This window comes from Strix aluco, chromosome 10, assembly GCF_031877795.1.
Source record: "Strix aluco isolate bStrAlu1 chromosome 10, bStrAlu1.hap1, whole genome shotgun sequence".
NCBI classification, from domain to species: domain Eukaryota; kingdom Metazoa; phylum Chordata; class Aves; order Strigiformes; family Strigidae; genus Strix; species Strix aluco.
Window position 1 is genome coordinate 2,092,877 of NC_133940.1, and position 71,310 is coordinate 2,164,186.

Sequence of the window (71,310 nt, forward strand, 5' to 3'; positions counted from 1 at the left end):
AGAATCTGAGCCATTTACAGTTCTCCTGAACCACTCCTCAGTGTATTTTTATTTCTTTGAAGCCGTGACAGCAGTCTGTATCATCGTGGGAACAAAAACAGTGACAACTTGGATTCTCTGAACTCAGTCAAACCTCCCACTGACTTCAAAACCTAGACCAGATTTATACCATCAGTCTTTGATTCCCAGCTTGTGTCTCGCAAAACAAAATGATGCTCACACCCTCATAGACAGAGGACTATAACACAGCACTATTTTACTTTCAGACATGTGACACGGACTGCTGGGTGGATTTGGAAGTGAATGGTGATTGGGAAGCACAGCGTGGCGGCTTGAATTACTGTGGCACATATCAACCAGAGAATGAGTTTACAGAGGACCGTGCCAGCCTTAGAAAGTGTTCCTGGATCTGCTGCCATAATGGTGATGTCCCACGAACTCAGCACAGGCAGTGAGCCCAATGCATTCAGTGCTGCTGTTGCTCAGTGTAGCCAGTGGCTTTGCTGGTCATTACATGTGGTTACTGCTGACTCTCAGCTACCGAAAGAGACAAGTAACTATGTGCTGCACCTCCTGATTGAGACCTTACTGGACCTATCCCCTCCCACCATCTGGAGAAATACCCGCATTATGCATAAATAAATAAATATATGTCATATTATCTATCTCTGCTGATAGTTGTGTGCATCTGCAGGGAGGCAAAGCAGGGGTGCCTGAGATGTGGATCCAAACTATGTCCATCTTCATCACGAGTATATCCCTGCTAACAGAGGAACCAGCTATTCCCTCTGCAGTTTGGGGCATTTGCATGCTTGAGCAGAGCAATGACAGCAGATCGTGTGAGTGTCACAAACGTGAAACAAAGAAAATCACTCAAGAGTAAAGTCTTTTTACTGTTACGCAGGTATTCTTTACTAGCAGCGCTGGGGTCACCCTGGGGATTCTCTACCATAAGGGCTTCCGAGAATTAGTAAGGGACATCCGTTTACATACACACAAATCATACATATTCATTAAATTTCTAAGAAAAAGGGTGTCTTATGACAATGAGTTCCCAGAATTCATTTGCATAGTCTGAGCATGTGTAGTGAAAATAGGGTGAGGGTCCTCAGTGGTAAGGGAGGAAGTAAGTAGTCTTCTTCACAGTGTTCGCTAGTTGACCTTTCTAGAGCGTGCGCTGTGAAGTAAAGTCCAGGTGTCTCCTTCCTAAATCAGCAGAATCATCCTCCCTGTAATAGGTCTCTGTGTCTCTTTGTTCGAGCCCCCCCTTATCTCATTCTAGGAGTTGCTCAAGTGTCCGCTGAAGGCTATGAGTCTGCTATCAGTGATTTATGTTGTGAGCCTAACGAGTGTTTCAGTTTTACCTAAACAGACAAAAAGACCTAAGGAAACAGCTGAGGAGTCAGGAGTCCTTGAGAAACAAATGAAGCAAAACACAAGCAAAGCTTTGAAACAAACGAAGAAACACAAGCAAAGCCTTAATACATCACATCAGAGTTTAGTGATAATTGTCAGTAATTAATTTTTTTGAGCCCTTTCATTCCCTTTAAACCAGAGAAAATGGGTGCATTGGTGCCGGGTGGCTGGAAAAGGTCCTGCTTGACTTGTGCGAGCCAGGCCAGCAGCTTCACCCACTAGCTCTCCCAACTCCAAGTGCAGAGCTGAACCCCTTGCCTACAACCCCACACTGCCGCTGCCCCACACTCGCCAGAGGATGCTGCCCAGGGCCCCCAGGATGGGGATGTTTGGGCCAGGGCTACTGTGAAGGAAACTACCCTGGAAAGGCAGGGATAGCTGCAGGGCAGGCAAGGGGGGCAGAGGGAAAGGGACACGGTGTCCCCGGGGAGGCAGCTCCATGCCCCAGCCTGCTCTAAGCACCGCTCTGCAGGACTTCCCTGCCACCAGGCTTTCCCAAAGGAGAGGGGCACCCTGGCTGTCAGGCCGTTCCCCTGGGACTGTGCCCACCTCTGGGCTCGAGGGAGCCCAGGCATCCAGGCTACTTTAACCCTCCCAGACTCTCCCAAATCGGGCAGTCTCATGAAGCACTGAGCTTTCTGAATGTGGTCCTTGTGCCATGGGCCCTGGACAAACACAGCTTCTCAGAGATGCTGCGGGGACAAACCTCCCTCCTCTTGCCAGGGCAGCTCTGTCCCTGCAATTAGCTCTGAGTGGCTGCCTGGAGACAAGCACTTGCTTCACTGTGTCCCTCTGGACGGCCACATCCTGCTCAGGGACAGCGCTGGCCTGGGCCAAGGACGAGGGCATTGAAGGGACACTACGTGGGGACAAGGGCCTTGGGTGAGCTGTGTCCGAGTCCCAGCCAGGGACGGGGCTGGAGCCAGAGCCTTGTTAAGGACAAAGTCACTGGATCCACCATCCAGGGATAACTCTGCAGAGTGGGACCCAGGTTGTCTGGAGGTTGTCTGGAGCCCAGTCACCCCAGGGAGTGCCAGGGTGAGGCCAGGGCAGGGGATATTCCCCTCTGATCTCTGCTCTGGGGAGGCCATGGCTGTGTACTGGGCCAGCTTTGGGCCTGTGTTGCAAGGGAAATGGGTGGGCTGGAGCTGGACACTGCGACCACCCCAGCACTTACCCCAAACTGAGCCCTGGTGTCCCAGTGCCCAACATTCACCAGTGCTGCCCAGTGCCTCCAGTGACTGAAGATCCCAGTCATGTGGCTGACCCCATTGTCCATGCCCCAAGTTCTCATCCCACTTCCCAATGTTCCCTAATCCTGGGGTCCATTGTGTCCAGGAAGAAGGACCAGTCCCAGTCCCCCATTTACTCAAGGAGCTGGAGAGGGGGCAGAGACAATTCTACCTGGAGACACGTCATTTGAGACTGGTGTCATCTGTGGTGGAGCACTGAAGGGACAGACTGCTCTGGGACGTGAGGGGCACTGGGAGATGGGGGGACCTGGCTTTGGGAGGTTGTTGGAGGATGGTTTTGGAGGAGTGGGGCATCACTGTAGGGTTTCTGGATATCAGGAGTGCTCTGTCCACCTGCTCTTCACCACCCCCAGATTCCTGGGCCCTTCCATGTGCAGCTGCCCCATGCAGGAAGCTGGACTGATGCCAGGGAAGGTGGCTGGATCTGTGCCAGAGGTGGGGGTGACTCTGTGCTGGGTCTGGGCTTGTGCCAGAGCTGGTGTCTCTGCCAAGCCTGGCTTTGCCCTGGAGACTCTTGGGAGGAACAAGGAGGAGTCCTGGGAGGGATAAATCTGCCCCTCACCTTCTCCAGCCTCACCCAGCACTCACCACACCTCAGAGGAAGATGAAGGTCGCAGTGCTCAGCGTGGCCCTGCTCTTCACCATCCTGCTGTGCACCCCGGAAGATGCTCAGGTGAGTCCCCAGTGCCACAGGAAGGGGCTCAAGGCTGGGGATGGGTCTTGGCTGCAGGACATCAGCTCTCCTGCAGAATAGAATTATAGTGGGGAGCAGGAAACCCCTTGTCTTGGCCTCTCCCTTTCCCAGGCAAGGGGCTCCTCCAGGCTGCCCTGCACCTCCAGCCCTGGGCAATACAGCTTTCAACCTTCCACAATTCCCTCGGTTCCTCCCCTTCCCCCGCAATTAATATTCTTGTGCCCAGAGCCCACGTTCCTCACTGAATGCTCAGACATGCCTCCTCCCTGGGAGGGTCCCCACCGGTTTCTTGTCTTGGTGCCCCACCTCCCTCTCTTTTGTGCCTCCCCGTCACATCCTATTGGTCCCCTCAGGCATGTTTCCCTGGGATCTCTTCCGTGTCCTATCTTGGGTCCCCAAATCCTCTCCCTTTAATCACTCCCAATGCCTTTCTTTCCATCTTTCCCATCAGTCCTTTGCTTTTCATCCTGTCCACTGTGGTAGTGTCCCCAAATCCCCTTCCTTGATCCCCCACTGCCAAACATTCTCTGTCCTTTTTGTCCTCTACAGTCCTCCTCATTCTGACACCTCCAACCACTGTATTTGAAGTCCCTGTGCCCCCTCCACTTGAATTCTTTCACCCCAGACTTGCATCACACAGTCCTGTGCCTTCAAACCCCCCAGCCCAGTACCCTGGATTCCACTAATTCACCCCAGTACCCTGTCTTTGGGTCCCCATCACCGCCTTCTTCTTTGGAGGCCCTGAATTCCCCACACTCTCCTTGTTTCCATCCCTAACCCCAGTCCCTGCATGAACAGGTATCCCAGGTGAAACTTGGAGGAGTAGGGCTGAGGGGAGCAGAAGGGATTTTCCTGCTCAGACCAGGGGGAAGTCATGGGCCTTGGGGGACTGGGGATACCTGTGCCCCAGCACCACCAAGATCCAGTTTACTCTTTGCTCTTCTTCCCTAGGCATTCCTCGAAGCAAGTGGAGGTTATGGTGCAGTGGTAAGTAGTGGGGTGGATTGGAGGGCACCCAGTCAGGGGAACTGGAGGGCAATGTGGTCGTCCCATCCCTTGCTGGGACTGGGGACATCCCAGTGACCACTGAGGTCTCATGGTCTCTCTACAGGCATCATTCAAACTCGGGAAGGTGAAGAGAGCTGAGGTAGGTACCACAAGTTTTGCTGGCCCCAGACCCTCCTATCCAATGGCCATGACACTTCAAGGTTTCCCAGTGTGACCCAGTAATTCCCAGGGCACCCCACTGCAACCCCAGAGGATACCCCTGCACCTTTCCCCAAGATCTATATTGCATTCCCATCCATCTTATTACATCCTAGTGCAACCCAGGACACCCCAGTACACAGCCACGTGCCCAGGGGGCCCCTTCCCCAGGACGCCTACTCCTTTCTGTGCACCACCATACAAGCTCACATACACACATACAACATTTGTGCCAGAAGCACCTGCCCTGAGAACACCATTGCTGTCCAATGACTCCCAGTACACCCCAATGTACTCAAGCGTGTCCCTAACCCTCCCTTTCTCCCCAGCCTCTTCTGGATGACATGATGGTGGAGCTTCTGCCCCAAAAAAGTCTGGCTGTATCTGCTGATGTCTAGGTGAGCAGGATTAGGGTGTCTCCAGCCCCACAAAGGACCCCGGGCCCCAGGGGTTCTCAGGCGTGGGCAGACCTTGGGTATGGGAGAGGGAAACAGACGGGACTGTCCCTGCCCCATGTCCCAGGGTGAGCTGGACAGAGATGCCCCCATGCCTTTCCATGCACTCCGTGGGGCTCTATGGCCCCAGAGGGTCACTGTGCAGGCCAGGCAGGGCCTCTGGTGCCATCCAGACACCCAGGATCACTGTGAGGGTTGGGCAGGGCTCTGGGAGATGTAGGGGCATCCCAGGGCAATGACACACTGGGCAGGGGCTCTGGGTGCCATAGGGGTCTCAGGAGAGCCAAGTCCTGTCCTGGGTATCCTGAGGGCTCCCATACCCTTCTCCTTCCCCAGGACTCTGCAGGGAGAGATGGTGGGGACAAGGCCCCTCTCATGTCCCAGCTGACACTGGGGGTCACATTTTGGGCTCTGTCTTTCAGGACCGGAGCTGGTGGTGACACCCTTGTCCTGTCCCCCTCCAGCGGCATGAGGAGATGATCATCCCTGGATGACCCCACCTGATCCCCCGGGAGCCCTGGGTCATTTCCCTCTAATGATCAATAAACCCCTTCAGCAAAGCTTCGCTCTGCGTGTGTGTGTGTTTCCGTGTCCACATCCCCTCTCCTCTGCCAGCACCCTGACGCCCGGGTCCTCTCTGGCTGCACCACTGTGATGACCAGAGTGGCTGAGGGAGCCCAGGCGCCTGGGGTGTCTCTGTAAAGGAGATCCCCTTCCCACCCACCCGCCATGTGCCCCCAGATAAAGCAGATTAGGGCAAACTGGAGTGTCCTGCCATGAGGCTGGGAGAGGCAAGGGCCAGCCGGTGCCAGCCCTTGGGGCACCCGGTGTTTTGGAGGCACAGCAGGAAACAGGTTCTTAGTGGGGCTCCAGTGAGCACCATCCCCCAAAGAACACAGTTTGGTGTCTGGGCAGGAGAGGAGCGTGGACAGGCAGCCCAGACCCCTGGGTCCTCTGCCCCGCTCTGGGAAGGGCGGTGGTTCGCTGTCCCATGGTCTCAGCTCTCCTGGGTTCACAGGAGATGTCAGAGCCCAACACTGGGCCCATGTGCCTTCCGGGGTCCCCAGGCCACTCCCTCCTCTGAGGTGCAACAGCCCCACCACAGCCAGGAAGGCAGGTCATTGTTCCCAGATGCTGGACTGACCACCCCCCATCCCCTGCCATGTGTGCCTTGGCTTTGTGGGACTTTGTGTTTATTATCTTTCAGCTGTGGGGACCTGAGAGTTCCAGGTCTCCAGACCTGAGAGCAGCAGCATGCAATCAGGGCAGATGGGCACCAGCATACTCTGGCTTGTCCCTAGGTTGTGGGGCTGGGGCAGGAGCTGTCAGTTGGGAAACCAGTAGAAAAAGGGGAAGCCAGAAATCATAATGTACCAGGACACAGACCTGACAGAGCAAACATGGAGACAATGACAAGGAACAAACCTCACCGCTTAGAAAAATTTATATTTCCCCTCTTTTTTTTTTTTTTTCTTTTTAAATAAAACCACAAAATAATAATAATAAAAAAAAAAAGATAAAAAGTCAGATTCTAATATTTCTTGGGAGTTGCTTTTTACACAAAAAGCACCCATGATCTAAGGATTATAGATTCCAGTCATGTGCTTGTGCCCTTAACATGTCTTGTGTGGGACTCGAAGATTCAAATGTCTCCTAAACGTCTTCTTCTTGAGCCCAGTGTACACAGGAGGGGGAACTTGTTGCTCAAAGGGAAGCCTGTGTCTGGTGGGGCTCTGCAGAGCCCAGACTTGCATCCAGTGCTTCTAGACAGGCCCATTAATGGCTGCAGGGCTGGGGATGGCTAGATAGAACAAATCTGGGAGCATTTGAAAGTGGTTTGGATGAGAAGCTCAGAATTTGAAATTAGGTTGTAGAATTGGAGGAAAGACACTACTCTGTTCTCCATGTGCACTATGAGTTAGAGGGGCTGTATGGCAGCAAAGAGGACTTGTGTTTGGGTACAGTTTCTCCCAGGAATGATGCGAACACCTTGGAACAGACTCCTGGGATTGGTCGCGCCCATCCTGTCACACTGAAGCTCTCCCATGTGCCTCTCCATTGGCTGAGAAAGTCCTTCAGGATGAGGAATAGTCTGCTTTGGGGAACAGCAGGAGTGAGACAGGGCTCCCTTCATTTCCCTCCTCTCCTCACAGGTATCTGATCCAAGGTGACAGTGCCAGGGGTGGTACAGCATTTGGCACTCCGTGTGACTCTGTTTACCCATGATGGTAAACCTGAAGGGAATCATGATGGAACTAGGTGTCAGGACAGCTCAGCATCAAAAACTGATGGGGGGCTTTTGAATCTTTTTGGAGACAAAAAGGCAGCTAGCTGGCTCTAAGGAGACGGGCAAGCCGGTGGGCGGGCAGCTGAGGCGGCGTGGGCTGTGGGCGGAGCCAAGGGCCGGTGGCGCCTGTTTTGAACGAGGTGTAAAGACACCAGCGGTCACTTGCCAAGGAGACCAGCTCCAGTGCAGGTAAGGCCGCACTGGGGGGATTCACGGCAAAAGGGACCGGAAAGGAGCTTTTCTGGGGGGCTTTTGAATCTTTTTGGAGACAAAAAGGTGGCTAGCCAGCTCTAAGGAGACTGGCAAGCCGGTGGGCAGGCAGCTGAGGCACTGTGAGCTGTGGGCAGAGCCAAGAGCCAGTGGCACCTGTTTTGAACGAGGTGTAAAGACACCAACGGTCACTCGCCGAGGAGACCAGCTCACACCCCACCCCTCAGTAACGAGCTGGGAGGGCTTCTGAGTTACCGTGGCCAGAACCAGCACGACCCACCGTTAATTCGGTGATAAGAACCCTGTGGGAGGGCAGCGACCAGGTCGCTGCCCACCGAGCCCAGGGTGTTCAGGTAGTACGTGACTGGGAGTGCATCTAGGCAGCTTGTAGGGCAGGGCTGAGACCCTGCCACTGGACAAGGTACATTCGGTCCCTGCAAGCATTTGATCAGTACTGGAGAGAGAGGAGGGAAGGAACAGCACTGCAGGGATGTGAGAGCACTGTGTGTGGGAAACAGCACACAGGGATTGGTTCTTTCCTGGCCAAGGACCATGGTCACAACACGACCCAGAGGCAAAGTGATGAAGAATGTGAGAACTCAGACAGAGGTCCTGCACAAACAGGTGGCTGTGCAGGTCTCTCCTTGCCAAGAGTGCCTGAGCCTGGCACTCGCATCGGAGGGAGTCAGAGACATCGTCTGTGTGCGGTGTGATCAAGTAAACGATCTGCTCAGGCAGGTGATCGAATTGAGGGAGGAGGTAGAAAGGTTGAGAACGATCAAAGAGTGTGAAAATGAGATTGACTGGTGGAGCTACACTCTGAGTCAAAGACAACAGGTAGAGGCTCTACAAGAAATACATGACTGCCTCTCCTACTCTCACCAGGCAGAACGAAGGCATGTGGAGGGCAGGGGGGAATGGAGTCAGGTCCTTACTCGGAAAGGCAAGCAAAAACCTCCTCCACCCTCCTCACCTTCCCAGCTGTCATTATACAATAGGTATGAGGTGTTGGAACTAGACAGCCAGCCAAATGAAGATGGAAATGAGGACTCACCTGGTGAGTCATCTACTGCTTGTCCCTCAGCCCCAAGACTTACGACTTCTTCAAGTAAGAAGAAAAGGAGGGTAATTGTAGTGGGTGACTCTGTTCTGGGGGGTACAGAGGGGCCCATATGTCGACCAGACCCATACTTTAGAGAGGTCTGCTGCCTCCCTGGGCTCAGGTCAGAGATATTAAAAGGAAAATCACTAGTCTGGTGCTGCCCTCTGATTACTAACCCTTATTGGTTATCCAGGCAGGTAACGATGAGGTGGTAGAAAGAAGTCTTAAGCCATTCAAAAAGGACTTCAAAGCACTGGGGTGGCTAATTGAAGGCTCTGGAGCTCAGGTCGTGTTTTCATCAATCCCTCAAGTGGAAGGGAAAACCACTGATAGAGGGTGGAAAACATATCTGATTAACACGTGGCTCAGAGACTGCTGCCACCGTCAGAATTTTGGGTTCTTTGACCATGGCGAGGTTTATAAGGCACCTGGTCTGCTGGCGACAAATGAGAAAGGTGGGATGCAGCTGTCTCTGAGGGGGAAAAGGATTCTGGGGCAGGAGTTTGCAGGGCTTATTGACAGGGCTTTAAACTAGATATGAGGGGGGACGGGGAGATAACTGGGCATGTTAGGAACAAGCTTAAGGGAAATATGCCAAAGCTTGAAGGCTGGTGGACTGGTGAGGGCTCTCCCTCTGCCACTTCATTTGGGAGAAGGGAAAGATGTTCAGGAACCGTGGAAGCACTTGAGAAGGGTCTGGTAGGGAATGGGGCCCATGCTCACAAGAGGGTGTTGGATTCATGAGCTCATCTCAAGTGCATCTATACCAATGCACCAGTATGAGCAACAAACAGGGGGAGCTTGAGGCCATAATGCAGCATGAGAATTATGACATAGTAGCTATAACAGAAATGTGGTGGGATGCCTCACACGACTGGAGTGCAGCAATTGATGGCTACAAGCTCTTCAGGAGGGATAGACAGGGAAGGAGAGGTGGTGGAGTGGCCCTATATGTAAGAGAATGCTATGAGAGCTCAGAAATCAAGTATAGTGATAATGGGGTTGAGAGTGTGTGGATCAGGTTAAGGGCCAATAGAGCAGATCTTGCTGTGGGAGTCTGCTATAGACCCCCCAACCAAAGCAGTGAGGTGGATGAAGCTTTCTACAAACAGTTGGGAGAAATCTCGCAGTCACTTGCCGTTGTTCTTGTGGAGGACTTTAACCTCACAGATATCTGCTGGGATCACAACACAGTGGAGAAGGAACAATACAGGAGGTTCCTGGAATGTATGGAAGATAACTTCCTCACACAGCTGGTGAGTGAACCGACCAGGGAAGATACACTCCTGGAACTGCTTCTTGTGAACAGGGAAGAGCTTGTGGGGGAGGTAAAGGTTGGAGGCCATGTTGGGTGCAGTGATCATGAGATGATTGAATTTTTGATCCTTCGAGAAACAAAGAGAGGGGTTAGTAAAACTGCCACCTTAGACTTCTGGAGGACTAACTTCGACCTGTTCAAGAGACTGATTAACAGAATCCCTTGGGAGGCTGGCTTGAAGAAAATGGTAGTCCAGGAAGGCTGGACATACTTCAAGAGCAAAGTCTTAAAGGCACAGGAGCAGGGTGTTCCCGTGTGCCGAAAAACAAGCAGGCGGGGAAGGAGACCAGCTTGGCTAAACAGGGACCTTTGGCTGGATCTCAAGAACAAAAGGAGAATCTATTGCCTTTGGAAGAGGGGCCAGGTCTCTCATGAAGACTGTAAGGTCATAGTGAAGTTACGCAGGGAGAACATTAGGAGAGCCAAAGCACAGCTAGAGCTCAGCTTGGCTGCAGCTGTTAAGAAGAACAAAAAATCTTTCTATAAATTCGTTAACAGCAAGAGGAGGATTAGGAAAAATCTCCCTCCTTTACTGGATGCAGAGGGAAACACGGTAACTAAGGATGAGGAAAAGGCTGAGGTGCTCAGCGCCTACTTTGCCTCAGTCTTTAGCAGTGGAACTGGCTGTTCCCTGGACACCCAGCCTCATGAGCTGGGAGATCGGGAGGGGAAGCAGAATGACGTCAGCACAGTTGAAGAGGAAGTGGTCAGAGACCTGCTACACCACTTGGATGCACACAAGTCTGTGGGACCGGATGGGTTACACCCAAGGGTGCTGAAAGAGTTGGCAGATGTGCTCGCCAGGTCGCTGTCCATGATCTACCTGAAGTCATGGCTAACTGGGGAGGTCCCATTGGACTGGAGGGTGGCAAATGTGACACCCATCTACAAGAAAGGCAGGAAGGAGGATCCAGGAAACTATAGAGCTGTCAGTCTGACCTCGGTGCCAGGGAAGGTCATGGAGCAGGTCATCTCGAGTGCCGTTAGAAGTCATATAATGGACAACCAGGGGATCAGGCCTAGTCAGCATGGGTTTATGAAAGGCAGGTCCTGCCTGACAAACCTGATCTCCTTCTACGACAGGGCGACCCGCTTATTGGATGAGGGAAAGGCTGTGGATGTTGTTTACCTTGACTTTAGTAAGGCCTTTGACACCGTTTCCCACAGCATTCTCCTGGCGAAACTGGCTACTCGCGGCTTGGATGGGCACACGCTTCGCTGGGTAAAAAGCTGGCTGGATGGCCGGGCCCAAAGAGTTGTGGTGAATGGAGTTAAATCCGGTTGGCGGCCGGTCACGAGTGGTGTCCCCCATGGCTCAGATTTGGGGCCACTCCTCTTTAATAGCTTTATTGATGATCTAGATGAGGGGATCGAGTGCACCCTCAGTAAGTTTGCAGACGACACCAAGTTGGGTGAGAGTGTTGATCTGCTCGAGGGTAGGGAGGCTCTGCAGAGAGACCTGGACAGGCTGGAGCGATGGGCTGAGGCCAACTGTATGAGTTTCAATAAGGCCAAATGCCGGGTGCTGCACTTGGGCCACAACAACCCCCATCAGTGCTACAGGCTTGGGGAGGAGTGGTTGGAGAGCTGCCAGTCAGAGAGGGACCTGGGGGTGTTGATTGATAGCCAGCTGAACATGAGCCAGCAGTGTGCCCAGGTGGCCAAGAAGGCCAATGGCATCCTGGCTTGCATCAGAAATAGTGTGGCCAGCAGGGACAGGGAAGTGATCTTGCCCCTGTACTCAGCACTGGTGAGGCCGCACCTTGATTACTGTGTTCAGTTTTGGGCCCCTCACTACAAAAAGGACATTGAATGACTCGAGCGTGTCCAGAGAAGGGCAACGAAGCTGGTGCAGGGTCTGGAGCACATGTCGTATGAGGAGCGGCTAAGGGAACTGAGGTTGTTTAGTCTAGAGAAGAGGAGGCTGAGGGGACACCTCATCGCCCTCTACAACTACCTGAAAGGAGGTTGCAGAGAGCTGGGGATGAGTCTCTCTAACCAAGTGACAAGTGATAGGACAAGAGGTGTATGGCCTCAAGTTGCGCCGGGGAAGGTTTAGACTGGATATTAGGAAACATTTCTTTACAGAATGGGTAGTTAGGCGTTGGAATGGGCTGCCCAGGGAGGTGGTGGAGTCCCCATCCCTGGAGGTGTTTAAGAGTAAAGTTGACTTAGCGCTTAGGGATATGCTGTAGTTGGGAACTGTCAGTGGTAGGTCAATGGTTGGACTGGATGATCTTCAAGGCCTTTTCCAACCTACACGATTCTGTGATTCTGTGAAGTTAGCCTGTCACTCAAAATATGGGCACTTGAACTGCAGCTTATGCATCTATATTACATTATTTGCTGGAGCTTTTGCCCTAGTCTGGATTGCAAAGGCTCTTTAATTTTGTAAATTGGTTTGTGCAGGAGGGAGTATGAACTTAGGAAAAAAAACCTCAAACATCTGCACTGGAATTCTGCCCTGCACAGTCAGTCATAGAGCCATGGAATCATAGAACCACAGAATCACAGAACGGTTTGGGTTGGAAGGGACCTTTAAAGATCATCTAGTCCCAACCTCCCTGCCACAGGCAGGGACACCTTCCACTAGACCAGGTTGTTCTAAGCCCCGTCCAACTTGAACTTGAACTCTTCCAGGGAGAGTGGCATCCACTTGTTCTCTGGGACACTTCTTCCCGTGTCTCACACCCTCAGCATGAAAAAGTCTTTCTGATGTCAAATCTAAATCTTCCCTTTTTTAGTGTAAAGCCATTACTCCTTTCCTTATCACAACGGGTCCTACTAAATAGTCTCTCCTTTAAGCATTGAAAGGCTGCAATAAGCTCTCCCCGGAGCCTTGTCTTCTCCAGGATGAACAATCCCAACTCTCAGCCTGTGCTCCTAGGGGAGGTGTTCCAGCCCTTATCTCCAGGTTGAACATCCCCTGTTTCACCCAACACTCCTCTTTCATGCCCTTAACATCACCATGGTGCAGAGCCTAGTTCTGTACTTATGTCCTCATAGGTGCTGACAGGCTGCAGTAAGATCCCCGTCACCCTTTGTTCCTCCAGGCTGAACAAGCCCAGCTCCCTCAGCCTCTCCTCACAGGAAAAGTGTTCCAGCCCCAGCCTGTCTTGGGGGCCATTCACCAACCCCCCTCCAGCTTTCCAACATCATTCCTGTACTTGGGGTCTGAAATCCGGATGCAGTAACCTGGACCATCCCCTCTCTTGATCTCCTGGCCATACTCCTGGACATAAAGCCGCTGGCCTCCCTTGCTGCCAGGGCACACGGCTGCCTCCTGCCCAACCCAACCAAGACCTTTCCCATGGGGCTTCTCCCAGCCAGGCAGCCCCCAGCATGTGTCATTGCCAGGGGGATGTCCTGCAGGGTCAGATGCTGGCACTTGTCCTTGCTGCATTCCCTGAGGTTCCTGCCAGTACGTGCTCTCCTGCTCGTTTGGCCCCTTCCCTGAGCACTGAGGCCTGGACACCTTTTCAATAAAGTTTCAGGCAAAGATGGTGTTGAGTCCCCCAGCCCCATCTGTGTCTGCTGTTATGAAATCACCCTCCCCATTCAGCAGCAGCCCTGCATTTCCCTTGTTCAGCCTTGGCATCTAATGAGTGACTGAAGCTTGTCTGCTTGCTCTTGACTTTCCTTTACAACCATTGGCTCCAGGCCAGCTTTGCCTTCCTAAAAACAACAAAGTCAATATACACAAATTTATCCTTTGTGAACAGTCCGTGGTGTCACCTCCTGGCAGCTGCTCCATGAGCCCTGTCAGAGCCAGCCCTGTCCCTGCACTGACCCAGCCTTCCTGCCCCACAAATGCTTTATCGAAGACCCGTGGTGCAAGGAAAGGTTTCTATGCCAATCAAAGCCACAGTCAGTGGAGAAAGAGAAACAAGTGTGGGCTGTTGGTCTGCGATAACATGCTACTGCCAGATATATACCTATATAGACAGGCAAAATGGATGCCTCAAGAGCTGGTCTTAGGCCTTCTGTCTACCTAGAACCAGGCCCTGGGATCCCTTGTCTCCCTTTTCACCCGTGCACAGGCAAGCACACAAACACACACACACACACACACACACACACACATAAACACAGCTCTCTTCAGCACAGACTCACAAAACCATTGAGGCTGGAAGGCAGCCAGCTTCCACCTTTTCTGTGACACCTCTTCATGCTTCATTTTTAGTCAGGAGCTCCCTTCTCCATGCAAGTTTCCTGCCACTTTTCTATGACTTCCTGCATGCCAGGGTGGACTGTTCTGGAGCTGGAAGAGATCCATGAGCATCAAACAGTTCTCTGTATCCCTCTTCTCTGCAGGGTGGTATCCCATGGGCTTCTTCCAATCAAGTCCCTCCACAGGCCAAAGCCTGCTCTCAGGAAGCCTTGTTCCATTCTTTCAGGGGCCACAGCTCTACCTTCTCACCTCTGACTGTTACATCCCTGAACACCTCTTCCTTGTTTGTAAGTATGAAGTCCCAAAGGGCACCTCACCTCACTGCATCCACAGTCACCCTTCTCAGGACAAGTCAATAAGCTCCAAAAGCAGCCTGTATGGCTTGCACCTTGCTCTGTTGTCCCTTCAGCAGATATTGGGATAGCCAAGGTGGGCGGTGAGATATCAGGAAAAGAAGGAAGATGCTCAGGAGAGAGCAAGGTGGGACAGCTGAGTGGGTGACTACAGCCTGCAGGGAAAGAGGTGTAGGTGATGCAATAAGATTCCTATTTTATCCTGTGGTGGAGGTGACACAGGGTTGTGGAAAAGCAAAAAGCCCCCAGTAAAGTCAGCCTCTTCCTGACTTTGGCCATGGCTGTTGTTTCTGACACGGATGCCTATGAGGAGGCACAGTCCCTGGCAGCACTGGCGCCTCATTGCCCCCTTGTCCCTACTCAGGAGCCTGGGAGGTGCACATCTCCATTGTCCACTGCCCCAGGAAGAGCCCTGAGGAATATGTGAGGGACAGGATCTCCCTCCCCAGGCACTGGGGGTCACGGTTTGGCCCTTTGGTTAATGGGGTCAGGGCTTGGTCCTTTGGTTTCATGAAACACATCCAGGTTTCCTCAGTATCAGAGCCACCTTTCCTTTGCTTTTTCCTACCTGTCATCACTGCCTCCACATTTCTGCTCTAACCGGAGCCTGGAGAGGCTTTGTCAACAGTGTCCCCCAGTGGGACCCATTAAAGTCACAAGAAACTTTGTAGTTTGAATCTAACTTTGAATCTTCAGAGGTTTATTCAGCTTCTTCACTGTGTCTGAGATTCATGGAACTGGCACGAAACCCACCCGAGGGTTCATTAAAATGCCTTGGGCTGGTCCTGTGCTGCAGAACTGGGCCGGGCTCCTGGGATGGAGGTTGCTCAGGGCAAGTGGGCAGTGCTGCAGAGAGACAGCTCTGCCCAGGAGCAGCTCCTCTGCAAAGCGCAGCAGGGCTGAGGGCACTGCCGGCAGGCACATGAGAGCAGTGAGGCAGGGAGAGCTTAAAGGCAGTCGGGAGTAGGAGAATACTGATGGCTCAAAGGAGGAGAAATCATCAGGGCCATTGACACAGTCAGTCTCTGGGTGCAGGGCAATGCAGCTGCAGTTCATGGAGGGATCTGGTCAAGATGGCACAGGCCCCAGGAATCTCCCTCCTGTCTAGAGGAGGAGGACGTGCTCCAGAGCAAGGCTTCCCTGCTGCACTGTCAGAGGGACAGGCCATGGCGGCTGCCTTCTCCTGGGGATGGCTGCAGGGGTGTGCAGCCGTGGGTGCAGCCAGGGGTGCCCAGGGTTGTCCTTCAGAGCAGGGTCCCTGCACCCCAGGGGCTGTGTGCTGGGGCAGGGACTCTGCCGCCTGCCAGAGTCAGCACTCAGCCTGCCCAGGGAGCTCCCCACAGCACTGTGTGGAGAAGCTGTGGGGATAGGGAGAGACCCCCAGCAGGGCAGGGTCCTTCTGCTGTCCAGAGGGTGCTGCATGGGTCAGGGCTGCTCACAGCTCTGGCTTATAGGCTAGCCATCCTTGGAGAGAAATTTTCCTAATGGAGAAAAAAGGGGGGTTTTACTTGGATGGGAAGGAGCATGTAATGTCAGTTTTCTACTCCAAGTTTGCCGTGTGGGGATTAAGAGGCAGGAATTACACACACTAGTTCGGAAAAGGCACTGATACTCCCAGTCTGTTTCTCCGAGTGATGAATGAGTCTGGAAGCATCAGATCAATCCCCTATGGCTTACAGCATCACCTTTCCAGCCTCATCAGTGTTCATATGATTTGCCAATCTGAGCTTTGAAACACAGAGGTGCCCCTGGGCAGTGCCCTGTCCCTGGAGGTGTCTGCAGAGCAGAGCTGAGCACACAGCAGCTGGGATGGCATCTGTGAGCCTGGACAGGGATCAGACATGGGGACAGCGAAGCAGATCCTGGCAGAGGCAGCTGCAGGAAGCAGAGACATGGGCAGCGACTGAAGAAAACGTCTACCAGAAATCTCCTTTCAGGGGATATATGGCACCTCCCATCATCCCCTGCAGTGCAGATCCCTTCCCCTGAGCAACCCCTCTTTATGCCTTCTCTCCCGCCCGGCTGAGATGCACATCCTAGAACTCACAACCATGAGTTCCAGGGCATGAGTAGGCTCCTTGTCCACCTGAGGCTCAGAGGAGGTGCATCACTCCTGCCACCTGATCATTCCCCTCTGCCCAGCAGAGGGGTGAGGGCAGGGCCCTCCGAAGTTGCTATCTGGGATGGTGATGTGCACATCTGGGAAGGGGATGTCTCTCCCCCATGCCTGGCTGTCTCTCTGCTGGCCTTTCTTGACTGGACCATCACTCTATCTCTTCTTGTCTCTCCACTCACCTGTGCTGCTCTTGTTCATGCTGTCAGGCTCTCTGGGGATGGAGAATTATCTGCAGAGTCAGGCACTGACTTTGTGAGTCCTCCCCACCAGCTCACCTCACCGGAACCAAGAGCCTTTTGCCTCTTAGGGCTCATGGCTCTTTACTCTGAGTACAGCAGAAATGCTGAGGATTTCTGATTTCAGATAACACTCCCCAGGTGAGATGGGGTGGGGCAAGGAAGGGCTGTGCAAATAAACAACAAAAAAGTCTAGAACTCCTTTCTACAGCCAACTTCCTTTATGACTGAGCATGCACCTGCTGACAATCCCTTCGATGTTAATGGGAATTTCATCTGAGAAATTCTGACTATCATCACATATGGTTGCTGCATCCCCGCTGCTCACAGGTACCCCCTAGACTAGAGCAAGATGGACACCTCGGGAGCCTATAGCAAGAGGTGCTGCTCCTCAGGGCTCACTCAGCCAGCATGAAGCAGAGCTCCAGCCATGGAACTGAATTGATGTCCTGCTAAGCAGAAGAAATTAGTACGTGTGTTGGTGGAGGGGGGACACTCTATGAGATATGTCTCTGATTTTGTACAGCAAAGTGATTCCTAAGTTGTCATTGTGTTCTCCTGGCACAGGTCCTGGATCCTTAGGGAAGAAATGTCCAGTGCAAGCTCCATCACTGAGTTCCTCCTCCTGGCATTTACAGACAGGCGGGGAGCTGCAGCTCTTGCACTTCTGGCTCTTCCTGGGCATCTCCCTGGCTGCCCTCCTGGGCCAACGGCCTCATCATCACCACCATCGCCTGTGACACCACCTGCACACCCCCATGAACTTCTTCCTCCTCAACCTCTCTCTCCTTGACCTGGGCCCCATCTCCATCATTGTCATGGTTTGTGCCCAGCGGGAAACTGAGCACCACGCAGCTGCTCAGTCACCCCTTCCCCCTTGGGAATGGGAAAGAGAAAATAAAGCAAAAGGTTCAGGAACTGAAATAAGGACAGAGAGGGATGATTCACCCATTGTGGTAATGGGGAAAAGACAGATCCAGTAAGGGGAAAAAAAAAAAAAAAAAAACCATCAATTTAATTCAAACATTAACAACAACAAAATTTAACATAGTAGTACAGTGAGAAGTATTATCACATCTTAAAAACACCTTCCCCCACCTCTCCCTTCTTTCTGGGTTCAGTTTTGCTCCCGATTTCTCACCCTCCTGCCCCACAGCAGCACAGAGGGGCAGAGGATTGAGTTACAGTCAGTTCATCACGTGTTGTCTCTGCTGCTCCTTCCTCCTCATGGGGAAGACTCCTCACACTCTTCCGCTGCCCCAGCATGTGGCCCCATTCATGGGAGACCATCCTCCATGAACTTTCATGTGAATCCTCATCACAGGGTGAATTCTTCTCAAGATGCTCTGTCATGGGTTACCTCCATGTGTTGCAGTCCTCCCAGCACTAAACTACAACAGTGAGGGCTTCTCCCCTCAGAGTCTGTACTGGTTTAGCCAGGATAGGGTTAAGTTTCCCCAGCAGCGGCGGGGGAATCTCTAGCCGGCTTATCCATATATCATGCTGATGTCACATCCTGGCGCGAGCGCAGGAAGAATCGGTGATTGCGTGGGTTGGCGCAGCCGGTTCTCTCACTGCTGTATCAGTATATACTTTGCTCTGTTCATTGTTATCACTGTTATTCTTATTGTTATTGTTTGTTGTGTTGCTGTTGCTCTGTTGTATTAAACCTTTCCTTATCTCAGTCTTGGGGCTTTGTATTTCACTCCCTTTGTGGGGGAGGGGCAGCGGCTGCGTGGTCTCAGACCCCGGCAGGGATTAAACCACCACAGACTCCCGGCCTTCTTCAGGCAGAGCCACCTGCTCCAGCATGGGGTCCTCCTCTGCTTCACCATGGACCTCCATGGGTGGCAGGGGGGTGGCCCTGCCACCTCACCACAGGATGCAGTGTGAGTCTCTGCATTGATGCACACCACCCCCCTTCTTCTTCCTTCCTTTCACTGATCTTGGTGTTTGCACAGGTGTCCTCCTCGCAACTCCTCCTCACAAGTTCAACTCCTCCTCACAGGTTCCCTTTCTTAAATATGGTATCACAGAGGTTCAGCCATAATTATTAATTTGTTTGGCCTTGGCCAGAAGCAGGTCTGACTTGGAGCTGGGGGAACTTCAGGAAACTTCTTCACAGGAAGCCATCACTTTAGCCCCCTCCCCCACTAGCAAAAACCCCCACCACACACACGAACCCTGTACAAGGAGCTGACAGAGTTCGCAGATGTCACAAAGCTGCGTCAGGGGACCAATGCATACACTGGCAGGCTGCCTTCTGGAGTAACCTCGGCAGGTTGGCAGACTGGGCCAACAAGAACCTACTAGATTTCAGAGAGGAGAAATTCCAAGTCCTGCCCTGAGCTGGCCTAACCCTGGACAACCTCCCTGAGTAGGGTGCAGCTCAGCAGAAAAGGCCCTGGGGGGTCATGGTGGACAACAAGCTGCACATGAGTTGGCAGTGAGCTCTGGCAGGCAAGAAGGCCAACAGCATTCTGGTTGTATGAAGAGGAGCATGACCAGGAGATGAGGGGGAGGGATTCTCCCCCCCCATTCAGTGCTCGCTAGACCACATGCCCAGTTCTGCACTGAGTGTGGGACCTCCTGCCCCCAGTACAGGAAAGACATTGATCAACTGGAGCAAGTTCAGTGAAGGGGCACCAATACAATTGTGTGTGTGGGGGCATGCAGGGGGCTGGAGAGCTTTCCACCTGAGAAAAGGCTGAGGGAACACTGTCCAGTATGGAGACAAGAAGGCTTTGGGAAACCTCGCAGGAGTATTTCAGTACCTGTCAGGTGGTTAAGAAGATAGAGCCAGACTCTTCATAGTGGTGCATGGTGGGAAAATGAGAGGCAATGACAAAAGCTGAAAGACTGTTCAGGCAGGAGATGAGGACCATGAAGTCTATGAGGTCATAACCATGAGGTCACACACACTGGAAGAGGTAGCCCTGAGAAGTTGTGCAATCCAGATCCTTGTAGGTTTTCAAGCCTCCTTTTCCCCTAAATATGGTGTCCCAACACTGAACAAAACACTCTTGCTCAGGCAAGAATGAAGCAGAAGCCTATGGCACCAGCACAAGCTCGGCTTCCCCTGGGCCTTCTCTTCCCTGTGAAAGAGGTCTTCTACCAAACCACACCTCTTCCACCCTCAGCCTTTGCAGCTGCACGTGCCTGGCCTGCCCACTTGCCTTCATCACCATCACATTTGTAATTAAGGCCCAACACAGATCTTGGCACTCCCACTGTAGGCTGGCACCCACCCCACACCTGGAGCCCATCTGGCCATGGAGGCAGGGAGAGGCCAGGTCCACTCTGCCTGGCACGGGGCACAGCTTTTTCCTGGGCATGTCCCCAAGGAGCTCTCCTCATGGGTGTCAGCCTGTGGCCTGGCAGGGGTGGCACAGGGACAAGGGCTGCTGGGGCAGGGGTGAAGGAGCTCAGCTGGGAAAGCATTAGACTGAAGATCTAAAGGTCCCTGGTTCAACCCCAGGCTTCAGCAGTGATTTTCTCCCTTAGATTTTTGCAGAGCCCATCTGCCTTCTTCCATCCTGCCCTGGTTCCTCCTTGCTCCTTCACCTCTTGCCAGAGCACTGCCCGTGCTCTGTAGCTGCAGATCTACAGGTTAGAAGGAGCCTTCCTCCAGCACCACAAGCCCCCAGCCTCCCCCTGGGCAGGACTCTCCATTCAGTGTTTCTTTGGGGTGGTCTCCAGCTGTGCTTCCTTCCCTGTTCCACAAGGATCGGGATCTCTCCTCTGCGAGGTCTCTGCAAAGACCTTGTCCCTCTCATCTTTTTCATTCTCAGTGGTGCACAGACTGCTCCCCTCCTCACACACATCCTGCACCTGGACCTCAGTTCCCAGACCAGAGGCCACCATCCCCCCAGTCCCAGGGAGAGGCACATTTTGGAGTTGAGGCCTGAATGGCAGTATCCTCTCTCCAGAGGTCTGTCACAGCCAGACCTCTGATGTTCCCTGGACAGCTGAATAAGCCGTGCTGAGGATCGTGGCACATGGGCGCAGTGTTCTTTAGTCACACACTGTCCTGAGCAGAGATTCTTGGCCCCCTTTGCCCCCCAGCTGCAACACTTGATGAAACACAGACATGCTCCTCTCTGGGCAGCAGCAAGGAGATACACAGCACAGGGGGACCCCTCTGGGGCCCCACATGAACATCCCTCTGCATCGCTCCTCCCTCCTGCAAGGGCACAGGTCAGGACAGAAATGTCACCAGTGGCTCCCCTGAAGTCCAGCATGGAAGGTCACCAACTCACACTGTGACTTCCAAACAACTCCAGCTCAACCACTGGATGTCATTTTCATTCTCCGAATTTACCTCCCTCTGCATTTTCTGTACATCACACATGCTTCTGTGTTCTCTATCAGCACCAGACCAAGGGATCACAGCACAAGTGTCCCAGCTGTCCCCAGTTCCCATCCCCAAATATCCTCACACACTAGATGGGACTGTCCAGCCCAGCTGCAGCCCTCACAGACATCACTCCCTGCTCACAGGAAGAAAGATCTGCTCATGAGCTCCAACAAGCGGCTGGGCTCCCCTCTTGCAACCTCTTGCTGCTACAGAACCCTTCTGGCCCATCAGGAACACGGTGACAACTGTGACCCAGGAGATCGTCCTCTGTCTCCAGTCTGAGCACCTCCCCAGTCAACCAGTCAGGCCAAGGAACGTCTGTCACGGATGAAAGTATTGACATGGTAATGATTTAGTAAGAAATCTAGATTTATTAATAACTAACAGAAATTTATCATTACAAAATAATTCAGAAATGCTGAAAGAAAGAAAAGCGACTTATTCACAGATTCTAAAATGACAAGATTCACACTAACTTACTTAACAGTACCTTAATTTATACATATATACATGCACGTACACAAAACAGACAAACACACACACAGAAACAAGGGTACGTACCCCCCCACACGCACCAATACGCAGAGAAAGAACGGGTGAAAGAGAAGCTAGCTCAAAGAAAAATTTCCCTCTCGAGTTTAGAGCAAATACTCACAATGCCTTGGCTTTCCTCAATGGGCGATAATTGAGACTCGAGTGGGTGGACTTCGCCCTGACCTTCTGTCTGGAGCAGACGATACCTTAAGGGTTTTGGTACCTGAGAGGTGTCCCAGCTCAGGGGAGATGCTGGTCACAGGCTGCTGTGATCCAGGAGAGCTCAAAAGGTCTCCCTTGTGGTGCCAGTTTATAGGGTCCAAGACTTTTGTCAAATACCTTCTGTTGCCTTCCAGCAGTTGCACAAGAACTTGATGAATGTGCAACTCTGTTATTGTTCCCATTTGATCACATCCCAGGCACAGGTGTGCCAGGCCCTTAGGAGATGATGGGCTGTTATAACCGTTTCCAAGTAATCAGGAGGGGCAGGAGCCAGGCTCGTTAACGTTAGCAGTCCTTATCTCCACAGATTGGTGTATAGCTCGGGAGATGTGGCTGGAATCACACCTGGCACCAAGCAGCCCAACAAAGAGGGGCGGGGAGGGGTGAGAATTAAACCACCACAACATCACATACTGGACTGTAGTCCCACAGTAATGTGCACATCCCAGCCTGCTGCGGACCTGCTGCCTTGTAGCCAGCTCCCCAGGGATGCACCTCCAGAAAAGTTTGGCTTTTGTTGTGACTGAGTGCTAGCGAGAGGAGGGGAGAGGAGAGACTGTCCAAGCAAGGTTACTGCCTTGTCAGCTTTAAGCATGAGCTTGAAAATGCTTGTCCACAGGGATAGTTCCTAAAGGACTATCACTGCTCTGAAAGAGTCCTTCTAGGTCTGGAGAAAGAACGGGGTAGTCACTGCTGAGGATGGGCTTTGGGGCCATGTTGTGCAAAGCAGAACAGATGAGCAAGTCCATCACTTTAGCTCCACTCAACCACTCCAGAAGTTCATGGTGACTGTGGTCTGATTTTGATTGCACAAAACCCTCTCTGCCAGGCAGGAGCTCAGCAGGGGAAAATCTATGGCACAGGGCAGCACAATTGCCCCAGGTTTACCACCATGAAGACACCATCCTGTATGAGGTCAAGTGATCAACCTTTGAGTTAACAGCTGAACATGCTCACCCACCCTGCCACAGAGCCCAGCCACGGCTGTCCCAAGCACTGCTTTGCTGTCAGGGCAGTCCTCAGTGCTGAAGGAGTGGGAAGGTCCATAAGCCCAACCCACATCCCAGGGAGATGGACACCTGTTGTTCAGCTCACCTCCAGGGATGCTGGTGGGAACAGTGGTGCAGAATGAGGCCCCATGACTGGAGGAGGGGTTATAGGATTTCTGTCCCCATGTCCCCACACCACACACCCTGGGGTGTCATCAGAACCTGGGGGCACCTCAGCCCAGGGAGGGAATTTCCCTCACCCTGTTGCACTGCTCTTGCTATGGAGTTGAGGACAGATGTGGCACAGAGGGGTGTTGCCCTGTGGGGCAGAGGAGGCTCAGGGATTTTCTCCTCTCCATCAATCAACCCTGGAGTGTGTCAGAGCATGGAAGAAGTGCCTGCAGCAAGAGCCTCCTCCTGCCCCATTGCCCTGCAGAGATGTTAAAAGGGCAGCACTCTGGAGTGCAGCCCTATTCCAGGATCAGGCCCCAGTGGAGAGGCAGTCCTGACTTCCCCCTTCTTAGGACAATTCAAGTGTTGTATTCTGTGGAGGGTCCCTGGAACCCAGGTGTGGTGGTTTAGTCCTTGCCGGGGTCTGAGACCATGCGGCCGCTGCCCCTCCCCCACAAAGGGGGGCAGAGATAAGGAGAGGTTTAATACAACAGTGCAACAGCAACACAAACAACAATAACAATAACAGTAACAGTGATAACAATGAACAGAGCAAGATATATATATACCGATATACAGCAGTGAGAGGACCAGCTGCACCAACCACGTGATCACCGATTCTTCCGGCTCTTGGGTGCCCGGAGGTGACATCAGCATGATATATGAATAACCCGGCTAGAGCTTCCCTCCACTGCTGGGGAAACTTAACCCTATCCTGGCTAAACCAGGACATAATCCACCCCTTTATTCTATACCATGTGCGTCACATCCAGCTGCCATTTAGCAATTAGCATTAACAAAGAAAAATTAACAAAAGCACAGTATAATTCACGGTGTGTTTTCACCCACAATCAAGTCCCCTTGTGGTACGCATCAGACCTCTCCATCCTTCTGCATCACCCACCAGGTGCACCCAGGTCCTTGAGCAAAAACAATCCCGTGGATGGGTTTGCCTTTGCCCAGCACAGGACTAGCCCAGACCATTTTTCCCAGCAGATCCCTCATGCGCACCACAGGGACTTTATCCCCGTCTACAACACATGGAAGTTTTGACTGAGCCGGGCCAGCTCGATTGGCAGATCCTCTTGTGTTCACTAACCGAGTGGCCTCTGTCAGATGTGTGTCCCAGGGTTTGAAGGTTCCACCCCCCATTGCTCTCAATGGAGTTTTTAACAGTCCATTGTAACGCTCGATCTTCCCAGAGGCTGGTGCGTGGTAGGGGATGTGGTAGACCCACTCGATGCCGTGTTCTTCTGCCCAGGCATCTCTGAGGTTATTTCGGAAGTGAGTCCCATTGTGCGACTCAATCCTCTCTGGGGTGCCGTGTCGCCACAGGACTCGGTCTTCAAGGACCAGGATGGTGTTCCCGGCGGTGGCGTGGGACACTGGATAAGTTTCAAGCCATCCAGTGGTTGCTTCCACCATTGTGAGCACGTGGCACTTGCCTCGGCGGGTCTGTGGCAGTGTGATGTAGTCGATCTGCCAGGCCTCTCCATATTTAAATTTCATCCATCGATCTTCATTCTGCTGGGGCTTCACCCGTTTGGCTTGTTTGATTGCAGCACACGTCTCACATCCATGGATGATCTCTGCGATGGTGTCAATGGTGAGGTCCACCCCTCAATCTCGAGCCCACCTGTATGTTGCATCTCTGCCTTGGTGGCGCGAGGTCTCATGGGCCCACTGGGCTATGAACAGTTCACCTTTACGCTGCCAGTCCAAGTCCACCTGAGCCACTACGATCTTAGCAGCCTAGTCCGCCTGCTGGTTGTGTTGATGTTCATCAGTGGCTCAACTCTTGGGTATATGGGTGTCCACATGGCGCACCTTCACAACGAGGTTCTCCACCCGGGCTGCAATATCCTGCCATACTTCAGCGGCCCAGATGGGTCTGCCCTTGCGTTGACAGTTGCTCTGTTTCCATTGCTGCAACCACATCCACAGGGCACTTGCCATCACCACGAGTCAGTGTAGAGATAGAGCCTCGGCCTCTTTTCTCACTCAGCAATCTCCAAAGCCAATTGGGTGGCTTTCACCTCTGCGAACTGGCTTGATTCACCTTGTCCCTCAACAGCTTCAGTGGTTTCTCGAGTGGGATGCCACACTGCAGCCTTCCATCGTTGATGTTTCCCCACAATGCGACAAGACCCATCAGTGAACAGGGCATATCGCTTCTCCTCCTCTGGCAGCTCCTTATATGGTGGGGCCTCCTCAGCACGTTTCACCTCTTGTTCTGGTGACATCCCAGCATCTTTGTTCTCTGGCCAGTTTTTGGTCATTTCCACTAATCCTGGGGGGTCGAGGTTCCCTATTCGAGCCTGTTGTTTTATCAACGCAACCCATTTACTCCACGTGGCATCTGTTGCATGATGTGTGGAGGGAGCCTTTCCTTTGAACATCCATCCCAGCACCGGCAGTCGGGGTGCCAGGAGGAGCTGTGTCTCAGTGCCGACCACTTCTGAGGCAGCTCGAACTCCTTCGTACGCTGTCAGTATCTCCTTCTCAGTCAGGGTATAGTTAGCTTCAGAGCTTTTGTATCCCCGGCTCCAAAAGCCTAGAGGTCGGCATCGGGATTCCCCATATGCTCTCTGCCAAAGGCTCCAGGAAGGGCCATTCTCCCCGGCTGCGGTGTAGAGCACGTTTTTAATCTCCTGCCCTGCTCGGACTGGCCCGAGGGCCACTGCCTGGGTAATCTCCTGCTTAATTTGTTCAAAGGCTTGTTGTTGCTCTGGGCCCCATTTAAAATCGTTCTTCTTGCGGGTTACGTGGTAGAGAGGGCTCACAATCAGGCTGTAGTTTGGGATGTGCATCCTCCAGAACCCCACAGCGCCCAGGAAAGACTGAGTCTCCTTTTTGGTGGTTGGTGGGGCCATGGCTGTTATCTTGTTTATCACCTCCATTGGGATGTGGCGACGCCCATCCTGGCATTTTATTCCTAGGAACTGAATCTCCCTTCCAGGCCCCTTAACTTTCTGTTGCTTGATGGCAAAACCAGCCTTCAGGAGGATTTCAATTATCTTCTTTCCTTTCTCAAAGACTTCCTCAGCTGTGTCCCCCCATACAATGATATCATCAATGAACTGCAGGTGTTCTGGAGCCCCACCTTTCTCCAGTGCAGTATGGACCAGTCTATGGCAAATGGTGGAGCTGTGTTTCCACCCCTGGGGCAATCGATTCCAGGTGTACTGGATACCCCTCCAAGTGAAAGTAAATTGTGGCCTGCACTCTGGTGCTATTGGGATGGAGAAGAATGCGTTAGCGATGTCAATCGTGGCGTACCACTTGGCTGCCTTCGACTCCAGCTCATACTGGAGCTCTAACATGTCCGGCACTGCAGCACTCATCGCTGGCGTAACTTCATTCAGGCCACGGTACTCCACGATTAGTCTCCACTCGCCATTAGTTTTTCTCACTGGCCATATAGGGCTGTTGAAAGGTGAATGAGTCTTGCTGATCACCTTCTGGCTTTCTAGTCAACGGATCAGCTGATGGATGGGGACCAGGGAATCTCGGTTAGTGCGGTACTGCCGCTGGTGCACCGTCTTGGTGGCAATTGGCACTCGCTGCTCTTCAACCTTAAGCAACCCCACCACCGAGGGGTCCTCTGAGAGGCCGGGTAAGGTGGACAATTGCTCAGCCTCCTCCAGGGCAGCTATACCAAAGGCCCACTGGTACCCTTTTGGGTCTTTAAAGTACCCTCTCCTGAGGTAGTCTATACCTAGGATGCACGGGGCATCTGGGCCAGTCACAATGAGGTGCTTATGCCAGTCCTTCCCAGTTAAGCTTACTTCAGCTTCTAATAGGGTCAGCTGTTGGGACCCCCCCGTCACTCCGGAGATGCAGATGGATTTGACCCCACCGTGGCTTGATGACATCAGGGTGCACTGTGCGCCAGTGTCTACCAAGGCCTTATATTCTTGTGGTTCTGATGTGCCAGGCCATCGGATCCACACCTTCCAGTAAATCCCATTATCCCTTTCCTCCAGCTGGCTAGAGGCAGGGCCCCTCTAATCCTGCTCACCATCACTCATTTGATCTAAGAGTGACTCCTGCAAGAATGACTTCCTGGTCCCCTCAAGAGGGTGAGGCATAGTGTTGGCCATTCTATTCTGTCTGGGGTCCCAGCTGCCTGGCCTCTCTCTCCTCCAATTCAAAACCAGCAGCTCCACTATCCCAGCACCGGAGCAGCCAGGTGTAGATTTGCTCGCCTGGAAGTCAGCTAAAATCCTTCCACATATCTCACAACTCACTCAGGGATAGAGATCGGATGGTTACCTCCGGCTCTTCCTCCTGCTCTCGTGATGGGCCTGATTCATTATCACCTTGTACACTGCGAGGGGATTTTTTGGTATATTTGGTTTTCCCTATCAGGGCGACTGATATAGGTACTGCTTGTCCCTCTGGCCCAGCTGCTGTGCTGGTGGAGGCGACTGGTACTGGCACTGCCTGTCCCCCTGGACCAGCTGCTTTACCAATAAGTCCACTTTCAGATCCTGCAGCTCTTTCTCCCCCTTGAGGGCAGTGAACAGTGTTAAGGACTATGCAGTAAGCATGGGCAAGCCACCAGCACATTGCAGCGAGTTGTGTTTCCCGGGGTTTGTCAGAGTGGCAACACACCTTTTCCAAATGCTCCACCAGTTTATCAGGACTCTCCACTTGTTCGGGAGTGAAATCCCAGAACGTTGGGGGTGACCACTGACCCAGGCACTTGCCCATCTCTTCCCACACACCTTGCCACTCATAAGTATCTGCCCTCGGGGTGTTATAGACTATCTTGCCAAAATGATGTAAGTTAGGACAAATTAAATTTCAATTATTTATTTTAGCAAGCGGCAATAAGTAAAACAGCGCTGGGCGGCCGGGGAGTCCCTGCTCCACCAACGGCGCGCACCCACTTCCCGAGGGTCCGTCTTTTTTATATCCTCCGTCTTCCGTTATCGGGTCTTTCTGAGAGGTGTATCCTGCGTCTGCGCACTTTGCAGCTAGGGGGTCGCTCCATCCGGGTTTTCGTCACGTCACCAGTTTCTCGTATTTCCTACTTTCCTGAGAGTGGCTCACAAAGTCTTTGTTTATATCTTACAGAATATAGACACTACCTCCTTTTTTTTTCTTCTTCTTCTTCCCTTTGTCTTTCTCCCCTTTGTCCTTCTTCCCTTTGTCCTTCTTTCCTTTCTCCCTCTTTTCAGTCTTTTGCTTAGTAGGAGTCCTTGCTTCAGCATTTCAACTTAGATAAGCACTTACAGTCAGTTAGTCGTTACACAGTGTAATAGTTAAGATTAAGTTTAGGCCAACATAGTTTATGGAATAACATGTCACGAGCTCCCAGTATCTTCAATGGAATTTGATGAACAAACAGTTTACTGTCTATCACAATCCCCCCTTTTTCTTTTTATCATTTTGTTCATCAAATCGTTGCAATTCTTGTTGACTTAACAGGAGAGTTTTTTTCAATTTAAAGTCATCATCTAATTGATTGTTTTTGGTTTTAATGAGTATTGGACGGGTGACAGACATCAGATATGTTACTCGTTGCATCATTCTCCAAGTTATGACATATAATATTATTGACAAAGTCAAACTGATTAAGATTAATATCAAGAGAACCACAATGGGGTGACACAACTTGTTCAAGATGCCTGTAGTAGTAGGTGACTATCCAAAAAGGGTGTCCCACCAGTTATGTTCTGCATTCTTTTTTGTTCTTTCCAAGACTCGGTGTATTTCTTCCACATTGTGATGAACAGTTATTAGAGTTTTCTGTCCGTTTTCTCTAACTTTCTCTAAAATTCTAACTAAGTCTTTGTGTTGAAGTAACTGCTTAACCAAAGTGAGGTTCATTCTAATGGGTGTAGGTTGTAGATTATGTATTAATGTATAATTGGATTGCAGGAGTTGGTAAGACGTGACTGGGGCTAAATAGGAAAAGTCACATCCGATTACCTTTGTGAAGTTGCAAACACAGAGATTTGAATAATTTTTTGTCTCTATTATGATCTTGTCTATGGTTAAGAATTCACAAACCGTCCTCAAACATACACAATCTTCGTCAATATATATAAGTACTGTTTTAGGATTTTCATTGGGATGGACCTCAAAGTGACAAATATTTTGTTCGGTATCTAAACAAATATTTTGTGTCTCAATTGCATTGCTTTTACAAATGAATCCTTGTTGTTCCCGTACAATGTAGGACTCTAGATTGACAGTTTGCCATTTTTCGTTTACTTTTCGGGCCCATACTCTATGCTCAGAAGGATAGAGTATGGTTCCGTTGTGATTCAGTCTTAATGTAATGATAGGATAAATTTGGTATATGGTGGTATTGTAAATAGTGAGTATAAAGGTAGTAGTTGTGTTTGTGATGGGGTCATAGGTAAAGTTTACCAGGTTCCACCAGGATTGGAGTTTCTTTTCAAAATTAGTAGCACTGTCCCAAATTATTCTTCGAATTTCAGTAGGAAGAATACCTTCTTCACCTTCTCTTATAATTGAGGTAGTTATCGACTGCATCCATATTTGAGCCTGGATGCAGCTGAGAGTTAAAGAGAGGTTATTTTGGAGCACACTGAGTGCGTCTGTAATCAATTCATGATCCTTTATATTTACCTTTTCCCCTTTTGGTAATATATTCGACAACAGCCACTGGTTAGTCCCCAAAGTCAATAAGGAAGATTGTAAAGGTCTTTGTATATTAGTTAAATCACTAATTGAGGTAGCCAATTTGTTCATTATCATCTCCGAATCAATACTATTTAAAACTCCCAATCCTGTTCCCAAAGCACCGGTTAAGTCTCTCTGCGTTCTTTTTGTGTGAGGAGTTTGTTTTTGCAGCCAGGTTGTTCATCCCTCGTAAGAAGTTTTTAGGAAAGGTGAACATGCTGGTTGAATATTTGAAACATTATTTTGCATTAACAATTCAACTTGTTTGAGAGACCACGCCGGGTTAAACAGCATTTGTTGTTTACCTGTATTTCTAATTGCATATGGTCCAATTTTAAAAATTCTTGGGTAAGCACGACTGTTGGTTGTGTTGGAACAGTATGAGTAGTCTGAGTAGTCTCTTTGGGAGTGTGGGTTGTGATTGTTGTAGTTTCCTCCTGTATATTCAATGGAAATCGGAAAGATATAGCTTGATCTCCTGACCTGGTCCCTCCCAAACAAACTATGGACACCGGTTGGGTTGCAGTAAATGCATACCAACAGGTTTCCGACTCATAACGGGTTTGAGCTATTTTAGATTTCGTTTTGTCTCTGATAACGATTTGAGTAAAAGGGGGCTGACGGACGGTTTGAATTAAAGGGTGCCGACTTATTATCACATTTACATTGAATACTCTGCAGCCTATCTGTATCTCATTTCCTTTTTTAGCTGTCCAGGTATGGGATGAATTCTCCCATTTATATGTTTGGAGTGTTAGGTTATTGCTTAGTATGGTAGTTGTTAACTCTGTCCCATACAAATCTGCATCCATACTTCCTGTATGTCCATAATAAGTATCTGTTCAAGGTCATATAATTTGATTAGTTAGGGTATGTTCAAAAGGTTGGTGGGATTGGTTAGTCGTTCTAGCCCATCCTGGTAGTGTATTCATTGTAGTTAATACACCTAGCTAGACTATCCAATAGCTCCAATAGAAGGTTGACGGGATTCTATAGATTTGCATATTTTTTCTTAGTCTCTTTTGTATCGGGGTGTCTGACACTCTCGTCTGGTTCTTCTCCCTCAGAGGTCCTTTTTTCTTCAGAGTAGGGTAGTAAAGTTTTTCCCACTTTGATACGTCTCTGCCTCCTCTGCCTACTCTGTTGCTTAGAGCAGCAGGGTGTTCCATCTTCTCGGCAGCAGCCGTATTCTTCAGGGGTACGTTTGCCTCTACTCCGGGACACATAGGTCTCCCAGTTTTTATCTTTGACCTCGGGTTCACGACAGGGGACCCAGAGGATGTGTTTTCTACAGATCACCCTTAGGATCTGAGAGTGTTATTGAGTAGGTCAATTAGAGTGAGTGCACTCTCTTTAGTAAATATTTTCTACCAAGTTTTAGAATCTCCAGTTTTAGGGCCTGATTAGTTAATCGCTATTCTCGTTAATAACACTGATTACAACTAGACCGAAGATTTATTCCATGTGTATTATGAATCCTCCAGCCTTCTTTACATACATTACACTTTACACTTTATGCATATAAAAGGAAAACAAATATAAGTTTCAATTGGACAAAAATATTAGGGTCTCACTCATCGAGTTCTTCGTAGGTTCTTATCTCACAATGTGTAGAGAGTTCTTTCAGGTTTTCCGAAGGGTGACTCGTAGATCCCCAGGAGGGCTGGTCACTTTCCAGGCCGGATCCTGTATAGGTCCCTTTACTCGGCTTGCGTGTGTCCACCCCTTCTCAGCAGTCCGAACAGCAGTTTCTGTAGTGATAAGAGCAACATAGGGTCCTTCCCAACGGGGGGTCAAAGAAGATTCTTTCCATGATTTGATTAGTACTTTATCTCCTGGTTGGATTTGATGCATGGCCACATCCAATGGAGGTCTTTGTACTACCATCCCCCGAGCCTGTAGTTGTTTTCTCCTTGCCATTAGTTGTATCAGGTAGGACTTTATCTTTAATTCTTCAAGTTGGGGGTGATCCGGTGGCATTTCTAAATCATAGGGTATCCCATATAGCATTTCAAAGGGAGAAATGCCTACATCAGTTCGGGGCTGAGTTCTGATATTTAACAAGGCTAAAGGGAGACACTTTACCCATGACATTTTAGTTTCTAACATTAGTTTGGTAAGTTGTTTTTTTATTTCTCCGTTCATACGTTCAACTTTCCCTGAGCTCTGCGGGTGCCACGGAGTATGGTATTGCCACTGTGTATCCAGGGCAGCCAAAGTCTCTTTGGTTACTCTGGATACAAAGTGTGGACCTCTATCTGAGTCTATTGCTTCTATTGCTCCATACCGAGGTATAATTTCTTCAAGTAATATCCTTGTTACTGTGTGAGCTGTGGCTCGGGCTGTGGGAAAGACTTCTACGAATTGAGTTAAATGATTTATAATTACTAATAGGTATTTATACCTCCCCACCTTTGGTAATTCAGTAAAGTCTATTTGTATTCTTGCAAAAGGTCTATGAGCCAATTCTCGCCCCCCATATACTCGTTTTCTTATTTGATGTTTATTTACTTTTTGACAAACGAGACATTCTCCTATCACTCGTTTGGCTATATCATATATCCCAATGCACATGTATTTAGTTGCAAATTGATCTACTAATGCCTGAGTTCCCCAATGAGTGTTTTTATGGAATTGCTGCATTATCTTGTTAGCTATGGGTTTTGGGAGAACTTCTCGGCCGTCCGGGAGTTCCCATTTTCCATTAGTTTTCTGTTTAATCCCCATTTGATTTAATTTTGCTTGTTCTTGAACAGTAAAACTTAAAAGTTCATAGGATTTTCCATGGAAAAAGCACCACTTAAACCCTGGTCTTTTACATACACATTCTATACCGTCTACTCCGTATTCTTTCCAGCAACCATAACAGGGGAGGTAATTATCTCCACAATTAACACACTGCTTTCTGTCCTCTATCGGATCATCTAAGTCCAGTGCTGATAGCGCTGCTCTCTTTGTCTCTTGATCAGCAAGGTTATTCCCCCGTACTAAAGGATTTAGCCCCCTTTGGTGTCCTTTTACGTGTACTACCGCAATTTCGCTGGGCCCTCGTATAGCTTGCAAAATTTGTGATATTAACTCCTGATGTACTAGGTTCTTCCCCCGAGAATTGATTAAACTTCTTTCTTCCCATATTTTTCCAAAGGTATGTACTATTTCGAAGGCATATCTAGAATCAGTGTATATAGTTCTCACTTTTCCATTTAGTAATTGTAAAGTCTTTAATACTGCATATAATTCACATGCCTGTGCTGACCAGCTGGGACTCAAGGGTCCTGATTCTATCACCTTAAAAGTTTTTCCATCAATTATGGCATACCCTGATTTTCTTTTCCCTTCTACCACTCGAGAGGATCCATCTACAAATAATTTTTCTCCTTTCCCTAATTCCTCCTCTTCCAAATTTGGTCTTATCTTAGTTTGCTTCTCGATGTTACGGAGGCAATCATGAAAAAGATCTTGACTAGGTTCTCCATACAAAAATTGGGTTGGATTTTGTAACGATGTTGTTTTAAGGGTCAGGTGGGGGGACGTAATGAGGATTGCCTCATATTTTACTAGTCTAGCATCGGTTATCCATTTTTCTGCTTTTTGCTGTAACACACCTCTAATATTATGGGGTGATAGTACCCTTAATTCACTACCAAAAGTTATTTTATGCGCTTCCTCAACTAACAAAGCAGCTGCCACCACAACTTGTAGGCACGTAGGTCATCCCCGACTTACGGGGTCCAGTAATTTTGAGATATATGTTACTGGTTTCTTTTTTCCTGCCCATTCCTGGGCTAATACTCCAAATGCAGTTCCTTCCTCTGTGTTGACAAATAAGAAAAATGGTCTTTTCAGGTCGGGCAAGCTCAGAACAGGAGTATTTACTAATTCAGTTTTTAGTTCTTTTAACCGTTGATCATCTTCCTGAGTCCATTTTAATAATCCATTTTTAGTTATTTTGGTGTATAAAAACTTTACTTTTCCACTATACCCTTCGATTCACTGCTTACAATATCCAAATAGTCCTAATAGTTGCCGGACTTGTTTTTTAGTTTTTGGACTTGGTAGGGAAAGTATCCCTTTCACTCTTTCTGGATCCAATTTCTTAGTTCCTTGACTTAATCGATGCCCTAGGTATTTAACTTCCTTTTCAACAAATTGCAATTTGGATTTTGACACTTTCAGTCCCTTTAAGCTCAGGAAATTTAACAACTTGATGCTTTCTTCCCGAACCCTTTCCTCATCCTCCCCTGCTATTAAAAGATCATCTACATACTGGACTAGGGTAAGGGTATCTCCTATCTGGTAATCCTGCAAAATTTGTTCTAAAGCTTGCCCAAACAGGTTTGGGGATTCAGTGAAACCTTGGGGTAGGACTGTCCACCGGAGTTGAGTTTTCCTGTGGGTGTCTGGGTCCTCCCACTCAAAAGCAAAATAGTTTCTACACTCCTCTTTTAAGGGACATGCCCAGAAAGCGTCCTTCAAGTCTATTACACTGTACCACCGGTCGTTCGGGCCTAATTGACTTAAGAGAGTGTGTGGGTTAGCTACTACAGGGAATCTAGTTACAGTCCTTTTGTTAATTTCCCTTAGGTCATGGACTAATCTGTACTCTCCATCCGCCTTCTTGACAGGTAAAATGGGAGTATTAAAAGGGGACATGCAGGGTTCCAATAATCCCTGCTTTATTAATCTCTGAATTTCTGGTTTTAATCCTTGCCTTCCCTCCAGAGGTATGGGATATTGCTTAATCTTCACCGGTACTTCAGGATCCCGGATGGTTACCATAAAAGGTTCAACATTCAGTTTTCCCACCGTATCCGGAGTGTACCACACTTCAGGGTTGATTTTAGTCTCATCTTTAACCCGTAGGGGGCATAGTTTGATTTCAAGTTTGTGTTCTGTTATTTCCAAACTAATTCCTAATTCAATCATTAGATCTCTCCCCAGTAGGTTATAATCTGCCTCAGGTACTAACAATAAGGATCCCACCCCCACTTTAGAATCTGTTTCAAGGAGTACATCTTTAATTACCGGTACTCCGAATGGTTCTCCTTTCGCCCCAACTACTTGTACTTTTTTTGATGAAATCTTACATCCTTGGGGCAATGATTGAACAGTAGATCTCTCCGCTCCTGAATCTACTAAAAATTCTACCTCCTGTTGCTGAGGACCTACTTTTAACTTTATCAAGGGTTCAGTTCGTTCTCGGGTCCCCAGCAAATAGAGTCCCTGACACCCCTAATCTTCTTTAAACATTCTCTCATCCATCATTCTCCTTCTGCAGCTCTTCTTTGTGTGACCTTTTCTTCCGCAATAAAAGCAGACAATACTCCCTTTTTCTCTCTCTCTCTCCGGTTCCTTTGATCTATAGCCTGTTCTTTGACCTTCTTGTTTTCTCCCAGCACTGTTCACTCTCTGTCCTTCCCTTATCGCAGCTACCATCATTCTGGTATGTTTCTTTTGAGTCTCGTCCTCCCTTCGGACATAGACTTTCTGTGCTTCTCTCAGTAATTCATCCAACCCCCGATCCTGTCAATCTTCTATTTTTTCTAGTTTTTTTCTAATATCTATCCATGCTTTTGCCACAAATTGTGTCTTTAACAATGCCTGTCCCACTGGGGTATTAGGGTCTAGTCCTGAGTAAAGCTGAAGATTTTTCCTCAGTCTCTCTAACCACTCAGCAGGAGTTTCATCCTTTTTCTGATGTTCATTAAAGGCTTTGTTTATATTTTGTCCTCTAGGGACTGATTCCCTTATACCCTGGATTATAATCGTCCTCAGGTCTTGCATATGACTTCTATCGATTTCATTTTGATTATTCCAATTAGGTCGATTTAGAGGCCATTTTACATCTGCTGCTGGACCTTGCTGATGCTGTTGATCCCAAATTCTCATTCCTGCTCTCCTGATCATATCCCTTTCTTCAACAGTGAATAGTATAGCCATTATGGCTTGTATTTCATCCCAGGTATAGATGTTTGGTCCTAAAAACTGATCCACCCGCTCCGCCACACCTAAGGGATCCTCCAATAGATTCCCCATCTCTTTTTTAAATTCTTTGACGTCCCCTGAATTAAGAGGGACAGTCACATATCCCATGCCAGGCTGGGGTCCCCCCATCGCAACCTCCCTTAGGGGGTACAAGCCACTATCACCCCACCCCATTTTAGTTTGACTACGGGTTATTCGTCTCGGTTCTTTCGGGGATTCAGGTGGGGAGTCTGAATTCTCTGGGTCCTCCGGCGCAGTCGGAGGAAGTGAAGGCGCCGGAGGTGGGGGTGGAGGTATGTAAGGAGGAGGAGAGGTGGGAGGTTCGTCCTCATCACGTACCTTCTTTTTCTTAACTTTTTTTTTTAGAGGATATAGATTTATTCGGGTATCTGATGCTATCTATACCTATGCATATTCACTCTCCTCTAAATTAAAGGGTTCCCTTGAGTTGACATAAATGTTTAGGGTTTGGTAGACCCATTCTTCAAAGGACCCAAAAACAGGCCAATAGAGGTGATCGCCTCTGATTTGTTTCCCTCCCCAAACTTCCATACAATAATAAATCATTTTTGCTTTGTCCTTACCCCGCCTAGAGGGGTAATCTTCCCAATGGTTTAACATCAAGCCTAAAGGGCTATCTGGTGGTATTTGGGGGTACCTCACTTCGGGTCCCAAATCACCCATGGGATCAGAAGGCTTGCTTTTCTTCTGTCCCATCTTCCGGAGCGCCTTCACACACTCACACAATTCGCTTCCCCCTTTTTGTGACCCAGTCCCTCGCGGGACATGGGAACTGCACTACCGAGGGGTCCGCACTCGCTTCGCCCTGCTGGGCGTCTCACACACCACGCTCCGGGAAACCCAACCCCAACCGAACGGTAACCGGCCTATACTCACGCAACCCTGCGTCTTCGTCCGGGGCTTCGTGCACAAAGATTACGGGGTTACCGGTATTTTTTTTGCTTGTTGCCGAGTTTTGGAGTTCGTCGGTAGAGGGCGTGATGTGATAGCACTCAGCCGGGGCCGCTGAACTCAGCGGGGCGCGCCTCCCCATATGGGGCTTCCCACCAGATTGCCTCTATCCGAGTCACGGCACCAATTTTGTTATAGACTATCTTGCCAAAATGATGCAAGTTAGGACAAATTAAATTTCAATTATTTATTTTAGCAAGCGGCAATAAGCAAAACAGCGCTGGGCGGCCGGGGAGTCCCTGCTCCACCAACGGCGCGCACCCACTTCCCGAGGGTCCGTCTTTTTTATATCCTCCGTCTTCCGTTATCGGGTCTTTCTGAGAGGTGTATCCTGCGTCTGCGCACTTTGCAGCTAGGGGGTCGCTCCATCCGGGTTTTCGTCACGTCACCAGTTTCTCGTATTTCCTACTTTCCTGAGAGTGGCTCACAAAGTCTTTGTTTATATCTTACAGAATATAGACACTACCTCCTTTTTTTTTCTTCTTCTTCTTCCCTTTGTCTTTCTCCCCTTTGTCCTTCTTCCCTTTGTCCTTCTTTCCTTTCTCCCTCTTTTCAGTCTTTTGCTTAGTAGGAGTCCTTGCTTCAGCATTTCAACTTAGATAAGCACTTACAGTCAGTTAGTCGTTACACAGTGTAATAGTTAAGATTAAGTTTAGGCCAACATAGTTTATGGAATAACATGTCACGAGCTCCCAGTATCTTCAATGGAATTTGATGAACAAACAGTTTACTGTCTATCACAGGGGCAGCTTTCCAGGTGGTGCTATTATTGAAGATGTACCACATGGCCCAAAACAAGATTTGGCAGATACTCAGAAAGCATTGTGCCGGGAACACACTAGTCTGGGTGCTCCAAGGATAGCTAAAACTCTCAAAAACTGAGAGGATCTCTTCCCCTGGCTTACCCATAGAGGGGGTGAGACCCCTAACAAAAGCCCAGGGAACAAACAGGTACTGGTTCACCCCCACAAGCAGTGATACAAGCATATTATAAGCAGTCTGCAGCCAGTACAGCAAAACAAGACCCTTGACATGTTTTCCACCTATAACAAACACCAGCACTAGGAACACACAGTGGATATAAGGATTTATCCAGCCCCACCACGCAAGCAAATTGGCCAGCATTGCAAACATTTCTTATCAAACAATACAAATAAAGACAGAGAAATTGCACCTAACACACCTTCTTCTTTTGTCCTTATTTCAGCCCTCTTGCTGCCCCATGATGGGTGCCAAAAGTTTTGGTGGTTTAGTCCCTGCCGGGGTCTGAGACCACGCGGCCGCTGCCCCTCCCCCACAAAGGGAGTGAAATACAAAGCCCCGGGGCTGAGATAAGGAGAGGTTTAATACAACAGTGCAACAGCAACAAAACAAACAATAACAATAACAATAACAGTAATAACAATGAACAGAGCAAGGTATCTACCAATACAGCAGTGAGAGCAGAGAGATCACATAAACGCACGTGTTCCCCAAGTCTCCCACGCTCCTGCGCTTGGGCACCAGGAGGTGACGTCAGCATGGTAATGAATAACCTGGCTAGAGCTTCCCCCCACTGCTGGGGAAACTTAACCCTATCCTAGCTAAACCAAGACACCAGGGGACACCAGGGCTGTGATGTCACAGACACATCATGGGAGTAGGTGTCACAGGGAGGGAGCTCAGTGGCTGAGCAGCGACTTGGATTGGGGGAGGTCCTGGGTTCGCTCCTTGGCATCTCCAGGGGTTCTTCTGCCCTGACTCCCCAGCCTCAGGCAGGTGCGGGCTGCAGTTCAGGCACTGGTCCTCTCCAGGCCCTGCGGGCCTGTCCTGCCCACCGAGGGCTCAGCTGCAAGGGGAGGAGGGTGGCAGGAGGGCTGTGTGTGCTGCCTCTGCTGAGCCCCTCTTGGAGAAGAGGGTGGCTGTGCTGGACCTGAGCTCAGGTCACTGCCTGGCACCACAGACACCCCCACCACCACCCAGGGGCAATGCTTGGCATCAGAGTGTGCTCCTCTGAGGGGAGAACTCAGGGAGGGGAAAGATGTCAGCAGCATGCTAGGAATCCTTTCTGGCTGCACTGAGAGATGTGCTGTGAGTGTGCTGGTCCAGCCCTGGTGTCCTTTGGGACCAGGGCCACACTGCGCTGGTGGCTTCCCAGGGGTGAGGGTCTGAGATTGTCCTTTCTGCAGGTGGAGATCCCATGCCACATGGGAAGCATTCCTCTGTGCCAGCAGGTAGCGGGGTGAAGGGAAGTTGCTACAAGTATACTTGAAATTGCTAATGTACAGGGACCTGTAAAGTAGGACATCTAGTTTTACCGTTAACGATCACTTGTGTTTTACTAGCTTTTAATTTTCCCGTATCTTACTGCAATGTATGTAATTTCATTTATACTTTTTTTCCTAACTACCCTCTGTAGTCATTACCCACTTGTAAGATGTTTTGAAACCTTTAACTCCTTGCCTAGTGAAGATAAGACAGACCTTGGACAGTCTGAAAAACTCCCTGAGTACATCCCTGAAGCAGGAATCTAAAAAACAAGTGTCTAAGAAGATGCCAGTGTCAAGATAAGTGACTGGAAGCTGGTCTAAACTAACCTCCTTGGAACAAACAGGAGCTGATGAGGTAACTCTATGACCATATATGGACAAAAGAAACCTAAAGTTCAACTAATGGACAGTGTGAGAAAGGCTATGTGGACCACTAAGGAGGGGAGAAGACCCTCACTCTATTTTTACTACGCATGCTCAGACTATGTAAATGAATTCTGAGAATCCATTAACATAAGACTGTCTTTTCTAAGAAATCTAATGCATATGTGTGCTTTTTGTGTATATTAGTCAGAGAGTTTTGTTAGTAAGCGCGGCACTCGTGGTGGAGCGATCCCCTGTTCTGCCCAGCGCTGCAAATAAAGAATCCCTGCTGAACAGTCATACTCAATTCTGACTGTGGAGTGAAGCTCTTGTTTCAGGAGTCTGAGCTGGATGAACCTGGGCAGGGCTGTGGGACTCCCAGCTGGAGGAGTGACATTTCTCTGTCTCCAGATCCTTCTCCTTCCACCATCACCACTGGTTTGAGCAGAGCCTCAGCTCAAGGAACCTGGAGATGCTGAGGTCAGTTACTGCCCTGCCAAGGGGGGACTGGTGGGGCTGGTGCCAACATCTTGTTCCTGTGTTGTTTGGTGTTTCCGTCCACCCTGTGCTGGTGGGATCGGGGAGGCACAGGCCTGTCCACAGCCACACACAGGTGGCGAGGGCCAGGAGATGGTGCCTTGGTTGCTCCCCGAGCAACTAAAATGGGGTGTGAGACACAGACTTTCACTGCAGGGTGCCCAGCCCCTGGGCATAGTGAGACCAAAATCAGAGAAATAAAGTTGTTCTCCCATGTGCTTTCCACAGCTGAGCTCTGCCCAACATGGGGCAGCAGTGTTGAGGGTTGGGATCTCACTGCAACCCCCCTCAGGTAGGTCCTCAGGAGCTGCAGGAGCACCAACAGCTCTGGGGCACAGTGAAAATCCTGCTTGGCTACAGAGAACGGACCAAGCCAGCAGGGCCAGACTGTTCAGGTCCCCAAATGCCATGAAACAGGTTCTTTCTGCTCAGGGATGCTGCCCCCTCCAACACACCCAGGCCTGGGGCTTATTTCCCCAAGAAGGAAGAGGCAAACCTGCACCAGGTGCCAGAGTAAGGGAGAGAAAATATACCTTCAGGAGGGCAGACCTGGTGGGGAGGGGGCACGGGACAGACAGTGGGCTCTTCTCACCAGTCCCCACCTGGGGCACCTTGACTCTGTAGATCAGTGTCCGTACTGCCCATAGGCTCCCACCATCCTGGGTCCAGCAGATAAAACTCCCCTCTTCTTTACTTCACTTTTAAACCTTATTTCTCTGAGTTGCAGAGCTGGAGTTTATCCCAGCCAGAGTTTTCCAGGGGATGGAGGCTGTGTTTGCAATGCCCATGTTATGTCACCCATCATTGTGGGGTCCTGCCCTGGGAACGCTGCTCTCCCATAGGACTGCAAGCAGGAAGGCTCCTGGGTGTGGGGCAGAGGGTTGTGTGAACCTCAGCTCCTCCCAGATCTCCCTAGGGTCACCCCAGGGATGGAGGAGTTCCCAGCAGGGAATGGGGCAACACTGCAATAGGAGAGGCTGTTGCCAACATCTGCCTTCTCCCCACTTCTGCACCAGGGCCAGATCCTTCTCTTTGCAGGGCTACAGAGCTGCAGCTACTCCCCACAGAGAATCCTGCCAGAGACACCCGACGCACCTTCCAGCCTGTAGCAGAGAAGCCCTTTAGGGAAGAGCTGGTGGGGTGTGGAGACCCACCAGTGGGAGCAGGGAGGGCAGGTCCTGCTCAGGTGTCAAACCATTCTCCCCACCTGGCTCCTGCATGAGAGAATTCTCTGCCCATGGGTGCTGGGGCAGTTGAAACCCCAGCTGAGGGAGAGGGACCCTGGCTCAGCCCCCAGCAGCACCAGTTTTAGTGGTGGGACACAGAATCTTCACTGCCATGGAAATGTGCCCACACGAGCATCTGCCTGGATGGGCCCTTCTCCAGGCCAGAGGCTTGGCCACAGCTTTTGGTTGCAGCGCACATCTTGTGGGGATGCTTCCTCCATCCCCCTGGCCCTCTAACAGTGCTGAGGGAAAGGTGCCCTCATCCTCGCTGCTCCCAGCCCTCCTGTACCTGCCCACAAGTCCTGCCCCGCACGCAACCAAAAATGGCATCCCTGGCAAGGCAGCAGGAGGGAAGGGTGGGAGCTGGAAGGGAGCAGGAGGAGGGGGGCCCAGGGCTGCTACAGGAACAGCAGGAACATCCAATGGAAACTGGGGTCCTGGCAGAGCATGAGGAGAAGGAATCCCAGCCCTGTGTGTTCCAGAAAGTGTCTCTGTACCCTGTGCTGGGGCACTGGGGAGCAGAGCTGCCTCCTAAGCACTGCGGGAGGAAATCCGCAGTCCGCGATCCCACCAGGGGCTGGCTGGGGTGTTCAGGGCCCTGTGGTCACCTTAGGGCTCACTTCTGTGAGACAAAAACCCAGGGCTTACCCTGACATGGCAGCTCTGACATGGCCTCTGAACTGTGGGACCAGCATGACCCAGGCAGGGCCTGCGTGAAATAGCAGCTGGAACCCTCAGGTGAGGAGATGGGTGCTCCCACTGGGGTGCTTCACGGGACCTATCAGAGAGACATTTTGACTAGAAACTGCCTGTGGCCAGCAGGATGGAAATGCCTCTGTCACTAAGATTATTCCCAAGGGACCATGGGCTCTCGCAGCCCCACAGCCTGACCCTGAGTCTGCTGTCCCTGAGACACACCCCTCCCTACCACTGTGTGTCTGTTCTCTGCATCCCCGATCAGCCTCAGGGAGATGCCGTGACACCTGGCACATACCAGCTCTGGGTCAAAGCCCCCAGAGACTTTTAATGAGAACAAATAAGGATGAACAGGATAAAAATGGGAATAAAAATAGAGGAAACTCCAAGCAGTTTCTGCTGCCCATGGGTCAAGGGAGTTGGTTCCCTCATGCTCGGAGCTCTCCCAGCTGCACAGACCTCTCCTCCCTCCCAGCTGCACCCAGCTGCAGGGCAGGGATGGGCTTTCCTGGCCAGGAGCTCAGGGACTGTTGTGCACCAAGCTACAGTAACACAGCAGTTGTGTCCTCACAGGGATGTGCCACAGACACCTCTTCAGCATCACCATAGCCCATGCTCCCCGGGGACAGGGATGAGGTGTCTCCTTCAGTTCTAGGGACCTCAGCACTTCTCTGGGAGTACAGGCTGCCCCCTGTAAGCAGCAAGGCCAGACGTTTCAGTTCGCCCCATGGGGTCTGTACCCCACCATCCTCCCTGCTCTTCACCACATTCAGATCCTTCTCTCACCCCCAGGCCTTTCAAGGAAAACTCCCGGGGCAGGTTCCCCCTCCCCAGGAGATTCGGGTGTCAGTACAGTAGTGACTTGGAGGGCACCAGGGATGGCACCCTGGGGATAGTCAGCGCTGTCTTTTCCTCTCACCTCTGCGTGCATCCCTGGGGCTTGCTCCCTTCTCTGGCATCCTGGGCATTTCCCACTCTCCCTGCCCAGGCACAGCAGCCTCTCCCAGATCAGAAACCTCTGTGGCATCATCGTAGCCATCTTCTGGGTGACCTCTGGGCAGGACAAGGACATCTGAAAGGAGAGAGGAGCTGGTGACAGTGAGAAGATATGTCCTGCAGAGCAGAGGACGGGAGGATGCACAGGTACACAGGGCTGAGACATGGGGTTGGCAGCACTACAGGAGACCCCCACGTCCTCCCCATCTCCAATGGTGACACTCAGTGACTCCTCTGTTCATCATGTGTCTGCAGGGAGATCAACCCCTTCCTGCCTCTGTTACCTGATGCTGATCCCAGACTATCCTCCTCCTTGCTGACCCCAGGGTAAGGCTGCAGCTGGGTCAGGGACTCCTCTGAATAGGAGCCTGGAGAGACGCACAACGCATGTTATGGAGCAAGTCCCACTGACCTGGCTTATGGTCAGCGCTGATGGGGAAGGGGGACCCACAGAGCTGGGGCTGCATGGGGAGGAGGGCTGGGAATTCACCCTGGTCCCCCAGGACAAACCCTGTCTCATAGGTGCTCCAGAGCTGCCCTAGGACAGCCCATTCCCTCACTCCTCAGGTGCTACATGGGGTGCAAGGGTAGGAAAAGAGGGGCTGTCCAGCTGGGACAGTCAAAGCTGACTGGGAGAAAGCTTCTCTCCTGGGCCTAGGACCTGGATGCTCTCCCTACAGACCCCATGGCCCCAGCACTGCAGGGACCATGGACTGGGGGGACTTCAGAGTATCAGTTCCAGTTTGGGGCCAGGGGAAAGGGTCCTGCAGATGTGCCTCCAGGGAGGACCCACACCCACCTGAGCCACCAAACCTGGCCTGCTTTTCCCACACTGGACTGTAACTGATCTCCTCATACACAGCCTCAGGGAAGGACTCCTGAGCTGTCCTGGAGCCTGGGGACTTCTGGGGAGCAGGGCAGACACCACGGGTCCACAGCCCAACTGCCTGCATGCCACCTCGGCATCCTGCATGTCCCAGGAGTCGTCACACACCGTCCCCCAGGAGCCATGATGCCAGACCTCCACTCTGCCTGAGCACCCGTCCTCACCACCCACGGTACGAATCTTCTCCCTGGCTGGAGAAGGCAAAGACCTCCCATGGCACCAGGACACCACGCAGAGTGAAACCTGTCTGGTCTCTTCTGAGACCTCACCTGGAGATGCCTCTGCCTCCCCCAGGCACTGCTGGCAACCTGGGTGACAACTGCTGCTGGACATGTGAGGCTATGCTCACATTTGTGCCGCTGGCACCAGAAGCATCTGACATGGAAAGGAAAAGCCTCTCCAAGCTCTTTCTCTGTGCTTGGCCACGGCCAACCAGGGAGCAGGAGCTGGGGTTACATGAGTGCCCAGGAGGATCAGAGTTACTGTTGCAGGTGATGTTGGTCTCCTCTCGCAGATCTTGGCATGACTGTGGGTTCCAGGGAGTGGAGGGACACTGCCAGAAGGAGCTGTTCCTCTCCCCACACTTCATGCGATCCAACCAGGCAGGGACAAACTCCCTACAGAGGGGTGACGTCTTTCCAGGGATCCTCCATCCCCACAGCCCAGCTCCTTGCACACCAGCGTCACCATGTTAATGTCATTGAGTTGGAGCAAATGCTCCCCCATGTCCCATTGTAGAAAACCTGCAGGTGCCCAGAGCAGCCATTACTGTTCTCCAGACTCAGGGCAACAAACTGGGAGAAAAAGACAAAAAAAAGGGGGAACAGGCTGCCCTGGGGCTATGGGAGCCAGGACACCTGTGCACTCCCAGGCTCTCAGCCGGAGAGCGGCAGGGCCAACATGTCCCCTTTGCACCCAGGGCCAGAGAGAAGTCCTTGATGGACAGACACCCCATCCCCTTCCTGTTAACCCTTGGGGATGGCTGAGGTCCCCAGGACCCCCAGTGGGACTGAGGGTGCCCATGCATGGGTGTCCACAGGATGGGCTCGGGCAGGAGTTCAGAGGCAACCAGGGACAGCCTTGGCCATGCCCGGCTCTCCCCATGTCCTGGCCTTCCCTGGAACCAGGCTCCCACCATAGCTCCTGGCACAGACCTGAGCAGATGACTCCCGCATCCTCTTTGTGCCCGCAGTCATGCTGTCCCCAGGGCCCAGACAGGCAGTCCCAGAGAGCAGCTTTGGCCCCAGAGCAGTTCACACCATCGAGACAGATCTGCCCCTCCACAGCCCAGCTGGTGGCAAATGACGGTGGCATCAGGCAGGTCCCAGCCATCATTGCAGATGGTGCCCCAGATGCCCTGGTAGTAGATCTCCACTCTCCCTGCACAGCGCCCAGCTCCGTTCACCAGCCGGAGCCACCAGCTCCCTGCAGCGGGTACTAACCCCAGTTGCTGCCAGGGACTGCCTGCCCGCACAGACCATCACCTGGGGGGCCTGCACAGTGCCTCTCACCCCCGCAAATGGCTCCCACGTCCTCCGCAACCCCTGTCACCAGCGCACTCTCAGGCAGGGAGGTATTGCAGTCTCGGGTTGGCCTCATGCCCTGCGCACTGGACCCCTCGCAGCCCCATGGGGGCCATCCATCTGTCAGGCTTTGGGGGGTTGTAGGCTGTCCCAGCCTCCTCACGCCGCAGCTGCCGGCACACCACGCTGGCCTCCTGCATGTCCCACTGGTCATCCAGGACTCTGCCCCACACCCCATCCTGGAAGATCTCCACTTGTCCATCGCATCAGCTCCCTCTGCCCACCACCCACAGGGATCCAAAGCCGTCTGAGCCTGGGGAAAGAAGAGATGCCACAGCCATGGGCAACACCGGGAGCATGGCAAACTTTAGGGAGTGGGGCGAGGGGGGATTTCCCCACCAAACAGGACAAGATCGAGCCTTGTGCTGAGGATAAGTGAGGGCAAAGCCTGGGCCCTCTCTGCAGCTCACACCCAGGTCTGTTGCTGCTGGGGGCACCCAGGCAGCTCCTGCTGGGTGGTGGGATGAGGCTCTGCAGGGCTCTCTGTGGGATGGGATGTGGGTGTCTGCAGCCATAGGGATGGGGCAGAGCCCTGCAGCCCTGTCCTGGGCTCCTTGCACAGTACGAGCACAGAGGAGCCCAGGCCTGGCAGTGGCACTGGGGCCTAAGCCAGTGCCCTGGGAGCAGATGCCTGCATCTGTTCAGTCCTTAGCTCTCCCAAAGTGGAGCGCTCACTCTGAGCAAGGAAAGCCCTCCAGATGGCTCCTGGGGAAGCCAGGGTTTCTCCAGGGAGAAAGTCAGCCTGACACAGCCACAGGACCCCTGCTCTGGGTGACCATGTTGTACACAAATCACAACTGGAGCTAATGCAGCATTTTTCTGGCACTCACGTGAGCAAATGACAGCAGCAGTGTTCCCTTGGGAGCAGGGTGAGGCCCCCCAGGGTGGTCACTGGGCACTGCTGCAGGTGGGCTTCAGTCCCGTTACAGTGGAACGAGTCTCTCCAGGCCCGGCCAGTCTCTCTCCCAAAATGCTCTCCTCCAGGAATGGACTTAGCAAACCCGCAATTGAGCTGACGACAGAGAACGTGGGCATCTGAGAGATCCCAGCGGGAGGCACAGAGGGTCCCCCAGGTCCCCAGCACCTGGACCTCCACCCTCCCCACATATACTATGCTGCTGTTCACCAGCCTGAACCCTGTGTACTCTGGGAACAGAGAAGAAGGAAAGAGGGTGGAATTGTGCTCTTGTACCCACAGCAGCTGCCAGAGAGACCAGAGGGACAACATGCCCTTGTTTTCTTTCTGCACTATTTTCATGCTGCAGACAACCCCATCCACCCCTCCTGTCCTCACACCTGGCCCAGCACAGTCCTCGCTCTGTTGCCCAATCCCCAGCACAGCCCCAGTGTTCAACACCCCTCCCTGAGTCCTTACCTGTGCAGATGACAACAGTGCTGTTTGCGCGGGTGCAGGGCTGGTCCCTGGGGGACCCCCTGGAGCAGGAGGTGAGGAAGGATTCATTCCCCACACACTGCAGCTCTCCATCCCAGACAGGACCCACCCCTTCTCCAAAGTGACTTCCTCCAGGGACCGGCAGGGCTATGCCGCACTGCAAATCCCTGCAGAGCATGTCAACAGCTTTGGGACCAGAATGGGAATCAAAGACAGTTTTCCACTGGTCCCCATCATGGATCTGCACATGTCCTGAGCAGCAGCTCTTCCCTTCCACCAGATGGACAAATCCAGGAAAAAAACCCAAAACAACTGGGAGTTCCCAGAGCCCTCTGGCTCACATCTCCAAGCAAGCCGTGACAAATTCACCCATTGCACATCCCAGAGAAATCTGCTGGGGGTGTTGGGTTAACAAACACACCCAGGACCCCTTACACCCCTTCACTGCACCATCACAGCACTCAAGGGTGTGTGTCTGTCACAGACCCACAGCAGACCCTGCAAACCATGATGCTGCCTTTGGGACGAAAGTATGAGTCACACAGTTTTCCAAAGGTCCTCATCATGGATCACTATATGTCTTCAGGAGGGGCTGTCCCCTTAGAGCAGTCGGACAGATTCTGGAGCAACCAAAGACCCCTGAGAGTTCCCACAGCCCTCTGGCAATACCCTGACTGATCTCCAAGGTGGCCACAGGCAAAAAGCCCTACGACATCCCCAGCTGCTCTCAGGGGGTGCTGATGGCACAAACACATCACCCCCACCCTGCTGCTCCTCAGAAATCAGCACAGCACTTGTGGGCTTGCTTCTCTCCCAACAGCCACAGAAATCTCTCAGACAAACTGCTGCTGCCCCAGAGACCTTGGGTTGCCCAGTACCAGTCCCTGGGCCCTGACGCACCCAGAGCACTTGGGGTTTAGGGAAATGGGCCAAGGCACTGTTGGCTGCTGCAGCTTGCTCTGCCCCACTGAACTCAGGGCCAGGCGTGAGGAACCCCTTGGTGCCACGAGAAGCGCACCTTGTTCCTGCAGGGGTCTTTTTGGGACACTGCTGATGGATGGGACACGTCACAGGGCAAAAGTACAGTGGGGTTGTACCTGCTATCAGTGGCTGTGCCACCGCCCTGCTCAGGCACCTACCCAGGAAAGAGGTTCTCAGCCACGGCCAGAGTGCACTGCTAGGCATGCATGTCCCTGCCCATGGCTGGGCAGAAGGCAGGAGACTGGACTGAAGATCAGCCCTGGGCTTACACGAGGTCCCGGTGTAAGGGCAGGCACAGAGGAGAGACAGTAAGCGCTGACAAATCCTGCGTGGCACCGAGCAGCCAGGGGCTGGGGCAGGCAGGAGTGGCTGGGCAGCAGGTCAGCACTGCCTGGACGGGGCCATGTGCCCGTGGGCAGGCTCTCATGGGGTGACCCTGAGAGAAGAATGAGGTGCCACGTGCCACCCTGCTCTTCTGCCCAAGCCCAGTGCTTCTCTTCTCTGATCAACCCTTTTGCTTCAGCCAAGGGATTCATGTCTGCCAGGGGGGACAACCCAACAGTAGCTGTCCATCTCATGCCCTTGGCCAGGACTGTGAGTGGCCACATGAGTCACTTTTGGTGCCTCTGGCATGGGGACACCTGGCCCTCAGCACTGACAGACAGGTCCTGGGTGAACAGGAGGAGAAAGATGGGAATCAACAGACAGTGCGGGACAGGGATGAAGGGTTCATCTGTGGCTCCTCAGGGGCCAGGCATGGTAAGGGCACCCTTGGGCAGGTTCCCACTGGCCTTTCCCCAGGGACTGGGGACACCAGTAATGACAGTGCCAGCTCAGCAGTGTGATCAGCCACATTGGGCAGTGCTCTGGTTCCTGACGGTTGATCCCTGAGGGCACAGCCAGGTTCCTTCCATAATCCCAAATCCAGACATGGAGAATAGCTTGTCCTCTTACCTGAACACATCACTCCAGCATCCTCATAATGATCACAGTCATTTTCACCCCATCCTCTATGTGTGCAGTCAGACAGGGCAGATTCGCTGCCATTACAGCCAAGAGCACCCATCCAAATGGGGCCAGATCCTGGCCCAAAGTGACCGTACTGAGGAGGTCCAACAGCACACCCACAGCCCAGCTGCTTACAAACCACTGCCGCATCATTCATGTCCCAAGAGTCACCACACATGGTCCCCCACTGGCCCTGTTGTTTCACGTCCACTCTCCCAGCACAGCGACTGCCACCATCCGCCAGCCTCACCTCCACTGCACCTTCAAACACCAACATGAAATGGATCAGGAGAGCACGAAGCCCCAGCACTGAAGGTCTGAGGGAACCCCCTGCCACAGTAGAGTCAGACGTACCAAGGTGGGAGCCCACTCCCCTCCAGGCTGTCCCCAGGGCAGTTCAGGTGTCTCTTTTATTCTCATGGGCTGCACAAGGCTGGGGGTGCCCAGATCTGGCCCTGCTGGGTCATTTGCCATCCCACCACACAAGGCATCTTTTCACAGCCCAATGGCTATCTCCCTCCTGGCCATGGCCACCCGCACACTGCCCAGCCCTGCGCTGGGCACCTGCTCCTCCCCAGCACCCCCTGAACATCCCTCTGTACCTAGGCCTGCAGCTTCCCATGCAAACTGCCTGCCCCAGCACCATCCAGACCCACCCCCATGCTGTCACGGTCCACTTGGTGGACTCATGATGGTTCATTTGCTACGATCTCAAAAGTGCAAAATTAAGGCGACCAACACCAAAGGGGATAGCAGTAATCAAACAGTGAAACTTTATTATGTTGCCTGTGAAGCAGCATGTGATAGTTACAGATGCATGAAAGAAAGAAGAAAAGTAAAGTTAAGCTTAGAGAGAGAGAGGTTATAGCTACCACCACTGATCTCACGACATCCTAACGGTCCCGGGTCCAGCTGATGCTGCGTTGTCGATCGTCGTGGTCCTTGGTGGGGAAAGCTTCTAATTTTCATTGTCCAGAAGTCATCTTTTATGCTTAGTAACACACCTTGCTCCACCTCTGCCTCAGGGATCTCCGTCCTTCTCAGAATTCAATTATCATATCTCCGCCCTTCTCGAGTGAGGCCATCGTGCGTGCGCAGGGGGGAGTGTCCAAGGTGTGGTCAGTCTTGGAGGCGGGTAACCTTCAACCAGGAGGTGTGTTTTGGTATTATAATGAAGCAAATTTCATCTAAGCTTCATGATTTCTTCATCAATGTTATGGCAACAGTCACGATCCACCTTTTTTGGCAATGGCTATGCAATTATCACTAACAGCTCCGGTTAGGCCCAGGTACCGAACAATAGCACAGCACTCTTTGTACTACACATCTCAGGCACCGAAGAACAGCACTGCACTGCCTGCACCACACGGGTCAGTACTCAGGAGAACAGCACAGCACTGGCTGTGCCACACAGTTCTGCATTCAGGAGCCTTTGCACCACATTCCACTCCAGGGATCGGCAGCTGCGCTCCAAACAGACCGTTGTCTGGTACCTCACTGTCCATGTCCCTCATGACAATGTTGAGACAATGCTGATCTTCTGACCGACTCTTACACCATGCCCAGGGCTTTCCGTGTCCCCACTGAGACGATCCAGAAGGTCCCCCCACCCACATCCCCTCCTCCCCCTAGTGTCAACCCAGTCCCTGCACTGGGCCAGGCCCCCCAGGCAGGATGTCCCTCTATGGTAGATGCTCTGGTCTTCTTCTCTCTGTGGGGTACAAACTGCCCCTGTGGGGTCAGGGCTCCCCTGGAACAACGGGGCAGGGAGCAGCAAACAAAACCCTTCAGAGCACCCAAGACATTGACAGTGCCCTGGGGGGAGGGGGGGGGTGGGTGGATCTCTGGGTGCTGCCATCTCTCACTAGGCCACCACTGGCTCCAGAGGCACAGTGTTAGGGAACATGGGGTCCCAAAATTGTACCCCAGGACAGGGTGTCTATGAATCCAGCCAGGCACAGGCTGCCCTAAACACTGGAACCCTGGAGAAGGAGATGATACCCTCTCCCACCCAGGTGGGCACAGGGTCCAGGGAGTTGAGCACCTTCTGCCCCTCGTCTCAGTAGCACCTGCAAAGAGTCCCCATTCCCCGACAGATCCCAATGACCATGCTGGTACCCTCTGGCCCTGGGCTGTGGGACAAGGGAGATGGCACTTACCCCTGCACAGCTGTACCCAGAGGAGCAGCCACAGCATCTGAGGGGACAGGAGTCCCTCTGTGCCCATCCTGAGCCTCCTGCCCTGCCCACAGATCCCTGCTGTGCCACACTCCCTGCCACAGCTCCTGGGGTCTCATGGGGACAATGACCACAAGAGGGCAATATATCTCTGCAGATGCCAGCACAGCGACAAGAGGAGCCAATCAAAGCCGCAGCCCCTTTTTAGACATTATGAGGATCTATCTCCCCTCTGACACAGCCCAGCCCTCCAATGAACTTCTTCAGTGCCATTCATGACCATATATGAGGGATGGCTCCACTGCAGGTGTCATGTCACTGTGGTAGTGCAGCATCACAGGACAGGGTCAGTTGTAGTGGGGGAAATGGATTTTTCATCCCTTGAACCCTGCTGTGTGGACGAGGAGCACTGAGCACTTCTTGTATCAGGCACAACCAAGAGCCCAAGGCGCGAGTGTCCAGCCATCCCCATGCCGTGGGAACCACAGGGCTGGGACTGCACCAGGAGCCGTGTCAGGAAAGGAAAGAAACAGCTCCTGCCTCTGCTTCAGACCCCACTGTGCTGGGAACAGCCGCTGGGAAAGGGCCTTAGTCCAGGCCAGAGCCCCATCCCAGGAGCGCTGGCTCACCCGTTCCTCCCTGGAGAGCCCCAGGGAAGGTCCCTTCCAATGAGCCGGAGCTGGGACATGTCCCTGTCCTGGCAGCAGACACACAGCTCAGATGTATCTCTGACTCTCAGCATGTCACCGAGGGGCCGTTATTCCCTCGGTGGCGCAGGAGCTGCAGCCTGCAGGTGCACAAACCACAGCCCACTTGGCCTCGCAATGCTTCCCGTGCTCCCCCGTAGCGCCTGGGTAGGAAGTCTGTGGTCTCCTCCTGACACTGAGCCCAGGCACATCCCTGCGGTGCCCCCGAGCCATCCCCTCCCCAACAGCTCCAGCCAGGGCTGCAGGGGCTGCTCCTTCAGCCTTGCAGACATGGGGCTGGGCAGCTCCCGGCCCCTGCGATGCCCCTCTGATGCACACAGCCACTCCGCTCTGAGCCCCACAGCCACGGAGTGCCATTGGTGATGTGACCTCACACCGTCCTATGGCCACCGCTGTGTGCTCATGAGTTACACTGACAGTGATCTCACACCCTCCTACTACCACTGCTGTGTGTGCATGAGTCACACTGTCACATGTGTGTGCAGTGTATGGATTTCTGCTGGTGATGGTTCTTCTAAAAATCCATATTTGGGCACGGTCTAAATATCGTTTAGGTGACATCAGAAGCACCTACGCAAGCTATGTGCCAGATCCTGGCCTATCAGCTGCTCAGGCACCAGTGACATCACAAGCTCACACACAGCCATGGGTATGCTCCTGGCCTATCTGCTACTCAGCCACAGGTGATGTCATAGCATCTACCTCTGATATTGGCCTGCTCCTAGCCTATCGCCTGTTCAGACACCAATGACCTCAAACCCACTGACACAAACTATGGGCCTGCTCCTGCCTATGAGCTACTCAGGCAGCAGGGACATTGTAAGCACCTACACACGCCGTGGGCCTACTCCAGGCCTATGAGCTACTCAGGCGTGAGTGACCTCATAAGCACAGACAGAAGCCATGGGCCAGCTTCTGCCCTATCAGCTACTCAGGCAACAGTGACCTCAAAACAACCTACATGTACTTGTCGTGGTTTAACCCCAGCCAGCAGCTCAGGCCCGCACAGTCACTTGCTCATTATTTCACTGAATAGAAAGTTAATTCTACCCCAGTTAAAACCAGTAAAATGCCAGATGCCTGCTCCTGCCCTATCAGCTACTCAGGTACCAGTGACCTCACAAGTACAGATACAACCATTCACCATGTTCTCACTGTTGAGGTACTCGGCCTCTGGTGACCTCACATGCACCTGTAGAGGCCATGCACCCAGTCCTGGCCAATCAGCTATTCAGCCAAGAGTGACATCACAAGCACATACCCAATGCATTTGTCCCTCTTGCTTATCAGCTACTCAGACACCAGTGACCTGACCACCATGCGTCCCTCCAGTTGTTATCTGCTTGCCTACAAGATAAGAAGGCACAAGTGACCTCACAAGCTCTGACACAAGTCATGTGCTTGGCCTATCAGCTACTCAGGCACCAGCAATCTCACAAGCACTTACACAAGCCATGTGCCAGCTCCCAGCCTGTGATCTACTCAGGCACCAGTGGCCTCACAAGCACATACCAACCTAGTTGCTGTGTGCTCGTGCGGTGGGGTAACCCTGTGTGGCATCCTCCACCCAGTCACTTGCTCACTCCCCAGCAGCGGGATGGGAGAGGAAGCTGGAAGGAGAAAAGTGAGAGAAAAAATCTCATGGGTCAAGATAAAGACAGTTGAATAAGTGGAGCAGCAGTCACTCAGAGCAGGAGATCAATGCCCGCCCAGACTCTGAGCAAAGGATACTTTGAGGAACACCCTCCACTCCCCCAATTTTATTGCTGATCATGACATCGTATGGTGTGGAGTATCAATTTGGTCAGTTGGAGTCAGCTGTCCTGGCTTTGTCCCCTCCCAGCCTCTTGCCACTCCCAGCCTCCTCCTTGTCAGGGCAGAGGGATAAACAGAGAAGGCCTTGAAGCTGTGCAAGCACTGCTCAGCAACAGCTACAATGTTGGGGTGTTATCAAAGCTGTTTTGGCCACCAACGCAAAGCACAGCACCATAGGGGCTGCCGAGAAGAAAAGTACCTCCATCCCAGCCAGACCCAGTACAATCCCCACCCCTTATTCCATACCATGTGCATCCTGCTCAGCTCCTACAGTATTCAATACATTTACAGCCACCACCACCATCCCCTTCCCCATCCCCTGACATGACACACACACACAGCAGACTGGGTTTGGCGGGTGTAGCTCAGGCAGACCTGGACAAGTCCCAGCACATGCCTGACTTCTCCCCTCACTCAGTCAGCCAGAGCTTTTGGAAACATTCAGTTTATCAACTTAAGGACAAGGAAATCTATATAACACCAGCCTGTACCCCACAGTGGTCTTACAGGTAGCTGTGAGACCCCCCACAGCCATGGGGAAATGGAGTTCCCCACCAGCACCCTACCCCTCTGTTTGGCATTTCAAAATCCAGTTTGTGGTTCATGGGCTAACTGGCTAGTTCCTCTGGTTCACATGGCCTTTTTTGGGATCCCCTTTGAGTCTTTTCCCTATTGTCCCCACGCACATATTCTTCTGAAGTTGGCATTTTGTCCTGGTTTTCCGTGTTCGCAGACAGTGTTGCCTGTGCCTTGCAGCATCAAGAAGAGCTCAGAGTCTGCCCCAGTCTACCCTGCCTGGCCATCTGGCAGGGCTGGGCTGCTGGGGGCCTTCCAGTCCAGCTGGCAGGATCGGGCTCTTCTTTGGATGTTACAGGAATGGCGCTGAGGGCCCCTTAATGGTGTCCTGGGAGGAGGTCATAGCCCTGGGGCATGTTCCAGCTTGTCTGTGTCGTCCCCACCTTCTTGAAATTCCCTCCAGCCCAGACGTGTCTGTACTTCTGTACCCTGGTAAAGTAGGGATCCTCGACTCAGCCGTTTACATTTCTGCCTATTCACATTTCAACTCTAATTGTTCATTCCATTAGCTCTTATTAAAGCAGGTTTTGTCCATTCTATATCTATGTTGTAATTGTTATATAGATTTAATTTCTCTGGCTTTATAAATGTTTAATATCTTTATAAATGTATACACATACATACATGTATAGAGGTATATATATTTTAAATGCTGTATCTAACCACAAATAAATAAAAATATATTTACGTTTATTTTTATACTCAGTCACATATAGATTTCTAAAATTAGCTATATCATCTATAAATATACGTATTTTTATATCTGAGCACTCCCTTGTCCAAAGCAGGCAGGCAGCCAATCACAGGGCTACATAGGAACACATGGGTATGACGGTGTCAAAAAACGGCTGCCACCCAGTCACAATGCAGTATGAAAACATGTGGGGAATGAGAGTGTCCAAAGCGGCGGGTCCCTGTATGTAATGACAGCGGCTTCCTTTGCTGACGTGCCTCTGGGTGCGCTGGGAGGGGAGGCTCCTCTTGCCGCCAGTCATAGGATTCCCTGAGAACAGGGGGGGTTGATGCTGTCAAGCAATGGCCATCAGCCAATCACAGAGCAGTATGATCTTTAAGAGCAGGGTGGCTCACTCCCATAAAATGGCGGCACCCATTCATAAAATGGCAGCCCTCCCAGTTGGCGGCCAGAACAAAATGGCAGGCCCTGGGTGTGTAAGGGAAGGGCCTTCTGTGTCAGATGTACTTCAGGTAAACCAGAAGGGTGGGGGTGGGGAGAGCAGCGGCCCTTGCAGCCAGTCCCAAAAAAGCCCGTGACTAGTGGAGGGGAGGGACTTGCTGGGCAAATGGCCCCTGAGGCAGCTGGGATAGGGCAGGACTTCTGCTGGCAGCGGTGGGCGGGGCATTGCTCCTGTCTCACCTCCAGTGCCAGTGGTGCCCGTGCTCCTGGCGTGTTCCGAGGCAGGGACCCAAATAAGCACAAGGAGGGCACGGGGTGAGGGAAAAGTGCTCCTTTGGAACGGTGCTCAGGTAACGGGCCAACGTGGCATCAGAGCTCCAGGGTTTGTGCCTGACCTAAGAACTTTCCCAGCCTCCGTCGGCTTCAAGGCTGCGCGACCCCCTCAAAAACTCCACTAAGGGACCCTCCTGGGTCTTGTGCAAAAATCTGCACTACTGTGTTGAGGATCCCCTCTGAGCAGGGACAACACAAAGCCTTTTCCACGTGCCTCCCTCACCTCACTATGCTTTCCCGTTATATCTGGACCAGCTTTTTTGTTTTTCTCAAGCCCCCCCCTCCATCTCCTCCCCACCCCTGGACCTGCTGGTGGCATTTTTGTACTCAGTGGTGCCTCCAGAAGTGAACCCCCTCATCTACGGCGTGAGGATCAAGGAGCTCAAGGATGCCATTAAGCAAGTGATTTCATGGATGCTTCTCAATAGTGATAAACCTCCCATAACTCTCCACAAATGACTGCTGGGGTGATTTATTTCAGGCCCTTGCTTTGTTGTTTTATCATTGTCATCGATAGCATTGGAATCATCATTTTTGTTATCATGATCATGGTCACAATCTGGATCATGGTTTATGCCTATCATTACCATTTTGTGATAATTGGTGGATATTGTATTTGTACACGAGTGTTTATATTCAAATCACTTCTACTGAGGCATGAACCTGCTCTGTCCTGTTGCAGCTGCACCCACCCCGACAAAGGTGGGGCTTCCCGACCATTAGCACACAGTTGCTGCTGATTCTTTTTGTCAACCCCTTCTTCTTGGATCTTTACGGTAACGGTGGTCCTCAGCCAACAAGAGCTGATACTGGCCACAGACTGGATTCAGCTTGGCTATAAATGGAGTCCCATCAGGGAGCCATTTTGAACCAGTCCTTTTTGGAGCAGCACAGCTGCAATCAAGGACTCTTCCCTTGGGTCAGAACACCACCCAAGAAAACTCCTTGAGGCTGAGAGCGCTCACTTTTCAGGTGAGCAATTTTGCATTTTGGGTTAACGTTAAATCCTAGGAATTCCCTGAATTGCCTGTGCAGTAAGAGTTTCTCTCTCACAGACATCTGAATCTGTAGTTTATTAATGATTGTGGGATTGATAACAGTATTTCCCTCCAAATAAATTTTATTTTGAGTATTTGTCTTGTTTATTTTGAGACCCTCTGCAGCAGTCTCACCTGGAGTCCATATAAATGTACATCTAACTTTGGGTCAGAGCTGACTCTCTCACAGGATGTCTGTTACAAAATGGCATCTCCTCAATGCATTGCCTGAAGGGTGAACTCTTCCAAAGCTGCTGTCAAGAATAGGCAGAAGCAACTGTACTCCAGAAGTGTCTGTTGCTCCACGGATTCAGAAGCAAAGAGGTCAATATAACAATGTGACCTGTTAGAGATCGAGGATTGGACCGGCTGCCTCCCTGTGCCTTTGCCTCCATGTCCTTCAGGCCAGGTCCTTGGCTGTGCCACACAAGGAGAAAAGGCTCCTACAGGAAAGGGCTCCTGCTGCCAGTGCACCCTGGCTGGGCCAGAGAGGGATCCTGGCAGCAAAGCGATGAGCCCAAGTGCAGAGCCAGGCCAGCCCTACACACTGCCTCTGGGTGCCGAGGCAGCAGCCCTCCCTTGAGAAGGGACCATCGCATGCACAGGGCTGGCGTGGGGGTCTTTGGGCTATGCTGTGCCCCTGTGCACGAGCCATGTAGTCTGCAGAGCCTGGCCCTGGGGCACTGAGCCCTAGTGCGAAGCAAAGCTGTCATGGCAGGGACTGCTTGCATCTCGGGCAGTTTCCCAGACAGGTCTCGTCACCCACCATCCTGCCCATGGGGTCTGTGGAGAAGGGGGCAGACGACGGGCTGGCAAGGAGGCTGTGCTGTCCGTCCTCCCACTCAGTGCCCCACTCTCTCACATCCTCATGGCTGTGCTGGTGAGCCCTGCCTGCCAGGACCTTGCCCTCGTAACCCCTGTGCTGCCTGTCAAGAAGCCAGAGGGGAGGCTGGTGTTCAAGGAGAGGGCTTTCACCCACACAATCAGTTGCTGCTTTGCAAAAAGGCAAAGCTGTGGTTTTTATGCAGGCAAAGAAACTGCTCTTCCTGCTGCTGTACAGCATGGAGCAGCTGTGGTGTGCTGACAGCAACACCAGTGTGGCAGCACTGCCTGTAATCAGCAACATGCTCCACTGCCTGGAGGGCAATACACCCAGTCTCCTTGCTCCGACACTGGCTGACAAGCTTCAGCCACTCTTTGATGATGTGAGGCTGCTGGAAGAGCCTGGTGCCCCATCAGCAAGGCCGCAGGGTGTGCGCGTAGCCCTGTCTCCTGCCTGTGCCCACTGTCCTGAGCACTCGTGCCTCCCATCACAGCCCCTGTGCTCTGCTGGGGGACGTTCTGTCCCAGAGTCCCCAGATCACGGCCCTGTGCTGAAGCAGCTCCATCACTGCCCTCAGCTGCTTGGTGTCACTTTCCCCTGCAGTATTCGTTGTGCCCGGGGCTGAGAGGAGCAGAGAACCAGGAGCAGGCCCAGGAGAGGAGAGGCTGTGGCCCATGGCTGTCCCTTTCTGTCCCCTCATTCTGCCTTGGGGCTCTAGGGAAGCCTGTCCCCACAGACAGGAGAGGTGAGAGAGCCCAGGTAAGCCTGTCTTGCTGCTGCAGGAAAGACCCAAGTGCCCCAACTCCCTACACACAGACTCTCCCTGGCTTGACCTCCTTGCCATGGGGGGCAGTGGAAGGATCAGGCCTCATGCTGGTGTGCCCCATCCTCATGCTGAGCCTTGCAGATGCACGCCCTGCCCTGGCAGTGTCCCCCCAGCCTTCCATACACACCGCAGTGTCTCCCTCTCTGGCCCACAGACCCAGGGACCCCAGCCCCCTCCTGGGAACTGCATGCCCAGCACAGCCCCTGGGCAGACCTTCTGCAAGCCACAGCTTGCTCACTGTGGAGCAGAGCTGCCTGGGGCCATTTTGGAGGGGCTGCAGGTCTGCCTGCAGCTGCTTGAGGCAGAGACTCAGGGGTGTCCATGTCCACGTCAGCCAGGCTGGCCCCTTGCTCACCTGTGAGGTTGGGGTAGCTGGGGTTGATTTCCTCCTCTCTTCCTCCTGCCAGGAGTCAAACACTGTGCGGGAGCTCTCAATCCATCTTTTTCAAGATGCGATGGAGTTTGTGGTGGGCAGCGAAAAAAAGATGAAGCAGGAAGTGTGTGAGAGCCTGCTCCCACTGTTGCACCTACATGACCAAGACAAGCGCATGGCTGAGGTGGTGTGAGAGACTGAAATGTCATATGACTGTCTCAAAGCTTGCTTGTTTCTGTGCAAACCTCCAAGACAAGCTGCTGTGGCCTGTGAATTAGTCTGGGGATGTTGCCCAGGGAAGCGGGAGTGTATTAAAGGATAAACCCCCCCACTTCTTTGCGGTTTCATTGTCAAACTCCTTAGATGAGCCTCAAAGGGGCAGACATGTACTGAGCTGGCCCCATCATGTAGCCATTTGTGGCTCTATTGTGTAGGCCAGACCCCATGCATGCATTGCTAATGAACTGATAAGAGGCAAATGTTTCTGCTCAGAAGCCAGATGCAACAAAGTCTGTGGGACCAGAGAAAAAAAAACTAAAGGTGGGCAGATATCCTAATCAGCAGATAGGATGAACTTAAAAAGGCAACAGAAAACTTTGCTCGGTGTGCATCCACCATCGATGCCAGATCCGTGTGCACCCATCACCGAAGAACTGAAGATTGAGGACCAAGGGGATGCCGCTGGATCCATGGTGGTGACTATTCTTGCAGGCCTATCCCATATCCTCGCTTTATTTCTGTCTTTTCCTTCCATTCTGTCCTATCGCTACCCCTCTTCACTTTTTAATAATAAGATCCTGTTTTGGGTATACAGCATTTGACCTCATTTGTGTCTTAATCTTGTTCTTGGGATCATATCGAAACCTCCCCTGACATTGGATTGGGACAGGTGGGGTTTCCCAACATGCTGACCAGTCCATTAAGGAGAGCGATGCTGGCACCTCTTGGGTGTGCCTGAACACCAGGGGTCAGGGCTGCTGACAGCTGGACCCTTTGAACATGTCTCACATTGAGGCCCATCTTGTTGAGTCCCTGAGGACCGGGCAGACCCCCCATCCATGTCTGCAGTGTACCCACTGCTACCTTTCTCCCCCTACCATGCCTCCAGCTGCCCAGGACAGGGATGTGGGTCTTTCCCTGCCCTACACCCTCCACACAGCCCTGCACCAGCACAGCCATGGGAAGGATGCGGCAGCCCTGCAGCTGGCAGGGGCCAGGACATTGCCCAGACCTTCCTTGACTGGTCCCACAGTGCTCAGCAGCAGTCCAGGGCCACCAAGGACCAAACATTCAAGTCCTGATGGGCTTGCACGGCACCCCAGAGCACCCCCAGCCTGGGGAGAAAAGATTTGGGAGGGAGGGTGTGGAATGCAGTCAGGAGAGGGGTCTGGCCCTGTCTCCTGGGTACTGAGCTCTGGAGCAGCAACCAGTGGGACAGGGAGTCCTCATGTCCATTGCTTTTGGCTGAGTCCTGCCCTGGAACCTCGGTGACTGCAGCACTTCAGCCTCCTCCCAGCCTTGGCAATGGCTTAGAAACATTTGTGCCACTGCTACAGCAGCATGAGGTGCCCAGGGTCGTGGCTGCCCTCTTCTCCTTCCAAGGTGTTGAACCTGGTTACAGTGTCAGTCCCCAGCTGCTGCATCTTCTCCACATGGGCTGGGACAGCCTCTGAGCTCTTCCAAGGTGAGGGAGGATGGAGGCTCTTCTGCCCTGGGTGATGGTGGCATCTCTGCTGCTTGGCAGGCCTCTTGGGAAGCCCTTTTCAGCACTGCATGGTTCCTGAAGTGGGGGCAGCTTACAAACCTAGCCGAGACTGAGCAGGTATGGAGGATTGGCGAGCACCTGGTGAGCTCAGCCTCAACGCCCCCAGGATCCAGCCTGGGTGAGATCTGTCCTGTTCCCAGCATACGGGATGGAGGGATATGCCCCCCTGCTGCTGCAGCCCAGAGCCCCTGCTGGGTGCTCTACACCCGCTGCCTTTCCTCTAGCGCTGACCAGCTCTGCTCCAGGTTCCTCACCCCTTGCTCCCTGCTGGGGACTTGAAGGGGACCCTGCCACAAGGATGGCAGCACCACATCCTCTGGCAGCCCTCTGCTCCCTCTGAACCTCAATGTCACACGGCTCCCAGAGGGGAGCTGGGAATGTCCTGGTGAGACGAAAGGAACGGGAGGGTGGCCCTGGGCAGTGGGATGGCCTGGCTGGGGGGAATTCTGCACCAACCCTGCACTGTTCTCCTCTCTTCAGCTGGGCAAGAACAGGCACACAGCCAAGGACTATCTGTGCCAGAGCCGGCCATACCTGTAGAGCCTGCAGGAGCCCTTGAGGCATGAGGCTCTGAGGTTCATCGGTGAGCCACGAGCCCTAGGGCCCTTCCCTTTTCCAGGGTCCTGATGCAGTAAGTCAAGAGCCCTAATGACTCAGTGTAGGGCCCAGGAACCTGTGGAGCACCCAGTCACCTGGTCCCACTCCTTCCTGCACAGGTGGGGCTGGAATGAGGCTCATCAGTCCTACACCCCCAGTGTTGCACCACAGGAGCCCCCCAGGCTCAGCCCTTCCTGGAGGAGCTGTGCTGCCAGGTGGGTTGGACAGTGAGGTCCCTGACAGGCTGCGTGTCCCTCGGGCTCACTGGGCAGCACGTGGTGGAGCAGTGTGAGAAGATCCAGGGCCTCTGCAAGGGCAGTGGGGTGTCAGTGGGGGCTGGTGCAGAGGATGAAGGACTGGCATTGAGCTCTGCCCTATCTAGGGTGAGGGGGGTCTGCTCTCAGTACCTCGATGGGGAGGGGGATATTTCAGTGAGATGGGGAACTAGGAGATTAAAATAGGATATAGAAATTAGGCACTTAAGAAATGAAGATATAACTTAGTTTAGAGATAAAGATGGAAGACTTAGATATCAGGCTGGGGGCTAGAGGCCCATTAGTTAAAAGATAACTAAGATTGAATAGGATAATAGATCATAGTCAATGGGCCAGAGAGCAGAACAATATGGAAACCTTGATTAATGGAAGCTGTGAGGGAATGCTTCCTGATAGAATAGGAAGACAGCCCTAAAAACTGGTCAAAACCAACCTTATGGTCCGGCCTGAGTCCAGGAGCCTATAGAGACTGTGCGAGGAACAGAGGTAAAAAGTTCAACAGTGAGGAAGAGGCGCTACTTCACCTCTGTGACTCCAGCCCACGACCACCTAGACACACTGCGCAGACATGACTAGGAGGAGACCGGGGCGGAACATATGTAAAAGACTTTCAGGCTCATTATAATACGAAGCGGGGGTAGGTCATGCATATGTATAGGTGTATTGTGAATATGTGATGCTTTGTAGCATAAAGCCAAGACAAGGTGCCACGACAGGTGCACACGTTTGTGGTGGAGTGATCCCCTGTGCGTCTCAGCGCTGAATAAACATACCGACTTTATAACCTTATAGGTTGTGGAGTCATGTTTCCGCAAGTCATAGGGGCTCCTGGGTATTCCTGACCAGCAACCTCCAGCTGAGCCACCCATCCCCTTGGTCCCTCCTGGCCATGGGAAGAGATGTCCACAATGGGCTCTGCCTGGAGGGGGAGGCCAGGCTCTCCACAGATACAGGCGGGTCTCTCACTTCTATTTCTTTGTTCCCTCAGTCCTTCAGGGCTTGAGGGAAGACACCAGCCCCTTGATCTCTTCCCTGGCAACTCAGATGCTCCTGATATGGAAAAAAGGAAGGCTGACATCAAGGCTTAACGTAGGATGGCTGTGCCTCAGGCTGCAGGGGGGGCACGGAAAAAATGGCACTCTGCCCCAAGAGACAGGTCTGCTTGAGCAGTGCTAAAGCAGCAGTCCCAGACCCAGGGTGCTCTGCAATCTGTGAACACGTGAGGCTGCTGTTAAGCTCCTGGCATCTCCTCCTGCCCACAGACCTGCTCCATTCCTTGGGCACATCCCGTCCCCATTGCTGTGCTACCATTCACCCTGTTGTGCTTTTCCCAAAGAAGGACTCCTCCTTCTTCCACAGGTGTGTGTATCTTCTCTTTGTGAAGAGTAACAGGAAAGAAACCTACCCCAAAATAATCAGCACTGTCCTGAGAGTGGCAAGACATCTGCTCTTTCAAGAAGTCCCTGCCAGTGTAGAGCATACCCACTGAGAAAAAAAGCCTGAGAAAGAGATAAAAGTTAGCAGGGGGAGTGGAGGCCCTCCAAGCTAAGGAATGTCTCAAACACTCGCAAGATGAAGCTATAGTCACAGGGTGGATAGTTTGGAGGTTGCAGCTGATAAGGCTGCCCCAATAACACAAGATGCAGCTGGAGGAGGGAGCCCTGTGGAGACAGGACGGTTCTGCTCTGAGGCACCTGGTCAAGTTCAAAGGACCATCTGTTCAGTGAATGACCTTTGCTTCATTATCCACGAAATGCATATTAAAGTTAATATCCCTGAATATGCTAACGAAGACTTATGAAATAATGCTAATTACATCATCCCATGAAACACCTTACCCCTCCCCATCCATGGGATATATGGGTATGTGGGTTGACCTAGGGGACAGACCCAAGGAAAGTGTGTATAAATCGAGGGGGGGAAAAGGAGGGGGGTGGGGAGGATAGGCCTGGAGAGTGCACTGAAGCAAAGAAGACGGATGCCTCCTGGAACCCTCGCTGGCAGGACTGACACAGGAACCCAGACCAGTGATCTCTATTCCTCTATTCCCTCCATCTCCCTCCTTTCCTTTTTCCCCTTTTCCTTTACTATCATTAAGCAATGCAAGACATACTGTATTGCTTGCCACAACTCATTATATACTTAGCCAATTATCATGTGTTTAATTAGTACATTGTGGGTAGTTAACAAATGTTTGGATTTTGAGACTTGTCTCGCTGTTGTCCACTCCGTTGGGGATTTACAAATCTGAGTAATTTGTCTTCCTTGTCTGAGAGGGACGTGACACCCACACACTTTGACACAAAGTGAAGTAGAGGAGCAAAATCACCACCCTTGACCTGCTGGCCAAACTTCTTTTTAGGCAGCCCTGGATATGGTTGGCTTTCTGGGCTGCAGGCACAAATTGCTGGCTCTTGTCCAATTTTTCATCCACCAGTATCCCCAAGTTCTCCTCAGAGCTACTCTCAATTCATTCATCACCCTGTCAGTGCAGGACCTTGCACTCTGCCTTGTTGAACTTCAAGAGGTTCTCATGGGCCTGAAAGTCAAGTCTGTCAAGGTCCCTCTGGATGACATCCTTTCTCTCAAGAGTGTCAACTGCACCACTCAGCTTGGTCGTCATCTCCACACTTGCTGAGGGTGCACTCAATCCCACTGCCTATGTCGTTGATGAAGATATTAAATGGTATTGGTCCCAGTACAGACCCTTGAGGGACACCTCTTGTGGGGCATTGAACCATTGACTGTAACCCACTGGACACAGCCATCCAGCCAATTCCTTATTCATCTAACAGGCCCTCCATCAAACCCATCAAATGCAGAAGCCCAGTAGATGTCCTCTATAGCTCATCCCTTGTCTACTGATGCACTCACTCCATTGTAGAAGGCCACCAGATTAGTCAGGCACGATTTGACCTTGGTGAAACCATGTTGGCTGTCTCTAATCAGGATGGATCTTGTTCCAGGAAGATCTGTTCCATGATCTTACTGGGCACGGAGGTAAGGCTGACTGGTTGGTAGTTCCCAGGGTCCTCCTATCAGCCCTTTTTAGAAATGGGCCTGAAGTTTTCCTTTTTCTATCACTGGGTACTTGAGGAGTCACTGGGGACTTTACAATGGACACGCAATGAACCCACGCGAGAACAAATGCCATCAGCTATTCCTGAAGGTACCATGATGGCATGTGGGACAGACAGTGTCTAGAGGTCATTTCACGTTGAGAGTAACATCCCCTGGGAAACACCTGAATGCAGCACTGGGATGTGTTTCCTTGAAATGAAGGATCCTCTGTCAGTTCTCCATGTCTTGGGGCATAACAGTCAAGTGCAGAGCAGGGCAATACACCCCAGGGTTGAGGTGCCTCCCAGCCTCCTGGGAGTGGCAACCAATTGCCAAAGAGACACTAGGACTGCTGCAATGTGCTGCCTCTGCATGTGGAAGGACTCATGTCTCTGAACACCCCTGTGTACAGGAAGAGGACATGAGGCCAGCTCAGATGCTGACACCTCAGAGCCCTGACATTTCTCTGTGTGACTCCAGGAACAATTCCCACCATCCCAGTGAGATTTATCTCACCTGCCTTGGAAAGGCTCATTGCCATTTCCTCTCTCTGCTCTGATAGTCTCCCCTGCCTTTCTGGCCTGTGCCTTCCAACGCACAGTATTAAAGAAGCACAGCTGTGGAGCATCACACATGTGCAGTCAGAGGGGTTCTGCAAGCATGAGCATCATTGCTCTCTAGAAGGCAGCAGCTCTCACCTTTCAGAAGACGCAGAGCACATTGAGGGAGGATGAATACACTCAGAGGCACACATACCTCCATCTCCTTATTTCACCTCTCTGAACTTCCTTCACAATTTCTTTAAGCAGCTAACAAGGAAACAATATTCTTCCTCACAGGTGCTCTACCAGGTAAGATTGACAAGAACAATTTAACATCTTGCATGGAGAAAGAGGACCCATAAAATCAGGCATCATTGACGGACTTTCCCCTACTGTAAATGTGAAAGGTATCCAATCCTTTGACAAGTCACTTCCTCCTCTCTCTCATGACCTGCCTTGAGATTGTAGTTGGGAACATCCTCATTATTGGGCTGTTGGTGCAAATCCAGCTCTGTAAAACCGCATGGCTGCCTTCCTGGGGGATGTGTCCTCCCTGGAACCTGCCACAGCTCTACCACCACGCCCCAGCTGCTGGCCAGATTTCTGGCTGGGAACGGCACCATCTCGGCTCACACCAGTGTTAGTACTGTTTCCTGCACCTTTTGCATGGACAGAGGGTTTACTGCTGGTGATCACATTCTGTGGTCAGTACTTGGCTGTATGACACCACATGTTATCTGAAAGACTCATGACCTGGAAGGTCTGTCTCCAGCAGCTGCCCCTTGGCTAGGGTGATTTCTGTCACCTACAGCAATTTCATTCTTGTCCCAGATATGGTTCAGTGGCCCAAAGGTGCTGGACGTCACCTGTGATCTCACCCCATTGCTGGAGCTCTCCTGCAGCAACACTGCGACACTCAAGCTCTTTGCTTTCATAACATGCTTTTTAGATCCAGTCCTCCCTTCCTGTTCACATGGGCATCCTATGCTTGCATCAGAGCTGCCACCCTGGGGCAGCTCTCCTGCCCAGCATGGCCAGGCCAGGCATAAGGCCTTCTCCACCTGCTCCTCTCACTTCACTCTTTTCTACAGCACCCTCATCCTTTCTTTGTGATGCCCAGAACAGCCCTCCTGATAATGTCTGTCAGAGCCCTTTTCCTGCACCATTCTCATGCCCCCACTCAATCAACTCATCGTGATCAGAAAGTTTCCAGGGGAAGAGAAGCACCGAGAAAAACACTCAGGAAGGCTGTGAGCTGTTCAGAGAGCCCATTGGAGTTGTGGGCCTGCAGGAAGAAATCACTACTAGCCCTCTTTTGAACCAGCCCAGAGGACCTGGAAAGATCTGTGCTGTGTCCTGGACACTCCCCTGGAAGTGCAGGATATGGAGAAGGCTTCTGGTGTGGGAATGTGCAGACAGAGCTGGCCGGTGTCATTGTGAGACCTCTTACAAACATATTAGAAGGGGCAGAGCAATCAGAGGAGTTCCTTGGGACTTGTGAAAGCCACACATCAAACCCATGTCCAAGGAAGGCAGGGAGGAGAATTGGGAGAATTACAGACAGGTCAGCTTCACCCTGGGAATGTGATGGGGTAATTGTTCGTCAGCCATCTCCAGGCACTTGAGGAATGTGCCTTACCTTTGAAGAGGTAAGATCTGTTCAGGTAATGTTGACGCTACTGCAACACTGACTGTGAAAACATTCAGGATAGACCTTTACCCTATCTCCAACCAGTAACCTTAAGCCCTAACACTACCTTTAAGTGCTACCCCTCACATTGAAAAGAATCCCCTACTGAAATCCCTAACCTTAACCTTACCTGAAAGGCAAAGCCCAAACCCATAACCCCGTACCCTTATTCATACTCCATTTCTTAACCTTTGACAGAGACACCGCGTGATGAGCTGCCCCCTGCTCTGCTGCAGGGGAGGAGGAAGAGAAATCAGGAGGAAGGCTGTGCCGAGGAAGAAGACAGGCTGGGGGGAAGGTGTTTTTAAGATGTGGTAATACTCCTCACTGTCCCACTCTGTCTGTTAATGTTGTTGTTGTTAGTGTTTGAATTAAATTGATGTTTCTTTTCTTGCCCTAATGAGTCTGTCTTTTGCCCATGGCCATAATGGGTGAGTCATCCCTCCCTGTCCTTAATTGATTCCCGAGCCTTCTGTTGCATTTTTCCCTTCCCATTCCTGAGACGGAAGGCGTGAGTGAAAGGCAGAACTGGCCAGGGATGTGAAGACTAGCTGTCATGACCTTGAAATAGCGGGGTCCCAGTTCCCGAGAGGAGTGAGGAAGCAGATTAGAAGACTGTAGATGCCAGACATCAGAGGAGAAGCCTCTGGCCTATTCTGGGGAATTTTAGTGATGGTCTCACGGTCAGCAGCACTGAAGGGAAGCAGAGCTCAGGACAACTGGCCTTCAAGGAGAGCATCTTCCAAGCTTGGCAGTGGTCTGTATCAAAACTCAGTTGAAACTGAGTTCAAGAGCATCATAACAAGTGTTTACTCCTTAAGAATTAGTTAAAGAAGTAGCAAAGAGAATGTGTGAGCACTGCTACATGTAGTGAGGGTAGGTGGAGAAAGATCTGAGATACTCTATGTCCTCTTCTCCTCAGTCTTCACCAGCAAGGTCTCCCAGGCTTTTGTGCCTCAAGGCAGGACACTGGAGGTCAGTGGTCAGTGGTGAATGAAAACCAAATCAGGGGCTACTTGATCAAACCCAACCCTTACCAGTCCACAGGACCAGAGGGCCTGCATCCCAGGGTGCGGAGAGAGCAAGACGATGTCACAGTGAGGCCACTCTCCATCATCTTTGAAAGGTCATGGAGACTGGGGACACTAACTGGAGATTACTGAGATCACATAATCTGTAATCAGAAAAAGTAAGGAAAATGGAAAAAAGATAAATTCCTTCCTACTGATATTGAGTATTGAAACTTTTCACATTGACTATACTCCTGAAACCTCTCAAATTAGCCACATAAGATGTGAGGAATTAAGGAAAGCTATGCCCAGAGACTTGACTTGTCAGGGTGTTTTGCATGTTAATGATCCCTCTGGTGCCAAGTTCTTGAACTACAGATCCTGAAAGAATATTAAACAAACCTCTGGAGAACTAGAAGTCAGCAGCAAACCTTCATGTCTCTGAGGGTATTATCATGCCCTGCTGAGGGCCACCAGTGAAGAGATTATGGAGGGAAAAACCAGAGAAGGTGACCATCTCTGGGGGCTGAGGAAGAAGGAAATCAGAGGTGATGGAACCAGGCAGAAAAATGAATGTGGAGGTGGCTATGAAAGAAATATCGGGAAGGGTTCTTAAACGATCCCAGGAGTGAAATTAAGACACAAACAAGGTCAGATGCCATACAACCTTGTTCACTTTATTTGCTGTAACAATTAGTTATAGCGATACGACAGAGGAAAAGAAGAGGAAAGTCAAAATCCCTAAGCAAGAAAAACAGTAGATATGCAGCTAATTACCACCACCACTAGGGATCCAGCGATGTTCCATTGGCTCGGGCTCGGTGCAGGTGATGGTGCTCCAAGCTCCGCTGAGGTCCTGGCTCCAAGCAACAGGTTTCAAAGAAGGTGCCCCCGAGGGAGGAGTACACAGTCCTTTTATTGTCCCAGTCCCCTCGACCTTTTCCAAAAGCATCTGCCCATTTCGTGCCAGCCTGCACGTCTCATCCTGATCATGGGGCTCCTGGTCCCGTGGTCCTCCATGTGCAGATGCCCAGGCGCTGGTCATGCCGGCCTGTGTGTCTCCAGCACCCTGATTTAGCTTCGGGCGGATGTCGTGGTTTTGTCTGGGACCCTTCGTCTACTTTAGAACGTACTCCTCCATGGCAACAGGGTGCCGAGGCCAGGAAATGGTGGTGGTGCAACAGCAATGTTGAGACAAACAAAGTTTAACACAGTTCCTTACAAGGTTATCAAGTCCAACCCCCTGCAATGAGCAGGGACATCTGCAACTAGATCAGGTTGCTCAAAGCCCCCTCCAAACTGACCTTGAATGTTTCCAGGGATGGGGCATTTTCAACCTCTGGGCAGCCTGTTCCAGTGTTTCACCACCCTCATTATAGAAATGTTCTTCCTTATATCTATCTGTGAAACAGTCTCCCTCCATCTTTCTTTTAAGCCCCCTCCGAGTACTGAAAGGCAGCAATAAGGTCTCCCTGAAGCCTTTTCTTCTCCAGGTTGAACAATCCCTCTGAACATTTTTGTGGCCTCCTCTGGACCCTCTCCAACAGGTCGATGTCTCTCCTGTGCTGAGGACCCCAGAGCTGGTCACAGTACTCCAGGGGGGCCTCAGCAGAGCAAAGGGGCACCATCCCCTCCCTCGACATGCTGGCCACACTTCTTTTGATGCAGCCTGAGATACTGTTGGCTTTCTGGACTGTGAGTGCACATTGTCAGCTCATGTTCAAATTTTCATCCACCAGTACCCCCAAGATCTTCTCTTCAGGGTCACTCTCCATCCGTTTATCCTCCAGCCTGTACTGATACCAGGGATTGCCTTGACCCAGGTGCAGGACCTTGTACGTGGCCTTCTTGAATTTCACAAGATTCACGTGGGACCACTTCTTGAGCTTGTCTAGGTCCCTCTGAATGGCATCCCGTCTCTTGGGAGTGTCAACGGCTCCCCTCTGCTTAGCGTCATCTGCAAACATGCTGAGGGTGCACTTGATCCCACTGTCTAGTCATTGATGAAGATATTAAACAGTACGGGTCCCAGCATGAAGTTAATTAGGATTCTCAGAGATGGGGCAAGTTTCTAACTCCCTGAAACTCAAAGCAGCAATCAGATAGGTGGGAGGTATCTGAATGATCAAAGAGCAAGAGGAGGGGGAAATCTGGAGATCCAAGGGAAGGGTGTATGTGCAGATAGTCTGCTGAAAAGCTGTCCTTAGCCATGGTCACTGAATCAGGAGAGGTGGGAACACCTGAAAGGTGAGGGAGATTAAACACACAGTGTAATAGAGTGGTGGTAATGCAAGTAGAGAGGGAGAGCAGTATTTCTTCTCCTATGTTTAATGCACTTCCTGGAAATTCTCACATTCTGGCATGGTGGGAAAACACTGACATTTTATTAAAAGCACTCATATGTTTCAGCTTGAGCTTGAACCAGCTGGATTTTGAAAACCTCCCTGGACAGAGTCTGCAGAGCCTGTCTGGGTGACCTGCTCAACTCTTATTTGAGCTGATGGTGATGAAGTTTTTTTCCTTGTGTCTAGGCTAGAGATCTGACAGAGGAGACCAGCTGTGCCATCATGCCAGAGATGTGTACCAAGGCCTCTGGGTCAGACAGACTGGGCTCCTGTTTCTGGAGAGGTGGAATGGATGCAGACCTGCTTGGACAACCATGATTATCACAAATCAAATGCCCAATGTTCCCAAGATGAACAGGAAAAACTTTTGAAGAGACATGGGCAGCTTATTGCTGCTGAAAGACAAGTGATTGAATCAGCTTCTTCAGTGTGTCTTTGATCTCCTGGTTCCTCATGCTGTAGATGAGGGGGTTCAATGCTGGGGGTACCACCGACTACAGAACTGCCATCAACAGATCCAGGGATTGGGAGGAGATGGAGGGAGACTTCAGGTAGGCAATCATGCCAGTGCTGAGAAACAGCGATACCACAGCCAGGTGAGGGAGGCACATGGAAAAGGCTTTGTGCTGTCCCAGCTCAGAGGGGATCCTCAGCACAGCCCTGAAGATCTGCAGGTAGGACAGTACAATGAAAATAAAACACACAAAAGCAAGAGTGATACTAACCACAAGAAGCCAAATTTCCCCAAGGTAGGAGTTGGAGCAGGAAAGCTTGAGGATCTGTGGGATTTCACAGAAGAACAGACTACTCAGCCAGAAGACAGAGACTGGGAGAACGACGTCCCCCACAATCCAGGAGGAGATAGTCAGTGACCTGCCGCATCCCATAGACATACGCAAGTCTATGGGACGGGATAGGATACACCCGAGGGTGCTGAAGGAGCTGTCTGGGGTGCTCACCAAGCCGCTTTCCATCTTTTACCAGCAGTCCTGGCTGACTGGGGAGGTCCCGACAGATTGGAAATTGGCCAATGTAACACCCATGTATAAGAAGGGTCGGAAAGATGATCCGGGAAATTACAGGCCTGTCACCTTGACTTCAGTGCCCGGGAAGCTGATGGAGCAGCTCATCCTGAGTACCATCACACAACACACGCGGGACAACCAGATGATCAGGCCTAGTCACCATGGGTTTATGAAAGGCAGGTCCTGCTTGACAAACCTGATCTCCTTCTACAACAGCGTGACCTGCTTATTGGATGAGGGAAAGGCTGTGGCTGTTGTCTACCTTGACTTTAGTAAGGCCTTTGACACCGTTTCCCACAACATTCTCCTGGAAAAACTGGCTGCTCGTGGCTTGGATGGGCACACACTTTGCTGGGTAAAAAACTGGCTGGATGGCCGGGCCCAAAGAGTTGTGGTGAACGGAGTTAAATCCAGTTGGCAGCTGGTCACGAGTGGTGTCCCCCAGGGCTCGGTTTTGGGGCCACTCCTCTTTAATATCTTTATTGATGATCTAGATGAGGGGATCGAGTGTACCCTCAGTAAGTTTGCAGACGACACCAAGCTGGGTGGGAGTGTTGATCTGCTCGAGGGTAGG

The 71,310-nt window shown here is 51.6% G+C and overlaps 1 protein-coding gene and 1 non-coding gene across 2 annotated transcripts; one reads left to right on the forward strand and one right to left on the reverse strand.

The window, feature by feature from the left end:
- Window positions 1–20,231: 20,231 nt before the first annotated feature.
- TRNAF-GAA (transfer RNA phenylalanine (anticodon GAA)) lies at window positions 20,232–20,304 on the forward strand. The gene has a single exon. It is a non-coding gene; the product is annotated as a tRNA-Phe (tRNA).
- Window positions 20,305–22,517: 2,213 nt separating this feature from the next.
- Window positions 22,518–50,851, reverse strand: LOC141927780 (uncharacterized). Its single transcript, XM_074835042.1, is given in 30 exon segments — window positions 22,518–22,782; window positions 22,892–22,955; window positions 23,180–23,287; window positions 38,620–38,942; window positions 39,809–39,976; window positions 40,353–40,405; window positions 40,459–40,515; window positions 42,011–42,102; window positions 42,350–42,469; window positions 42,698–42,850; window positions 43,059–43,142; window positions 43,588–43,851; window positions 44,087–44,293; window positions 44,296–44,355; window positions 44,358–44,456; window positions 44,815–44,939; window positions 44,941–45,085; window positions 45,172–45,242; window positions 45,244–45,496; window positions 46,074–46,122; window positions 46,124–46,389; window positions 46,619–46,948; window positions 47,515–47,771; window positions 48,233–48,359; window positions 48,572–49,052; window positions 49,055–49,202; window positions 49,204–49,328; window positions 50,181–50,375; window positions 50,695–50,757; window positions 50,801–50,851. Coding segments are annotated over 30 exon segments (4,803 nt in total).
- Window positions 50,852–71,310: the final 20,459 nt, after the last annotated feature.